The 72,089-nt window shown below is 40.0% G+C and overlaps 1 protein-coding gene across 1 annotated transcript; it reads right to left on the bottom strand.

Annotated features, from left to right (window-relative positions):
* Nucleotides 1-28,252: 28,252 nt before the first annotated feature.
* LOC124805450 lies at nt 28,253-62,641 on the bottom strand. Its single transcript, XM_047266012.1, has 4 exons — nt 60,947-62,641; nt 58,359-58,526; nt 46,222-46,378; nt 28,253-28,535 (listed from the first exon to the last, which is right to left on the bottom strand). Exons 1-4 carry the CDS (start codon nt 62,639-62,641, stop codon nt 28,324-28,326), a joined length of 2,232 nt encoding a protein of 743 aa, XP_047121968.1. The 3' UTR covers nt 28,253-28,323.
* Nucleotides 62,642-72,089: the final 9,448 nt, after the last annotated feature.

Genomic DNA, 72,089 nt, shown 5'->3' with positions numbered 1-72,089 from the left:
TTTTGAAGACCATGTACATAGTTTTTTTTTTCAGATTAACAATTAACTCATTTTCAGAGAGCCATTGTGCTGCACTACTGACAGATATGAATGTAGTTTTCTCAAATGCCTACAAATTGTTGGAAACAATTGAGACAGTCATATCATCTTCATAAAGTATTTTGATTTCATTTTCACATTTTTGTATATTATTCACAAATAAATTGAAGAGAACAATTAATTGAATAGACTAGTTAAGAGAACAGTTAATTGAATACACAGTGTATAAAATGGGAGGGAGGAAATAGATAATAAAACCATGGAACAGTGTCATAACAGGAGAAAAACGAGAGGCATCACAATAAAGTGAAGGTGGCAAAGTTTAAAATCTGTGATCTAGTTCTAGTTATGAGAAACCAGAAGCAATTAATTTTGAATTTAAAAAAAGCTTTTGACATTTACATTGGGCCATTTGTGATACTGGGAAACCCTCATCCAAATGCTTAAGTATTAGTATACCCAAAATCAAAATGTATGGAATCAGAGAAATGTTACACAGCTAAAACTGTACCAACATGTAATTAATACCATTAACTGAAACACCATTTTTAGTAAAAAAAATTAAGCTACTCAAATTCTTCATACATGTACAACTATCATTAGTAAAATACCTCAGGGGACTGCACAAATTCTTGTGAACCTGCATGTCGTAAATACAAAGGCACTAGCCATGTAACATTTTACTTCCATTTTTTCATGTCTCTGATGTAAGGTTTTGTCCTACTGAGCTTTGTATATCTTATGTTACTCATTCAACCAATAACTATATCTGTCATATATGTTCAGTTGTGCACAAACAACTGTTGTTGTTGTTGTGGTCTTCACTCCTGAGAGACTGGTTTGATGCAGCTCTCCATGCTACTCTATCCTGTGCAAGCTGCTTCATCTCCAAGTACCTACTGCAGCCTACATCCTTCTGAATCTGCTTAGTGTATTCATCTCTTGGTCTCCCTCTACTATTTTGACCCTCCACTCTGCCCTCCAGTATTAAATTGGTGATCCCTTGATGCCTCAGAACATGTCCTACCAACCGATCCCTTCTTCTAGTCACGTTGTGCCACAAACTCCTCTTCTCCCCAATCCTATTCAGCACCTCCTCATTAGTTATATGATCTACCCATCTAATCTTCAGCATTCTTCTGTAGCACCACATTTCGAAAGCTTCTATTCTCTTCTTGTCCAAACTAGTTATCGTCCATGTTTCACTTCCATTCGTGGCTACACTCCATACAAGTACTTGCAGTAACGACTTCCTGACACTTAAATCTATACTCGATGTAAACAAATTTCTCTTCTTCAGAAACACTTTTCTTGCCATTGCCAGTCTACATTTTATATCCTCTCTACTTCGACCATCATCAGTTATTTGGCTCCCCAAATAGAAAAACTCCTTTACTACTTGAAGTCTCTCATTTCCTAATCTAATTCCCTCAGCATTACCCGATGTAATTCGACTACATTCCATTATCCTCGTTTTGCTTTTGTTGATGTTCATCTTATATTCTCCCTTCAAGACACTATCCATTCCATTCAACTGCTCTATCAAGTCCTTTCCTGTCTCTGACAGAATTACAATGGCATCGGTGAACCTCAAAGTTTTTATTTCTTCTCCATGGATTTTAATTCCTACTCCGAATTTTTCTTTTGTTTCCTTCACTGCTTGCTCAAAATACAGATTGAATAACATCAGGGAAAGGCTACAACCCTGTCTCACTCCCTTCCCAGCCACTGCTTCCCTTTCATGTTCCTCGACTCTTATAAAAAATTGTAAATAGCCGTTTGCTCCCTGTATTTTACCCCTGCCACCTTCAGAATTTGAAAGAGAGTATTCCAGTCAACATTGTCAAAAGCTTTCTCTAAGTCTACAAATGCTAGAAATAAAGGTTTGCCTTTTCTTAATCTAGCTTCTAAGATAAGTCGTATGGCCAGTATTGCCTCACGTGTTCCAATATTTCTACGGAATCCAAACTGATCTTCCCTGAGGTCGGTTTCTACCAGTTTTTCCATTCATCTGTAAAGAATTTGTGTTAGTATTTTGCAGCTGTGACTGATAGTTTGGTAATTTGCACATCTGTCAACACCTGCTTTCTTTGGGATTGGAATTATTACATTCTTCTTGAAATCTGAGGGTATTTCACCTGTTTCATACATCTTGCTCACCAAATGGTAGAGTTTTGTCAGAACTGGCTCTCCCAAGGCTGTCAGTAGTTCTAAAGGAATATTGTCTACTCCTGGGGCCTTGTTTCGACTCAGGTCTTTCAGTGCTCTGTCAAACTCTTCACGCAGAATCATATCTCCCATTTAATCTTCATCTACATCCTCTTCCATTTCCATAATATTGTCCTCAAGTACATCGCCCTTGTATAGAACCTCTATATACTTCTTCCACCTTTCTGCTTTCCCTTCATTGCTTAGAACTGGGTTTCCGTCAAAGCTCTTGATATTCATGCAAGTGGTTCTCCTTTCTCCAAAGGTCTCTTTAATTTTCCTGTAGGCAGTATCTATCTTACCCCCAGTGAGATCAGCCTCTACATCCTTACATTTGTCCTCTAGCCATGTCTGTTTAGCCATTTTGCACTTCCTGTCGATCTCATACAACTAAGAGTACAAAATGGATGACGCAATACCAGAATAAGATAGAGAATATGAGAAAATACTTTCTCAGCCCATAAAGCTGCACAGAGAAATTCTTTATATGAAAATTTGTTTCTTTTGAAGTTATTGACAATCAGTGAGTAGTTAGAGTGACTGTACAGGTAGCCAGTCAGTTGAGAAAAAAAAAACGCCACAGGAACACAGGAAGTAGTATACAAAGAAATGTTTAGGGTGATTGCCAATTTTCTGGATATGTTGCAGAGAGTAATTCTGCATGAGAGAATGGCAAAGTACTTGGAATGTCCATGTGTTATCCAATTTAGCTGTAATATTTTACACCTTATTGAATTAATAGTTATCCATGACATGATACACCATATCACATTTAAATCTTTTGTCTTTTGTTGAAAATACATTACGTCTAGATACATTGCATAGCTTTCTCACTGCCACTTCAACGATCTTACCATATTGGGATTAACTTTGCATTTACTAAAAACTACTGATTGTGCAAATAAAGGAAAGCAAAGCACTTGCAAAGCAAAGCTTGTCATCACAAATGAAAGGCTAGCAAATGTTTCATATAGGCAAGATCATTACATGAATATCAATCACTGGAGTCACTGCTAGTAGGAAAAGAATAGTAGATCATTTTAGTTTTGAAGTTTCTGTGGACTTTCTTTACTCTTGGTGCAATCATGTGTTTCTTCACTTATGACACTATATACTAAATGAATTGTCATTTGAACTTGACAAACTTAGTCACACCAGATATTTTGTGGTCTAATTTGTCTGTATGTTTAAAACATGATTCACATTTGTCCTTTTACACATAAAATTTTATGTTTGTTTATTGCCTTAAGTTGGTATTTCACAAGTTGAATCCACAGGTGAGCTATTATATTACTATTTTGCACTTTGTAAATGGAAAATACTATTTTGTATACACGTATGTGAAGCTTATACGGGAAGTATGATTGCCAATATAAACTGAACCTGATGGTTGCAATCCATACTGTCTTGGTATGCTGGTGTTTGTGATTTCTGTTCAACACATTATTAGAAATATGATTGTCAGTCTACACTGTGACTGAGGGTTGTAATCTGTGCTGCTTTGAAAACCTGATATTTATCATTTCTTCTCATGTAAATATTATTCATATTTTTACTATATGCCAACTTACTTTATGTAAATCAGGATTCTGGAACATATTGCTACTAAAATGTCAACTCAGAGGTGTACAGAGGTAGATGTGATGTGTATAGGAATTCAATTCACTGACTGCACTTGACAAGCTTAATTTCTTGTGACTGGTATTTTACATTTGATAGATTAACCTGCACTGTGGTAAAAACATTGTTAATGTACACTGAAGTGCCAAAGAAACTGGTATAGACATGCATATTCAAATATAGAGAGATGTAAAGAGGCAGAATATGGCATTGTGGTTGGCAGTGCCTATATAAGACAACAAGAGACTTGTGCACTTGTTAGGTGAGTTACTGTTCCTACAATGGCAAGTTATCAAGATTTAAGTGAATCTGTATGTGGTGTTCTAGTCGACACATGAGCAATGGAACACAGCATCTCTGCGGTAGTGATGAAGTGGGGATTTTCCTGTACAACCATTTCACAAGTGCACTGTGAAGATCAGGAATCCAGTAAAATGTCAAATCTCTGACATCTCTGCAGTTGGAAAAAGATCCTGCTAGAATGGGACCAACAATGACTAATGAGAATCGTTCAATGTACGGAAGAGCAACCCTTTTGTAAATTGCTGTAAATTTCAGTGCTGGTCATCAACAAGTGTCAGCATGCAAACCATTCAATAAAACATCATTGATATGGGCTTTTGGAGCTGAAGGCCCATTTGTGTACCCTTGACAACTGTATGACACAAAGCTATAGCCTCACCTGGGCCCGTCAGCACTGACATTGGACTGTTGATGATTGGAAACATGTTGTCTGGTCGGACGAGTCTCATTTCAAATTGTATCAAGCAGATGGACATATATGGGTATGGAGACAACCTAATGAATCCATGGACCCTGCAAGTCAGTAGAGGACTCTGTTCAACCTGGTGGAGACTCCATAATGGTGTGGGGCATGTGCAGTTGGAGTGATATGGGACCACTGATATGTCTAAATACAACTCTGACAGGTGACATGTACGTAAGCTCCCTGTGAGATCACCTGCATCCATTCATGTCCATTGTGCATTCCAATGCACTTGGGCAATTCCAGCAGCACAATGTGACACTCCCACACATCCACAATTGCTACAGAGTAGCTTCAGGAACACTCTTCCGCTGGCCTCTAAACTCCCCACACATGAACATTATTGTGCATATCTGGGATGTATTGCAACATGCTGTTCAGAAGAAATCTCCCTTGTACTCTTACAGATTTATTGACAGCCCTGCAGGGTTCATTGTGTCAGTTCCCTCCAGCACTACTTCAGACATTATTCAAGTACATGGCATGTCGTGTTGTGGCACTTCTGTGTGCTCATGGGTGGACTACACAGTCAGCTGTACCAGTTTGTTTGGCTCTTCAGTGTAAATTCTGTTTACTGTCCAAAACTGTTACCTGTCAGTGTGCATAAACTATGTCCTCTGTATAGTGAACAAACTTATAAAATGCTTTAACTCATACCCATTGTTCGTTCAATCAATCTGATTTAAGATACACACATTCTGTGTACATATCATATTGTCGTCATATAACTATACTAAAGAGACAAGAAAACTGGTACATCTGCCTAATATCATGTAGGGGCCCTGCAAGCATGCAGAAATACTGCAATGTGACATGGTGTGGACTTGAATTATGTCTGAAGTAATACTGGAGGGAATTGACACCATGAATCCTGCAGGGCTGTCCATAAATCTGTAAGACCATGAGGAGGAGAGATCTCTTCTGAACAGCAATTTGCAAGGCATCCCAGATATGCTCAATAATGTTCATGTCTGGGGAGTTTGGTGGCCAGAAGAAGTGTTTAAACTTAGAAGAGAGTTCCTGAAGCTACTCAGTAGCAATTGTGGAAGTGTGAGAAGTCACATTTTCCTGCTGGAATTGCCTAAGTCCATCGGAATGCACAATGGACATGCATGAATGCAGGGGATCAGACTGGATGATATGTTCATGTCACCTGTCAGAGTCATATCAAGACATATCAGGGGTCCCATATTACTCCAACTGCACATGCCCCATACCATTATGCTTACATTACCATGTCAGCATATACGGAATGTTACCTTTTCTTATACATAAATGTAATTTGAAAAAAAATTTTTTTTAATTTTATATTTGTGTAATTGCCTTCTGTGTTCTCTATCTAAAGTTTCTATCTCTGTGTCAATATATTTCGCCCTGTGTAAGTGCTCTGATTGTTAGAAAAAGTGATCTAATTTGCATGTGACTTTTCCAGGACTAAATGACATATTAAAGGAGACAATTACCCGTTGCAATGAAAGAACAGAAACTGTGTGAAGATTAAAGCCTTGAATGTCTAAACATTTTTCATTGGACAATTTCTGTAATTCTAAGATGTTTATTGCTAAGTAACTGTGTAATACTTCTCCATCACATATTTTGTCTACACTTTTGTTCACAAATTCTGTCTCTCTCTTAAAAATTTATTCTCATTACCAGCTCTCTATTAGGTGGATTGCCTAGAAGAATCTTTCACATCCTGAAGATATGCAATATTCTTTTGGGAATATTGAAACATAAAAGACCAGCTTAGAAAGCATATTGAACATTTTGGTACCACTACCCTCAACCCACTGAAGGCAGGTCATCAGCCAGATCTCAATTAACAGGAGAATAGTCAGAACCAGTAATTGCTACCTTGTGTATGAGGCACAAATCTGTCATTTAGTCACTGTTGTGGTCTTCTGTCCAAAGACTGTTTTGATGTAGTTGTCCATACTAATCCGTCCTTGCAGGTCTCTTCATCTCCTGCTAACAACTGCAGTTCACATCCTTCTGAATCAGCTTACTGTATTCATCTCTTGGTCTCCATCTACAATTTGTATGCCCCCCACCCCCCACTCCTCTTCCCGACCATACTTCCCTCCAGTACTAAATTGGCGATTTCGTGATATCTTCAGAATGTGTCTTATCAACTAATCCTTTCTTCGAGTCAGCTTAATCCACAAATTTATTTCTCACCAATTCTATTCAGTACAACACTAGTTATGTGATTTACCCATTTAATCTTCAACATTCTTCTGTAGCACCACATTTCAAAAGAGTCTGTTCTCTTCTTATCTCAACTGCTTATTGTTCATTTTTCTCTTCCATACATGCCAACACTCCACACAAATATTTTCAAAAACAAACTTCCGAACACTTATGTCCCTATTCAATGTTAACAAATTTCTCTTTTTCAGAAATGCTTTTCTTGCCATTGCCAGTCTACCATTTACATCCTTTCTACTTTGGCCATCATCAGTTATTTTGCTACCTAAATAGCAAAGTTCATCTACTACTTTTGGGGTCTCATTTCCTAATCTAATTCCCTCAGGAGGAACTGATTTAATTCTACTACATTCTAATATCTTTGTTTTGATTTTATTGATGTTAATCTCCCTCCTTTCTAACCATTGTAAATTCTGTACAACTGCTCTTCCAAGTCCTTTGCCATCTCTGACAGAATTACAATGTCATTGGCAAACATCATTTTTTATTTCTACTCTATGAACTTCAATTTGTTGCTCAATTTACAGACTGAATAATATTAGAGATAGGCTACAATCTTGTATCACTCCTTTTAAAACACTGTTTCCCTTTCATACCCCTTGACTCTTATAACTGTAGTCTGGATTCTGTAGAAGTTATAAATAGCCTTTTGTTCCCTGTGTTTTTCACTGGCTGCCTTCAAATTTTGAAAGGATGTTTGCAGTCAGCATTGTCAAAACCTTTCTCTAAGTCAACAAATGTTATGAATTTTAGTTTGCCTTTCCTTAACCTATCTTCTACAATAAAGTGGTAGGGTCAATATTGCCTCATACGTTCTTACATTTCTCCAGAATCCAAATTGATATTACTCAAGGTCTGCTTCTACCAATTTTTCCACTCTTCTGTAATGAATCTGTGATAGTATTTTAAAACCATGACTTATTAAACTGATTGTTCAATAACATTCACATGTGTCAGCATCACTTACTTTGTAACTGGAATTATTACATTCTTGTTGAAGTCTGACGGTATTTTGGCTGTCTCATACATCTTGCAACCAGATGGAATAGTTTTTTCATGGCTGGTTCTCCCACAGCTATCAGTAGTTCTGATGGAATGTCATCTACTCGAGGGGTCTTATTTCAACCCTCCCATCTCATCTTCATCTATGTCCTCTTCCATTTCCATAATAATACTTTCAAGGTCATCTCCCTTGTATAGAGCCTCAACATAGTCCTTCCACCTTTGCAATTTCCCTTATTTTCTTAGTGCTGGTTTTCCACCTGAGCTCTTGGCACTCATACAGATGTATTCATTTTCTCCAAAGACCTCTAAATTTTTTTTTGTAGGTGATAGTTGTCTTTCTCCTAGTGAAATGTGCTCCCAACTTCTTACATTTGTTCTCTATTCATTCCTCCTTAACATTTTGCACTTCTTCTCAATCTCATTTTTAGACATTCATATTCCTTTTTGCCTGCTTCATTTGCTGCATTTTTATATTTTCTCCTTTCACACATTAAATTCACTATCTCCTGTGACATCTGAGGATTTCTACTAGGCCTTGTCTCTTTACCTATGCGATCTTCTGATTCTTTCATGATTTGATCTCTCAAAGCTACCCATTTGTCAATTGGTAGGAGCATCCAAAATTGTCATATTCTGTTTTTAATTTTGTGTGTGTGTGTGTGTGTGTGTGTGTGTTTGCTCACACACACATGCATGTGTGCACACATGCGTGTGGGGGCATCACGCATCTTTTGTCTAATTCTGATGAAGGCCTTTTTGAATGAAATCTCGTGTGTTTGACAGTCTTTGTTGTGCCTATTCATGATTCAAAATGTCCGCTATTGTGGTGAGTAGTAATCTATCCTTTTTATAATACTGTTATATAATGAAAACATGTGTAAATTAAAATGGAAAGTGGGGAATTTGATGATTTTGATAAGAAGTTAGTGTATAGAACTGTGCTTCAGTGCTGTGACAGTGGAGAGTATCAGACAGTTAGAAAAATAAGATTGATCTCTGTGAAAAAATTAATTATTGTGGCTCAGAGACCTTCTTTCTGCGCCTTCAGTGCTCACTTATTTTCTGAATCACATAGTATAATGATGGACAAAAATTTTAATGGACTGCAGGAACACTGCAGCAGCAAGAATGAGATTTTGTGTAAAATGCACTTACTGCATGCTATAGTGTACTTCGACAAAACACGGTTTTCATGAAACCACAGACAATTCTGTATTACTTCAATAGAAATATTGGCCAAAAAGTACCTACTGCAACTTTTGGATAGAGTAGATCAATGGCCTGGATGATGGATGCAGTGACGAAGATTTACCAACAAGTGCAAACAAAAAAAAAAAAAAAAAAAAAAAATTTGGTAGGTGGAGAATATTCTCAGTCACATTAAGTCAAGTCGTCGGAATTAAATTCCTGTTGGTGAGATGCAAGTTCTCGCACACTGTTGCACAAGGAGGTATCTTAAATAAAATGCGTTTGTACAAGGCAGTATAACAATGCTGTCTCAGATGTTACCAAAATTAATTTCATAGTTTTCTTAACAGCTTTCTTTCTGGAATTTTTTACAATGTCCAACAGAATGAAAATTCGTCAGCGACAATATTTATTGTTACACGAGTAGAGCACTTTCACGCGTAATATGGTATTTTATTTTTTATCTCAGGATGCTTTCACATTTTCATGAGAAAATACGAGGGCCATTCAGAAAGTAACCTCCGGTTGATTTAAAAAAATACACCAAGTTAAATAAAAATATTTTAATATATACATCTTACAACTACATATTTGCACTATTTTTCTACATAGTCTCCATAGCGATTGAGGCACTTATCGTATCTCTTCACAAGCTTTGAAATTCCTTCTGCATAAAAATCACCCGCTTGTGCCTGGAGCCAGCCTGTGACCGTATCTTTGAGCTCTTCGTCGTCATCAAACCGCTGTGACCCGAGCCATTTCTTCAAATGCATGAAGAGGTGATAATCACTTGGCGCCAGGTCTGGGCTGTAAGGTGGATGGTTGATAACGTCCCACTTGAAGGACTCAAGAAGGGCCGTTGTTCTGCGAGCAGAGTGAGGACGGGCGTTATCGTGCAAAAAAACGATACCAGAAGTCAGCATACCACGGCGTTTGTTCTGTATAGCCCGTCGTAACTTTTTTATTGTTTCACAGTACACGTCTTGATTAATGGTCGTACCACGTTCCATGAATTCAACCAACAACATCCCTTTGGCATCCCAAAACACCGTTGCCATCAGTTTTCTGGCAGAAAAATCTTGCGAGGCTTTTCTTGGTTTGGTAGGCGAATTTGAAAGTGCCCACATCTTTTACTGTTCTTTTGTCTCAGGGTTCACGTACTTAATCCAGGTTTCCTCACCGGTCACGATTCTGTTTAACAATGGTTCTCCTTCGTCCTCATAACATGACAGAAAGTCTAATGCAGAGGCCATTCTTTGAGTTTTGTGGTGGTCGGTAAGAATTTTGGGCACCCATCGTGCACAGAACTTACGGTAACCCAATCTTGCTGTCACTATCTCGTACAAGAGAGTCTTAGAAATCTGTGGAAAACCAGTAGACAACTCCGACATTGAGAAACGTCGATTTTCACGAACTTTTGCATCAACTGTCTGAACGAGTTCGTCAGTCACCAATGATGGTCTACCACTCCTCTCTTCATCATGAACGTTTTCTCGTCCACTTTTAAATAAACGTACCCATTCACGGACAACTCCTTCACTCATAACTCTTGGTCCGTACACGGCACAAAGCTCACGATGAATAGCTGCTGCAGAATATCCTTTGGCTGTAAAAAACCTTATGACAGCACGCACTTCACATTTGGCGGGGTTTTCTATTGCAGCACACATTTCAAACTGCCACAAAAACTAAACTAGCGCAGGTACAACGTTCACTCGACCACGGCTTGATGCCGAATGACCTGTTGAGTGCGTGAACGCACAGATGGCGTCGCTACTCCCCCCACAACCCGCACTGTGACCAATCGGAGGTTACTTTCTGAACCGCCCTCGTATGTATGATGTGCAAACATAAACTTTGAGAATGTTCATATATTATTTTCAGTTGAAAAAAGCTAGAGGTTTTTTTTTTTAGGTTGAAAAAAAAATATTTTTCTTCAATATTTCTTGTAAAGTTAATTTTTATTTTTGCTGAATTTTTTTTTTTTCAGAATTTTAACTAACATCTGAACTTATCACAAACTGGCAATGCTGTAGGATGGTAAAATGACCCTGAGGTTCCTATTTACTGATTTTCAAAATGATTATGAGACTTTGCAAAATAATGAAATGCAATACACGTAAGCAAATTATAAAAGATTCTATGTAAACACAGAATCACTGTTTATTTTTATTTTATTTATTCACCTGAAAATCTCATTTGCAGGTCTCACACAAACACAAACACATACATACACACACACACACACACACACACACACACACACACACACACACACTACATATAACTTCAACATTTACTTGGATAGTACAATAAGTTCATTATATCTGCTCTTGCTTTAGCAGCAACAGTAGTTTTTGCATATTATTGCTTATGTATGTTGTACTTCACATGGTTTAAGAATTCTGACACTGAATAGAAGCAGTGACCTAATAAGAATGTCCTTAGGGATGTGTGAAACAGAGAAAGTGAAGAACTAACTTTAATTCAATGTGACAGGCTATTGTACATTTGTATTGTGCTATTTTTACTGGAGGTTTTGAAGTCTGTTGTCCTTACTGACTGAACAAGGGGTTTGTCTTTTTGCCTGGTATTATGTTCATGTACATTACCATTTTTATTTACCTCTTTGATATTTTTCCTCTCACATTTACAATTTTCTAGAGTAAAAAGACAGTGGAGAGGGAGGATGGAAGACTTTTGAAAGAGGGCCCTACATGATTCAGTCTGTTTTGCATGGTGCATTGCTCTTACAGCTCTTTTTTGGGTCCAGAAGATTACTAAGTTATGCAGTTCTAACACTGTGCAAGCTTGCTTTGTGTGCAAGTAAGCGTAGGCTGTAGAATACTTTTTTCAGTGTTGTATTCATTTTTGTTGTGTGTGTCTGCCATTTAAAATAATTTTGAAGCCATATAACTAAAAAATTTTGTTTCCACTGAAGGTGTAATTCCACTGGCATTTATTGTCACAGAAGTGTTGCAGGCTTCCCCTTTCGTCAGAATTTAAGCACAGTTATTTTGGAAGTGTTTATTATTAGTTTATTTCCTCCAACCCAGTCATTTAGCTGGTCTTTAGCTTTATTTATGTTCTCTTGTAACTGTGTTTCTGTTTCCCCCGTAAGAAGGATGCTTGTGTCATCTGCAAACAAAATAATTAGTTGCAATTATATGCTTACATCTAGGTCATTTATATACAGAAGGAAAGGTATAGGCTTGAGAATGGATCTTTGAGGGACTCCAGTTTTAATTATTGCTGCATGTGAAAAATATGTTCTGGAGCTATCATTTAGTTCATATTTTATTACCACTTTTTGTTTCCGATTTGTCAGGTATGAGGAGAACCATTTTAATGCACTGTCTCTAATGCCATACTTCTGGAGTTTTTCCAACAGGATTCTGTGGTCCAAAATGTGAAAAGCTTTGCTCACATTTAAGAAAATACCAGCAGCATTTTGTTTATTATCCAGTGCATCTAGAGTTTTGTAAGAAATTACATATGGCACTGGTCATAGATTTATTTTTCAGAAAATCATGTTCGGCATTTATCCAGAAATTGCATTAATTTGTTGTATATGATTCTATCAATGAGTTTGGCAAAAATTGACAATAATGAGACTGCTCTATAGTTTTCAAATTTGCTTTGTCACCTTTTTTACTAATAGGGATCACTTTGACAATTTTAAGGATCAGGAAAGACTCAAGTTGAGAAAGAGGAGTTGATTATCTCTTCAAGTGGTGTTGCAATGTTTGTCATACATTACTTTATGATGAAGTCTGGAACACTATCAATTTCTGAAGAAATTTTTCTGAAGGTGTTTGGTATGATTTCATTTCGCGATGTGTCATAGAGATAGATAGAGTGGATGCAAGAACTTACTTTAATCTGTTGGTTAATTTGGCTATCCTTCTTATTATTAATTATTAGGTTTTCTGTATTGTCTTCTGTTGTAATTCAGTTGATCTAATTTGGTGAGACATTAGTTTGAATAAAGCACCATTTCCAGAGGGTTTGTACCTTCTGTTTTGACTTCTTGTACAGGTGCTCTTTGGAGGTGAGTTCGCGCCAAGTTGAGGTATTAAGCGGAACAAAAATGTGATGGCTTTTTGTGTTATGTAGACTATGTGTTGTGTAGAATAAAATAGAACATGTGGTTTATTACATGAGTAAATAGTGACAACATGTACTTTATGTTCTTAGTCAAACAATTATCCTCATCCTCATTTAAAGGAGACAAGCACTACAGAAAAGTTAACAGGTTATGGGCCCAGGGCACTCTGTGGCAAGTGTGTTTAGAAACTCGAAGTGAAAATGAACATTAAGTGATGGAACTGATGAAGACAACATATTTTGACATTCTGCAACAGCCGACGACGAAGAAAACAGTACATAATGATGGAACCATCTGTGAAAATTGATCGCCTGTGCAGCAGTAGGCATAAGTCAGAAAAAAAAGTTTTTCTGAGGCCATGAGAGATACAAGCAAAACCAAAGAGGTGAGGAGAAAACATCCAACAGAAACAGACTGTTTTTCTTGTGGTAAAGCAGACCACATCGCCAAGAAGTGTCCACATTTCCAAGGAAAACAAGTGGGACCTCCACCAAGCAAACAGAATTATACCTAGAAATCAGCATACAAGGCAAATGGATGCAAGCTCAACAGTTTTAAAAATGTTCCAAACAGTGTAGGTCCATCAAGTGCAACTGAAAAAGAAGATGAAGAAATAGTGGCTATGACAGTGACCAAATGTGGAGAAGGTGCTGATGAAAAGGTGTGGGTTTTGGATTCAGGAGCATCACATCAAATGACTAGTCACCAAGAGATACTACAGGACTTAGAGATGGGTATCTTTGGAGAACTGAAACTGGCTGATGGGAAAGTTACTGAAGTGACTGGTAAGGGGACAGTTATCATGAAAGCATCAGAATCATGTGGTGGTAAGACAATCCAATTAACAGAAGTGCTTTTGGTGAAAGAACTGGATGGGAACTTGTTGTCTGTCAAACAGATGGACAAAAAAGGGATGTGTATCAGATTCAAAAATGGTGATGTTAGTGTGTCTGTTGATGATTCAAAACAACTGTGATATACCACTTTTCTTGTCTCCACATTAGTTGAATATGACAGAATCTTCAGGCGCAGGCTGTTTAGTTTATCTTCTAATTACTTTATGTGTGGAGACTAGCATAAAATTCAGTCCAGATGCATTCATAAAAATTGAACACAGCCAGCTTCTTTCAGTTCCTGTTTTCAATGATTAATGTGGTTTTCATTTAGTTTTAACCTGCAATAAATGTGACTTTCTAATATTCAGATTCAATCAATGTAGTTGGAACCTGTTCACTAAACTGTTGGTAGGTTTGTGACAGTTGAGGGAATTTGTTCTGAAAACGAAGAATGGAAACTCCAGGTGGAAACATCAACATTGTAAAAAAAGATACATTACTACTTACCTTAAAAAAACACATTAAGTTGCAGACAGGCACAATTAAAAGACATTTACATAAAGCTTTTGGCTACAGCATTCATCAACAAAAGACAAACACATATCATTCATACACATAAGGAGGCACACCTTACGCACACATGACCGCCAACTCTAACAGCTAGGGCCAGAATGCAACTACCATATGGGATGCAAGTAACAGTGTGGAGGGGGTGAGGAAGGGGAAGGGATAGTGCATGGGAGATGAGAATGGGAAGGAGGTGATAGGACAGAGGGGATGAAAACTTTTGGGAAGTGTTGAGAGGAAGATCATCAAACAATAATGTCTATTTAGTGCAATGTGAATATTACAAAGTGAACAACAGTACAGTGATGTCACACAGTGACAAAACACATCTACAAATTGAAAATGAAGCAACAGCCAGAAGGGCAGAAGTTTTGTGACACCAGAGATTTGGACACAGAGAATCCTTACCCGAAGTATGTGGAGCCACAAACTATAGGGAAAAATGTGAAATTTGTGTGCAAGGAAAAATGAAAAGACAGCCTTTCAAACCGAGCCAAGCTACTACTGATAATATTCTAGAACTAGTACATAGTGATGTAGGTTACATTAGACAGACCTCCCTGGGTGGAGCACATTATTAAGTTACTTATCTGGATGATCACTCCAGATATTTGGTAGTGAAAGTGCTAAAGCAAAAAAGTGATGTGTTTGAGTCTTTTGTGGAATTTAAGGGACATGTGGAATGCAAGTCAGGGAGGAAACTGCAAAGCTTCCAATCAGACAATGGGACTGAGTACATCAACAGCAAATTTGGAGAGTTGTTCAAGGAAGAGGGCATACTACATTGGAAAATCAGAGCACCTGAATCAAACACTTTTATCCATTGTGAGGTGTCTACTATTTCAGAGTGGTTTGCCCAATACCTTTTGGGGCGAAGCTCTAATGTTGTCCTGCCGTATCTGAAATAGATGCCCAACAAGATCCCTTCGTGGGAAAATCCAGTATGAAGTACCGAAGAAGAAAAAACTAACTAAAGATGATTTGGGAACACTCAGAGAACACTCGGAGAACGGGCAGAAGAATGTGTATACCTTGGAGTGGAAGCAGGTTCTAAAGGATATTGTCTGTGGAGCCTTGGACAGACAAATATACTTTTGAGAAGAGACGTCATCTTTGACGAAAGAACATTCCCACTGAAGGCTACAGTAAAGAAAGAACTGCCTCTTCCAGGGGAAGTAAACCTGAGGCAGATGACAACAGCTGAGTCACAACTTTGAGCGACTGAGTTTTAACTTGCAGTAAATGTGACTTTCTAATATTCAGATTCAATCAATTTAGTTGGAACCTGTTCACTAAACTGTTGGTAGATTTGTGACAGTTGAGGGAATTTGTTCTGAAAACGAAGAATGGAAACTCCAGGTGGAAACATCAACAATGTAAAAAAAGATACATTACTACTTACCTTAAAAAAACACATTAAGTTGCACACAGGCACAATTAAAAGACATTTACATAAAGCTTTTGGCTACAGCATTCATCAACAAAAGACAAACACATATCATTCATACACATAAGGAGGCACACCTTACGCACACATGACCGCCAACTCCTAACAACTAGGGCAGAATGCAACTACCATATGGGATGCAAGTAACAGTGTGAAGGGGGTGAGGAAGGGGAAGGGATAGTGCATGGGAGACGAGAATGGGAAGGAGGTGATAGGACAGCGAGGGTGGAAACTTTTGGGTGGAGGGTGGAGGGAAAGTATGTTACCGAACGTTGAGGCCGGGAAAATTACAGGAGTGGAAAATGTGTTGTAAGGATAGCTCCCTTCTGTGCAGTTCAGAAAAGCTGATGGTGGAGGGTAGGATGCAGATGGCTTGGGTAGTGAAGCAGCCGTTGAAACCAAGCACTCTGTGTTCAGCTGCATGTTGTGCCTGAGCCTGGCCTACTCTGCTCTTGGCCACAGATTGGTGGTTGCTGTTCACCCTGATGGATGGCTGGTTGGTAGTCATACCAAAATAGAAAAACTGTGGGATGATTGTAGCAGAGCTAGTAAAAGACATGGATGCTTTCATAGGTGACCTGACCCCTGATGGGGTGGGATACACATGAGAAAGGGCCGCAATAGGAAGTGCTTGGTGGGTGGATTAGGCAGGTCTTGCACATGAGTCTATAGGGCTTCAAGGATTTTGGCATAAATTCTAGAAACTCTCAGCCTTCCACCATCTTGAACACACGATATTTTAGATGTGAGTGGGGAGAACGGAACGCTATTAACTGCGTGTCACCTGTCTGTGTGTGCAGGTCTGAAGTTTATTGTGAGAAGACTGTAGACATGGCAGTTGAAAGGCACCGACAAGTACTTGCTTGCCTGTCCATGGAAGTCGTAATGAAAGCGCACAGCAGAATCAAGGAACTTTTGTGTTATTTTGTGCTGTTTTGTAATGGTGACTATTGTTAGTGACGAAAGAAGAATTGAGTGAAAAAAGATTTTTAGCAACTTTTAAGTTTAACTTGTTAGAGGCAAGACAAATGTCATGGTTAGCAAGCCAACTCTGTTTTAAATGTAACTGTGCTTCTAACATTTGGACATGTTAGGAGACTTACTTATCAGTATTTGTGCATGCAGAGAGTGAGATTTGTAAAAGTTTGATTCTGAAATATACGTCGTTAAGTGAACAATAGAAACTGTGTACATCTAGCTATTTCTATAAGTAGAAAGAGTCTTGAGAGATTCCTGTTCCTAGCAATATACTGTGGAGGAGAAACGAAAGGGAGTTTGCAGCAGCAGGCTAACCAGCTAGGAAAGTCGCAGGCATGGCAGGGATGGCATACTTTGAAAGAGAGTATTGATAAGCATAGTGAATTAATGCCTGTCATTCAATCACAAATCACAGATGTAAGTACACGAGTAGACAGTGTAGAAAGAAGCTTCAAAGAGAAGATAGCAAGCTCTGATATCATAAATGTAAGTAGTCTGGAGGAACAGGCAGAAGAAATTGTAGATCGGAAAGTCACTCCTATGGCTTCTTCCAAATGTACTGATACCAGGAAGAGCATAGTCAAACTCCGGAGAGAAGTCAAACTTATACAGGAACAAATAGAAAAAAAGAGTATCTTCACCTAATGTTGTGTTAACTAGGGAAGATGTGACTGATTTGCAGTGGGGAGACTTCCAAAAGAAATTTAAAAAGAAATACTGGTCTGCCAGTGCACAAGAAAAGTTAATATCAGATCCATGGGATCTGGGTGAAGTCATATATCCCCCAGGGACGTTATCATTCTGAGTTAATGGGCAGAGTGCTGATCGTCAGATACAGAGTTGTTTTTGGTGTTTCTTCTAAAATAGTTTTCCTGCACCAAATTGCTCGCAAATTTTAAACTATTCTGTCATTTATTTCAAAAATCTTAAACTATCCTGTAATCTTTACTTGGAAAACTGGATATGACAATAAAACAAATACCAATTTAGATGAAATAAATGGAATAAGAATATTATGTTTGTGAAAAATATAATGTGATGAACTGAATGAACATTATATGAGTATAATTTACTATTTTGCATAGCATGTTTTATACCTTTTATGAGATGTGATATAAATGGGAGAGTTTGTTTCAATTTTGAAAGGGGTGGGTATTGTAAAACATGATTTACACTAACCGATAAATCATGGCTGACACACATTACACCTTTCAGGCAACCCTCGCAAACAAGTGTGACTGATTCTTCACCATTTACCGTTTCCATAGGGTTGGTAAGAATTCCTTCGGGGATCTCAAGGGTGAAGGTGGGAATGTCCATTCCATAGGAGACGATTTAACACCAAACATCCTCCAGCATCTCACTCAAGTGCCTGCTAGTTACAGATCCTGGGGAAGTTGAGTGGGAAAGATTTCCTGTCCTTTGGGCTATCTTCTTTCTCTTCTTCAATCTTAGCAACCATTTCTATTAATTTCTTTTCTTACTTCTCATTTGAGGACCTATCTATTTTTTCCCTCTTTCGATATTCACATACTTCCATTGCAGAAGTCCTTCCTACTTTCCATGGTTTCCAATAACCTACATCTCATCTACAGATAAATGGCCAAAGAATCAGACTACATTTACACACATCCACTTATACACAAAGTCCGTTCTAACATTCTAGACAACTTGAAGTAGAGAAGTATGTGTGCAAATTTCAATTTCTTTAAAGATATGACTTACTTGAAATGGTCAGCCAACTTTTCTAGCTGGTTAGCCTGCTGCTGCAAACTCCCTTTCTCTTCTTCTCCGCAGTATATTGCTGGGAACAGGAATTTCTCAAAACTCTTTCTACTTATAGAAATATTTAGACTTACACAGTTTCTTTTGCTTCAATTAACGATGTATATTTAAACATCAAACTATTACAAATCTCACTCTCTGGATGCACAAATACTGATAAGTAAGTCTCTGTTTTGGTTGGCAGGAGAGACAACACCGTGTTACTAGAGGAGGCCGAAAGGCAGGCGTTTTAGCTCACACAGGCTGGCGTGAGGTCTGGAACAGGACAAGGAAATTAGAATTTAGAAAAAAGGATGTAGCTGTTGGAATACTTAACTTTAATCCATTAATGGTGAATGTCGGTCAGGACGGTACATGATTCACATCAATAGTAACTGATAATGGCGCCTTGCTAGGTCGTAGCAAATGACATAGCTGAAGGCTATGCTAAACTATCGTCTCGGCAAATGAGAGCATATTTTGTCAGTGAACCATTTCTAGCAAAGTCGGCTGTACAACTGGGCGAGTGCTAGGAAGTCTCTCTAGACCTGCTGTGTGGCGGCGCTCGGTCTGCAATCACTGATAGTGGCGACACGCGGGTCCGACGTATACTAACGGACCGCGGCCAATTTAAAGGCTACCACCTAGCAAGTGTGGTGTCTGGCGGTGACACCACAGTCTCCTCACATGTCCAAATGTTAGAAGCATAGTTACATTTACAATAGAGTTGGCTTGCTAACCATGACATTTGTCTTGCCTCTAACAAGTTAAAGTTAAAAGTTGCTAAAAATATTTCTTCACTCAGTTGTTCTTTCATCACTAACAATAGTCACCATTACAAAACAGCACAGAATAACACAGATGTTCCTTGGTTCTGCCATGTGCTTTCATTACAACTTCCATGGACCGACCAACAAGTACTTCCCAGTGCCATTCACCCGCTGTGTCTACAGTCTTCTCACGATAAACTTTTGAACTGCACACACAGACAGGTGACATGCAGTAGATAGGGTTCCTTTCTCCACATTCACATCTAAAATATTGTTTGCTCAAGACGGTGGAAGGCTGAGTGTTTGTAGAATTTACGCCAAAGTTCTCAAAGCACTACATATCCCCTTCCTCAGGTTGAACACACAATATTTTATACAGTCATTATGTACATTAATATCACCCATAATAACAATTCACATTTCAACAGTATACAGTATACATAATTTTAATAATTGTGAGGACTTTTTTTTCTTCTTCTATTTGCTATCTTTCCAATCGTAAGCTCCCGGTGTCCCTGACACATGAGTAATCTACTTTCTGTTTTCACTTTTTTGTACTACATTTCCAAGTATGTACTAAGTGTGGTATTTTTGTGTGGTTTGAAGTAACTCGGGGCAAAATGAAAGTGTTCTTTTGACACTCACAAACTTCCATAAAACGTAATAACGCTAATAGTGTATAGAATTCAAACTTACCAGAATAATCCCTATAAAATGTGTGACTTCTGTCATGATACTGTCCCCTTATCCTAGGATGAGTACCTATATTTTGCATGTAGGTTGACCTTTGAGAGCACTTCCTCTTTCCGTTCTGGAAGGTACACCCCTTTATGCAACATTACCATTTCTCAGGCCGTGGGTGGATTGGGCAGGTCTTGCACTTGAGTCTTCCACAGGGATATGGTCCTTGTGAATTGAGTTGGGATTGGGAGTGGCATAAGAATGGACTAGGTTGTTGTGAAGGTTGGGTGGTTAACAGAACATCACTTTAGGAGGGGTGGGAAAAATCTTGGGAAGGATGTCCTTCATTTCAGGGCATGAATTTAGGTAACAAAAGCCCTGGTGAAGAATATGGTTCAGTTGTTCCAGTCTGGGGTGGTACTGGGTGACGAAGGGGGCACCCCTTTTTGTCTGATTCTTGGGGATGGTGGGAGAATTGGTGGCATGAGGGGAAATGGCATGGGAGATCTGTTTGATGACCATGTCTGGGGTAGTACCTGTCTGTGCAGGCCTTGGTGAGACCTTCAGCATATTCAGAAAGGGAGTTCTTGTCACTGCAGAAATGTCATCCCCAAGTAGCCAGGCTGTATGGGAAGAATTTTTTTGTGTTAAAGGAATCTCTGATCCCTGAAATAGAAGCACTTCATTGACACCAATCCCTCTAACAAGAACCATCCTAATTCCAACATTGAACCTTGTCTCTTTCAGTTCATACTACCATCCAACTGTGAACCTCCACCCCCCCCCCCCTCCCCCTCCCTGCCTCCTACCTAACCTTCCAGAAATTCGTTACCTCCAACATAGCCTCACCATCTTTTCTCAGGTTCTTTCCTCAGAACACCAACATTTCAGTAGAAAAAAGAATTGTCATACACAGCCTCAAAATAAATCCTGATCTAATCATTCTACCTGCAGACAAATGTCCCACCATCCCACCATTGTTATGAATCACAGTGACTACCTGGCAGAAGGCCTCCACCAGTTATGTGAATGGTCCCACCCCATAAGTCCGACACAACCTCCAATCCCTGCTTAAAGCTTTAGGCCCTTCCCACAACCTCTCCCCTGAATCCATTTTTCCCCTCACCCTTATAACAGCGCACACATCCAACTTCTACATACTCACCAAAATCCACAATCACAGTGGTTCTGAATGCCCTAGTGTGGCAGATTATTGTGCCCCCACTGAAAGAATTTTGGATCTCATTGACCAATACCTCCAACCACCAACTCGTAATCTAGCCTCCCACATAGAAGACACCAACCACTTCCTTTACTGACTCTCCACCTTTCCCACCCCTTTACCTCCTGGATCCCTACTCATCACTGTTGACACTCTCTCCCTACACAACAACATACTTCATACGCATGGTCTTGTTGCTATTCAACACTACCTTTCCCAAAGTCCACCAGACTTCAAACCCATTACCTCATTCCTCGTACACCTTGCTAACTCTATCCTTACTTCCACTTTGAAGGGAAGGTAATACAAACAAATCTGTTGCATAGCCATGGGCACCCACGTGGTACCCTCCTTGCCAAACTGTTTATGACTTATCTATTGGAGACCTTCCTAGGCTCCCAAAATCCCAAACCCCTAGTCTGGGTCAGGTTCATTGATGATATCTTCATGATCTGGTCTCTGGGCAAAGACACCTATCTCCATCCCTTCACATCCATCCCTTCCCATCCATTTCACCAAATTCTCCTCAACCCAGTGTGCCACATTTCTAGACGTAGACCACCTCCTCTCTGATACCTCCATCCACATTTCTGTCATCATTAAATCCCCCAACCACCAACATCACCTGTTGTTGTGGATTTCAATGCCCATCATCCCTTTCACATCAAAAAAATCCCTCCTCTACAGCCTGGCCATCCAAGGACAGCATACCTGCAGTGACAAGAACTCCCTTTCTGAGTATGACAATGGTCTCACCAAGGACTTCAGAGATAGGCACTATCCCCAGAAATAGTCCACAAACAGATCCCCCATGCCATTTCCCCTCACACAGCCAATCCTCCCACCACAAAGGAGTCCCCCCCTTTGTCACCCACTACCGGAAAAATTGAAACGCATCCTTTGCCAGGACTTTGATAACCCATCATCATGCCCTGAAATCAGGGACATTCTACCCAAGATCTTTCCCACCACTCCTAAAGTGGTGTCTCATCACCCACCCAACCTGCACAACTTCCTAGTACATCCCTATGCCACACCCAACCCCAACCCCTTCCAACAAGGATCACATCCCTGTGGAAGACCCAGGCACAGGACCTGTCCAATCCATCCATCAAGCACTTCATATTACAGTTATGTCACAAGGCCAGGTCAAAAGTGATTGGATCTCATTGACCAATACCTCCAACCACCAACTCGTAATCTAGCCTCCCACATAGAAGACACCAACCACTTCCTTTACTGACTCTCCACCTTTCCCACCCCTTTACCTCCTGGATCCCTACTTACCACTCTGTTGCAAACATTTCACAGCTTTTTATATTGGTATGACAACCAACCAGCTGTAAACCAGCATGAATGGCAACTGCCAAACTGCGGGCAAGAGCAAAGTAGACCACCCTGGGGCATTACATACAGCTGAACATAGCATGCTTGGTTGCAAGAGTTGCTGCACTACCTGAGCCATCTGGATCCTCCCCTCCACCAATAGCTTCCCTGAACTGCATACATGGAAGTTATTCTTACAACACGTTCCCTGCACCCATAATTATCCCAGCCTCAACCTACTGTACCATACTGTCCCCACACCCTCCACCCAAGTTTCCACTCCCTCTGTCCTGTCATCTTCTCCCCATTCACATCACCCACACTCTTTGTTTGTCACCCTCTTCCAATGCACCCACCCATCTTTCCACTCCTCTCTCCTTTTTTCCCCACCTCCCTGCCCCACAATTTCATGACGATGCGTGATAGCATGGAGCCCTATTCGATGCTGTTCTCTTGGACTCCTGGAGAGCTGAGTGAAGTAACAAGTCTAACCCAGAACAAGCAGTGGGATAAAACTGACAAATAAAAATTGTTTGAGAGATTTCCTTAAAAGTCCCAGTCATGGAGGGTATGTAATGTGATGCACCGGGTGGTGTTGTATGCCTTATGTAGGTTAAAAAATTATGGCAGTGAGGTGTTGGCGTTTAGAAAAAGCCTGTCAAATTGCCATTTACAACTTAACTCGATGGTTGGTTGCAGATTATCCATCATGGAAATCACATTGAGAGCGAGAAAACAGGCCCTGAGATTCAAGAACTTAGCATAATCTGTGGGCAACTGTCCTTTCAAGCAGCTTGCAGAGCCTGTTGATGGGGCTAACTGGTCAGTAACTGTAGATGGATGTTTGTTTTTGGTCAGTTTAAGGACTGGAAAGCTGATACTTTCTCATCATAACTACCAAGCCAAATTTGATTGACAACACTGAGGAGATGGTGCCATCCAGTAATTGTCAGATGTTGTAGCATCAGAATGTGAATGGAATCAGTGCCCAGGTCCATACTGTGAGATGAGCAAAGAGCCTGAAACAATCCCCAGTCAGTGTAAGGTTCATTACATAATTTGGCATGCGAAAGGGCAAATGAGAGTATGTCTTCGTCACTTATGCATCCGAAAAATAGCCAAATAAGAAGAGGATGCTGACACTGCCACAAAGAGGATTGCAAGGTTTTCAGCAAGAGCTGAAGTGTTATGACAGAGACCAGCCTGAATGAAGAGATGTGGTTCAGTTGAAGATCTTGGCCATGGGATGAAGAGGCATACTTTCCCTGGGAAGAGATGTTGTGTTCCAGCATTCCTTCCTGCTATGTTTAATTAGATGGTAAGCCTTTGCATGAAATTGCTTATAAGTGATAAGGTTGGTCTGCAAAAGACATCACTTTAAATGCTGCAGCATTCTTTGATGATTCTGAATATCTATTGCAATGTTTTTGGTCCACCATCATACCAGCCGATGATGGAGAGGATCTGTAAAAAGGGGATATAGCAGTTACCACAGTGTTGATGTCCATGTTGGAGATGTCTTGCCCAATATCGTCAATGAAATCTGAAGGGGAGGGAGTGAAGATAAGAGCAGAGGCACACAAGTGCCAGTTGGCTCTTTGAAGCATCCAACATGGAAATTGGCCCATCTGGTGTTGGGAAGAAAGAAATAGGATCACCAGAAAGTGGTCACTGTCACAAAGATCATCATGTAGTGACCAATGCATGAAGCCACAGGACAGGAGGAAGAGACTGATAGCTGAAAAGGTGTCACAGGTGGCATTGAAGTGGGTAGGAATACCATTGGTGGGGAAACACATTTCATGGTCAGAAAGAAGCTGCCCAAGAAGAAGGCTTGTACCAAATAAAGTGTACTCCCCCCCCCCCCCCCACATCCCACACCCACCCACACACACACACACACACACATGCACGTGGGGCTATGTGAATTTAAGTCCCCAAGCAGGAGAAAAAGAAGGGGGGGGGGGAGGTTGAGTTGTCTGATTAAAGTGGTTATCTCAGTGGAAGTAAGTGGCCTACCTGGAAGTAAATAAACATCGCGAATTACATATGATCACTGAGGATGTCTGCACTCACATTGCTATTGCCTCCAATGTGGTATGAAGGGGAATACACTCACGGATGACATCAATGTGAATCAATGTGCAAACCCCGCAGAGGCCAGTAGTTCAAAGAGAATGCATGAGAACTGCATAACATTGGGGAATGGTCATCACATAAGGGTGTTTCTTGTAGATCAACACAAGTTGCAGAAGATGAGGAAATTAACTATTGTAATTACAGCAGTTGATGGTAACATCCATAGCATTTACACTGAATGATCTCATTATGGGTGCCCAGATTAGGCCTGAAGTGGCCAGAAGGACCAGTCATGTCACAAGATCACTACCTGCCAGTGAAGGGGATGGAACATCAGGCAGCATTGGTTCAGAATCCAACTGCTTGGGGGGATCTGGCTCCTCTAGGGTCTGGAGTAGTCTTGTCCCAATTCTTCTCCTTCTTAGACTTTAGTGGCCATGATTCTTGCAAGGTCCTATGATGAGTCCAGCAATGTACAGTGAGTGGCCACACTGGTACCAACAGACTGCTGTTCCTTGAGCCATTGGCAGGTGTTGAAATGGGACCCAAGAGGAAGTCTTGGCGCTGGCAGATGCTGGAGGAGGAAGCTGCTCTCTGGTTTGGTGCTGGAAGGGGTTGTCAAAGATGGCACTATGGGAACCCCAAGAGAGGAGGATGGTGGGAGAACTGGTTTAGAAAAAATAGAGGTAATGGTGGTGATGGCTGTGACTTTTCATAATTAGTCAGTGTGTCAACTGTATGTGGGCATTCATATTTTTTTCAGTCCTCATTATACGACAGGTGGGCAATAGATTTATATTTCACTATTTTATTTTCTTTATTGAAGACTGAGCAAACCAGTGAGTGTGAAGGGTGGTGTTCCATGCAATTGACACAAAGGTTTTTATTTACAAGGACTACCTTCATGGATGATCATTCACAGTTGCCACATTTTGTATCTGCCTCGGAGCAGGATGACATATGACTGAAGTATAAGCATGGAAGCACCTCATGGGTCATAGGAGATCAGGTTTCACATCACATGTGTACACCATGACTAACTTTCTCAGGGAGGATATCCTTTCAGAGGCTACGATAAAGACACCTGTACCCATTGGATTATCCTTGGGACCTTTCTGAATGCATTAGACGAATTGGACACTTCGCCACTTGAGATTATCCCATAGCTCCTCATTCTTTTGGAGCATAAGGTTTCTGTTGAAGATGTTTCCTTTGACCATATTCAAAGTTGTGTTTGGGGCAATGGAAACTGGTATGCCATCCAGTTGTTCAAACGCCTGAAGAGCTGTAGGCTGCACAACAGAGGAGGCTTTAATCAATAGCGGTCCGCTGTGCATTTTTCCCAATGACTCAACTTCTCCAAACACACTTCGTCACTTGAGATTATCCCATAGCTCCTCATTCTTTTGGAGCATAAGCTCTCTGTTGAAGATGTTTCCTTTGACCATATTCAAAATTGTGTTGGGGGCAATGGAAATTGGTATGCAACCCAGATGTTCAAATGCCTGAAGAGCTGTAGACTGCACAACAGAGGAGGCTTTAATCAATAGCGATCCACTGTGCATTTTTCCCAATGACTCACCTTCTCTAAACCTATCTTCAATATGTTCCAAAAAATAATGGCTGTGTTGCAGTAAAAGTATAGCTATCAATTGAGATACTAAGTACTGGAAAAATTGTTTTGCTTCCAGAAATTTGGCTTGTCCATTTTTCCATAGAGTAACCAGCATAAAGAAAGTGTCTGCATTGAAACTTCTATACCTGTCTCATAAGATGACTGGATCAGAACAGTATCAAGAGCTCTCTTCCCATGAGTGCCTCCCAACAGCATCAAAGGCTATTTGGTGCAATGACTGTCACTGGGATAGGTGACGCCCAAGAGGATGGTATCTACTCCTTGGCAAGCATGGAGAGCTAGTAGCTAAGGTGTCAGCAGTGGAGTCCCATGTTGGTGGCTTTTGGGGTGGAGGGGGGCTCAGACAAAAAGGCATATAATGACGTCACCATGTTGGATAGGTTACAGTGTTAGCTTTCAAGTGCACATAAGAGCCTAGGCAGGTGTTGTGCACAGATATTTTTTAACACTGAATGCAGTAGTCTTTATTTAAGGTGTTCTTCCCCATTTGGTCCATCTTACAGAAAAACATTTGGAATATAAAGAGCAAATCCAGAAAGGGACCAAAAATTACTTCAGCTGGGTAGTGAGTGGAAGGATATTCCAAGAAAGGAAGGATGAACATAGGGAAACCAGAGTGAAAATGTTTCATAGCCATCTTAAGTGCACAACTGACTCTCTTTGTGGTGGCCAGGTATTATATCCTATGCGATCTCACATCCAATCTCATACACAACAGTGAAGTCCTACCTTTTCAGTACTCTTCCCCAAAAAATGTTGTTGGGCATCAGAGTAAAAGGCACTGATTTCTATCATTAGTGTACTAGTTTTTCACACTGTTCTGCTCTATGATGTATGAAGTGCTGGTGTTGATATGTTAGTGGTTCATGATGCCATGATAAATTACATGTCACTTTCTGATAACTTTGTACTATATATCTGCACAATAGTATACAAAATATGCACTAAGCAATTTGACAACAAAATTTAACAGATAAAGTGACATTCATGTAATGGTTAAATAGCTAGTCCTAACTTATGCCATACACTGTACACTAGTGACTTGTCATCTACTGTACTGTTATTCTGATGTAAGCTATCTAGTGTTATTTGGACATAGTTTACACAGATTTTGCTGTTTCTTATTTAGCCATCCATTAGGTACTATGTCCCCTGCAGCAGATGTAGATGTTAAGTAGATGTTTGATTCTACAGTCTTGTTGAGTTGTTAGAACTGTGGATGAAGATTCACTGCACTCATTGGAATGTTTTGCTTCTGATCAGCTGTTTACATTTTCATCTCTCATCTTTGTTAGAACTGTGGATGAAGATTCACTGCACTCATTGGAATGTTTGCTTCTGATCAGCTGTTTACATTTTCATCTCTCATATTTAATGATTATTTTTGGAAACAGCAATCAGTATTTATTGACAGAGATTCCATTTAGTACAAAAATAAACTATTATGGTGATATTAAACACTATCATGAAGGCTACTTAAGTACATTAACTGGGTTCAAGATTCAGGCAACTGCACAGCAGCTGATAAACTAAACATCGTTAACAGTTTATATGCTTGTTTCCACATAATTATTGGACATACATTAAAGAAAGTATGTAAAGTATTGTATTTTTTCACCAGCTTCATGTTGTAGCACAAGATCAACAATTAAACAAATATGTTAAGTACCAGTTAGCTTGACCAATAAATAAACCATTCCTTCTTAAATTGAAAATTAAATCTATTTTTCTTTTAGACAACTTATTTGTGAAGATGCAGTTATTAAAAACAACATATCTGATTTGTTTTATTATGGAACTTTAGTTTTGACAATTCCCTTAACAGCATAAAGAAAAAATAGTCTTTACAAATAAAACTGAATATCTAATAGTTTATTACTCTCTGTATTTGTTAAGAAAACTTCTAAATTCTGATACTTTTGTAAATGCAACATAGTCTTCTAGGTTACAAGCACCAGGTCGACTGTGACCTCCAATCATACTAACAATTCCCTGCACAAAATAAAGCTTGCTTGAAGGCGATAAGGGATTGAGTTCATGTACGAAGGTGAGCCCTCCACCAGTGTCTCCACTACATGCAGTTGTCCCTGCAAATAAGCAACAGGTTCATTAACTTGTACACAACAAGGTCATCAAGATCGAAATTTCTATAACAAAACATCATCTTACTGTAGCTCTCTCTGAACTTCTGTAAAGGACAGATTGTTAATTGTGAAATAGAGGAAGCATTGAGTGCCAGACAAACATGTTGAAAAAGAACAGCTATATATTATTAGTTATTGGACTAAGTATTTTGTCAAACATAGACAAAACACTCACACATGCATAAAACACAAAGACAAACATGACAGTTGTCATTTACAGGTGCTATGCCCTGACTGCGATAGTGTCTGAGGTGAGCAGCAATCTTTTCTGCGATGATCAGTGGGGGGTACAGAAGAGGTATTTGGTGAGTATGTGCGGGGAAAGCTGAGTAGGATGGGGAAAGATCTAGTGCTGCTTGTGGAAGTGTGCAGGGGCATGCTAGGGATGCAATGGTGTTCTCAGCATACTCAACAACACCCCATGCAGAATATTGCACAGTGGTTGCAGCAAAGTTGATGGATCAAGTGTCTGCTTTGTCAGGTAGCCTGCCTTTAATGGGTAGGAGATTCCCATAACAGGACAGGAACTGGCATTTATGAGATGGGCCATGCCTTACATCTACATTTACTGCACAGATATGAGCAAGGAGTTGGAAGCAGGGGTGAAACAGGCTCACACAAGGATAATGTGTAGGTTTGGTAGGTGGAGAACCACCACTGTGGGAGGGGTGGGGTGGATAGTGGAGAGGATATTTCTCATTCCAGGGAAAGACAAGAGGTAATCAAAATATTTGGCAGAAAAAGTGATTCAGTTGCTCGAGTCCTGGGTGGTACTAGGTAGACCTAAATGCAATGCTTACCTGCATCCTCTCACTACCACCTAATCCAGTCCTGTAATGGCCATCTCCTACTCCATCAAAGGCAGGGCCACCTGTGAAAGAATCCACATGACCTAGCAACTTAGCTGCAACCACTGTGCAACATTCTACACGGACATGACAATTAACAACAAGCTGTCTGTCCACATGATCGGCCACTACCAAACTGTGGCCAAGAGATAGATGGTTCACCCAGGTGAAGAGCATGCTGTACAACACAATGTGTTGGAGTCCAATGACTGCTTTACAGCCTGTCACATCTCGATTCTTCCTTCCACAACAGATTTTCTAAGCTGTGTGGGTGGAACCCTCCTTATGATATATCCTCCATTCCTGTATGCCCCTGGCCTCCACCTATGCTAGTCCCTGTGCTACACCTGCCAATACGGTCAGACCTGCATATGCCTTCTATCTCTCCAGCAGACCTGCATAGTCCTTTCCCCTTCTGTGCTTCCCTCCTCTCCCCTATTTCCCCTTAACACAGCCACCCAATTATGCAACTAACACCCCACCATCTTATCCCCACACTCCATCATCCTATCCCCATCACGCCACTGCACGCTCCCACAGGCAGCAATAGCATCTACCTCATCTCCACCCTGCTATCCTGCCCTCTCCACTCCATGCCTCTTCTGTAACCCTTCTACTCGCCCTAGCAAAGACCGCTGTGCATCCCAGGTGCTGTTGCAGTCAAGTAATAGCACCCAGATCCTACAGAGCCCATGTGTGTGTTTCCAAATGTGAATGGGTGTGTGTTTTGTCTATGTCTGATGAAGGACAATAGTGAATAACTATGAATCTTGTTCAATGGACCTATCTGCCACTCAGTGCTTCCTATGCGGTGAGTAGTAATCCATCCTTTTAATATTGTTATTCTATCCTGGCTTTTCCATTGCTTTGTTTCTCTCACAATTTATTAATAAATAATTCTTAAATAATTGAATCAGTGCCACTTACTGATACAATGATTAATGTTTGAAATTAATACTAACTTAATGTACTTTAATATTGGACATTGAGTCTTACTTCCAAAAACTAACATCTTAAAGAAGAGTGTTGTCTATATGTGAATAATGTCATCAAAAATTTTGCAAGTTATCCAAATGGAATAGTAAGGGAGCTAAGCAGTGTGTGGGAAATGTGTTAGACTGTCACTAAACTCAAGGAAACATGTATTAAGTAACAACAACAACAACAACAACAACAGGAACTTTCGTACACAGAACTATCTGTCAGAAGGAAAATAATGGCCTAGTTAGCATCAATAGAGGCATTTTCCAGGGTGACTCATTGTCCCCACTGCTAATCATCATCACCTTTATTCCACTGTCAACCATCTCCTACAAAACAAACCTGGGCTATCAGACAGGGAGAAATTCTCTGAAAATATCCCACCTGCTGTACCTGGATGATCTGAAGCTCTGTGGAAAATTGAAAATGAAATCCAGGCTGACCTCTGAATCTTTTTCAGTCACATCAGAATGGAATTCAGCTTCGAATAAAGTGTCACACTGGTACTAAAGAAGATGAAAATCTCAGAAAACAAAGATGTCACAATGCTAAAGGGGTAAACCAACAAGTGTCATCAGATAGGAGGCAGCAAATAGCTAGGTATTAGAAGCTGGACAACATTAAGCATGAGTAATCAAAAAATGTGGTTAGCAACTTGTACACCCAAATGGGGTCAGAAAAATTTTGAAAAGTAAACCAGATGGCACCATACGGTCAAGGCACACAATGCCTGGGCAATACTCATCATCAGGCACACTGCCAATATTGTGAACTGGACTCAAGTACAGGTGGTTACTGTGGACAGGAAAATAAGAGATCTCATGAAAATTGACTACACTCTCCATTCCTGCTGTGAAATTACAGTCTGTACTTGCCCAGAAAAGCTGCTGGGGGAGGACTCTTGACAGTGAGACAGACACAGAAAGAAGAGAACGAGGAATAGCACCCCGTATCATGCCTTTGTTAAGTCAGATGATAGTGAGCAGGTTGATACAATGAGTTATGGTTGTAGCATGATAGCTGTGTGCTCTCATACAGCAGCAGTGCTTCACAAAAAGAGCACTTGCATCCTGGGATTCCCATTTGAGTTCATGAACCATGTCTGTAATACATACATGCTGGTTGAAACTACTGGCAGCAAATTGAGCAGTGCGCCTCTGAATTGCTTGAATGTCTTCCTTTAATCTGACCTGGTGAGGATCCCAAATACTAACACTACTCAAGCGTGGGTTGCATTAGTGTTTTATATGCCATCTCCTTTATAGATGAGCTACACATTCTCAAAAGTTCTCCCAATAAGATAAAGTTGAACATTTGCCTTCAAAACTACCAAACTAACATGCTCATTCCATTTCGTATCCATCTGCATCGTTATGCCTAGATATTTAATTGAGTGACTGTGTCAAGCAGCACACTTCTAATGAAATTATAAAATTGTTCATTTTACTCATCCACATTAACTCCCACATTAACTCACAGTTTTTCACATGTGCAGCACACTGTCTTTCATCACACCAACTAGAAATCCTATGTAAGCTACCTTATAACCTTCTACAGTCACTCAGTGATGAAATCTTCCCGTACACCACAGGTTCATCAGCAAACAGCCATGAGCTGCTGCTCACCCTGTCATTCAGATCATTTGTGTATATAGAGAATAAGAATGACACTGTTGCCCTCCCTGAGGCACTCCTGATGATATCCTTGTGTCTGATGCTCTGATAAACACTTGCCATCAAGGATAATGTACTGGGTTCTATTAATTAAAAAGTCTTTCAGCACCTAACATATCTGAGAACCTAATCTGTATGCACAGACCATTGTCAATAGCCTGCATTATGGTACCATGTCAAACACTTTCAGGAAATCTAGTTATATGGAATATGCCTGTCACCCTCCATATGTGATACATTCTAAATCTGTGTAGATTTATGGACAACTATTGACAGCTTGAGCTGTGACAGAAAGATTCCTCAGACTAATTAAAAAAATTCTCAACATATTGGCACAAATGAGCCATGGAAACTTTGTCATCTTCTGGCGACCAGGAACTAATCAGACCACAAAAAGTTGTCAATAGTGAACATGCCCCTGGGGGATATCCAAGTTCAGATAGATCGAATGCTACAATATAATACATCACACATCACATTTGTGGATGAAAAAATGGGTGGATCACTGACACTGCCATCCCATGTGATAGAAAAATCAGTTAGAAACAACTTGAAATCCTCGACAGATATGAGTGCTCAAAAATCGAACTACAACAACTGATGAATTCTAGGAAAGTTGCCCTGGTGGGTCTCATCACACTGGGAGCAGTGCCTAAAGATCTCAGTGGGCACTCAGAAACAATTGTATAGATAAAATATTCATCTGCCAGTAACAAAAAGCCATGTTACTGGGCTCCACATGAATTAACTGCTGATGAATAAAAATATGAAATCAAGCATTCTGAACTCATTACTATCATAAACAACAAGTATAATAATAATAATATCCATGAAGCCACCACACTGCCATAGCAAGGGGAGTGATGGTGGACTGGGAGGTCCTCACCTGCTGAACAGAGAACGCCAACTACAGCCAGATATCAGGCTTTCTCTGAGGCTTACAGTCTTGACAGTATTTTGGCTAGTGTAGAACATCACTGGCCCTAACCTCCAGTTTTCAACTTCCACAAGCACAGAGGGAAGTTCAGCAGCAGCAGCTACTACCTCAGGCAGTAACTGATCCACTGTCATCTTGAATGGCGCAAAAAGACTTTTGGATTCTGGGCAACTTGCAATGAAATGCTTGAAGCTATTGGTCCAGTAAATACTGGACACAGACACTGAAACTCTTTTGCTACTTATGAAGAATAGTCTCTTCTTGAGACTGACAAAGTGAAAAGAGCGACTAACGCCTCGTCCCGATATCAGATACTGACTTTGGCAATTTGAAAAATGAGATGATTTGTGGACCATCATTGCTCTGAGTCATGAGGTTGTAGAGTCTTCAGAGGCTAGACTGGTAAATGTGTAGTAAAAACTGGCCCACACTTAAGAAGATTTATTGTCATCAGTTAGAGATTGCATTCAGTTATGTACTTCACCTCTTCTACTCTTCCTTATAAGAATGCAAACAGAGTTTACACAATAATGGAAGTATGTGTGTCATTTGGTCAGGTAAATAAGAACCCAGAAGGAACAGACACATTCTGGGAGGAGCTGAAACATATCCTCACAACAAACACACCATCATTTGGCATGGGGATTTCAATGCACAGTTTGATGAGGAAAGAAAATATCAGAGGATTATTGGAAATTGCCCAGCTCACAGGAGAATCAACTGCAATCAAGAGAGACTAGTGGAGCTATGCAGAGCATTCAATCTGTTTTAGAGTCAACTGTTTTCAAACACCTGCCCAGAAAAAGACAACTTTGACATCTCCATCTCCATGTATTCCAAACTGAGCATGTCACCGCTGCACAGAGGGCACAGGCAACATGAGATATGAAATGTAAAGGTTCTTAGTAATGTCAACCTAAACTTGAACCACTACCTTCTAAAGATCAAAGTTAGACTACTTCCAAGAAATACCTAGAAGATTACTTCTCCAAAAAGCTATAAGTTTGACGCAGACAAGCCGAGGAGAAACCAAGAATTAACTACAAATTGCAAACGTTAAATGTGGTTCTGAGAACATCTACATGCGGCTATAGTCAGAGCATCTGAGGAGGCTAGCCACTCATGAAATCAAGAACGCATGCCTGGTGGGATAAATAATGTGATTCAGCAGTACTGTTAAGACAGGTTCCTCAGCAGAAAAAGAACTGTAATAAAAATGAAGTGAACAGGGTCACCTTCATACACACAAGAAAATCTTTAACAAGAACTGCCTGAAGGGTGATATGCACATTTGATAAAAATTAGTTGGTAAAGATTGAGCAAGTTCCACACAAAAAATAGTGCACATAGTGTCTGTAAAACATTTGAGCACAATCTGAGCAAATGTGAGCTCCTGAGCCTCCAGTTCAAAGATTCCAGAGGGAAACTTGCCCACAGTGAGAATGATAATTTCCAGATTCTAGTAAGTCATATTGAATGTCTCTTCACCTGCAAGGCTCCTGAGACTGCATTCATTTATAAAAACAATTCAGACATCCACGCATATTCATCTCAACTCATGAAGGAACAAATCAGGAAGATCACCCAACCTCCAAAGGACACAAGTCACCATGCAAACATCTAATTAGTGCTAAACTCTGGAAACATGCAGGGAAGAAGGCAATCAAAAACTTGCTGCAATTATTCAGCAGATCTGGAAAAGTAAAGGACTTCCAAGTGAATGCACCTGTGCCATAATTCATCTGCTACATAAAAAAGGGGACAGAAGAGACGTAGACAACTACTGTGGCATCTCCCTCCTGCTAGCAACCTACAAGATCTTCTCAAATGCTCAATAGAATAGAGTTGAACAACAAACTAATTCATAATTTCCAGAATACCTAGAAGATTTCAGAAGAGGAAAGTCTTGTATACAGCAGATAACAAATCTGAAGACAATATTTTCATACATGAAACTGATGAACAACTAATATGTGGTGACCTTTGTTGATTTCAGGAAGGCATAAGACTGAACTGATCAAACCAGCCTATCTCAAATCCTTGAATAGTTTGGCTTAGGTAACAACACAAAAGCAGTTATGCAGTGAACCCTGGCCAACACCACTTCCAAAGTGAAGTTCTGCTTTTGAAATCAGGGTGAGAGTAGGACAAGGAGATCAACAATCATCTCTTCTCACCAACTCTGTTTTTGGAAAGGTCGTACAAGACTGGTGAAATGAAATGAGCATTTCAGGAGTAGGGATATGGCTAGACTACAAGTACACAAATCTTTCATTTGAGTGTCCAGCCTTTGAGATAATTCAGTGATCTGTCCATACTACACACCACAAGCAACTGAAGAACAGGCAGTAAAGGCTGTGCTTCACACCTATTTTGAGAAGATGCACACTATGAAAAAAGTAAAACCAGTACCAACAGAGCTGGAAATTGGACTAAAAAAAATAAGCAGACAGATTAATTTTAAATAAGTAGGTGAATGGGTAGAGTCTAACCTATCAAAGAAATAAGAACCTGTGTCACCCATAAAAAAAATGGAAATGGACAACCAGTTAACTAATGGCATTTGCAACAAGAGACTGATGTCCTTAAATGGCAAAATTAGACAATATTGCACTCTTATTTGACCAGAGGCTCTATAGGTGGCAGAAACTTTTACAATGAACAAGAAAGGACTAATGGAGAAATGTGAGGCCAAAGAAATATATTTTTGAGAAAAATTTTGGGTCTCTTCAAAGAAGCAGCAAGTATGGAAGGCACCACAACTGTGAATTATATAAGCAGGCAGAGAAGATAAGTGATATGATTCATAAAAAGAAGATTGCTTTTTAGTCCCTATACTACAAATGATCCAAGGAAGTATATCTAAAAGGATACTAACCTACTTTCAACAAGAGAAAATGAAATTAGCACACTTCACAGAAGTTGAAAAGATGTACGACTGCTGGCAGTATGATCTACTTAAAGAAAGAACTATGAACATACAAATATGTTAGGAAAGTTCTGGCAGAATGTACATAATATAGGTGTAATGGTGACTAAACACAGAATAGCAGAGGTGTTGAGCCATTGACAGGCATTCACAAATGAAAGAGAGAACCTATTGGCTTTGGAATAAATCTTTAGTTGAGTTAGAGTACACACACACACACACACACACACACACACACACACACACACACACACACACACACACACACACTCCTACATTGTGCCGGGATTGCTTTTTGGCAGGTGGACTAGGATGGGATGAGAGTTATGTTGGGTGGGGTGGATGGACGGAGGGAGTAGCAGGAGGCACGAAGAAAGAATGAGCTTGCAGCTGAGAGAGTGGCAGCAGATTTGGTCAAGTATGCAGGAGAAACAGTTTTGGCAGATGCATGAGCTAGGTATGTGAGATACTGGACTGGAACTTCTGAGGTTCAGCACATGATGAAGATGATGTGGAGCATGGATTTTGGGGCACAGACAGAAGAAGGCAAAACTTTTGGGTAAGGTAACCCAGATCTAAGCAAAGAAGGGAAGGCAGAAAGGTGGAAGGAGTATATAGAGGGTTTATACAAGGGCGATGTACTAGAGGACAATATTATGGAAATGGAAGAGGATGTAGATGAAGACGAAATGGGAGATAAGATACTGCGTGATGAGTTTGACAGAGCACTGAAAGACCTGAGTCGAAACAAGGCCCCGGGAGTCGACAACATTCCATTAGAACTACTGATGGCCTTGGGAGAGCCAGTCATGACAAAACTCCACCATCTGGTGGGCAAGATGTATGAAATAGGTGAAATACCCTCAGACTTCAAGAAGAATATAATAATTCCAATCCCAAAGAAAGCAGGTGTTGACAGATATGAAAATTACCGAACTATCAGCTTAATAAGTCACAGCTGCAAAATACTAACGTGAATTCTTTACAGACGAATGGAAAAACTGGTAGAAGCGGACCTTGGGGAAGATCAGTTTGGATTCCGTAGAAATTTTGGAACACGTAAGGCAATACTAACCTTACGACTTATCTTAGAAGAAAGATTAAGAAAAGGCAAACCTACATTTCTAGCATTTGTAGACTTAGAGAAAGCTTTTGACAATGTTAACTGGAGTACTCTCTTTCAAATTCTGAAGGTGGCAGGGGTAAAATACAGGGAGCGAAAGGCTATTTACAATTTGTACAGAAACCAGATGGCAGTTATAAGAGTTGAGGGGCATGAAATGGAAGCAGTGGTTGGGAAAGGAGTGAGACAGGGTTGTAGCCTCTCCCCGATGTTATTCAATCTGTATGTTGAGCAAGCAGTAAAGGAAACAAAAGAAAAATTTGGAGTAGGTATTAAAATTCATGGAGAAGAAGTAAAAACTTTGAGGTTCGCCGATGACATTGTAATTCTGTCAGAGACAGCAAAGGACTTGGAAGAGCAATTGAACGGAATGGACAGTGTCTTGAAAGGAGGATATAAGATGAACATCAACAAAAGCAAAATGAGGATAATGGAATATAGTCAAATTAAATCGGGTGATGCTGAGGGAATTAGATTAGGAAATGAGACACTTAAAGCAGTAAAGGATATTTGCTATTTAGGGAGTAAAATAACTGATGATGGTCGAAGTAGAGGGGATATAAAATGTAGACTGGCAATGGCAAGGAAAGCGTTTCTGAAGAAGAGAAATTTGTTAACATCGAGTATAGATTTAAGTGTCAGGAAGTCGTTTATGAAAGTATTTGTATGGAGTGTAGCCATGTATGGAAGTGAAACATGGACGATAACTAGTTTGGGCAAGAAGAGAATAGAAGCTTTCAAAATGTGGTGCTACAGAAGAATGCTGAAGATAAGGTGGGTAGATCACGTAACTAAAGAGGAGGTATTGAATAGGATTGGGGAGAAGAGAAGTTTGTGGCACAACTTGACTAGAAGAAGGGATTGGTTGGTAGGACATGTTTTGAGGCATCAAGGGATCACAAATTTAGCATTGGAGGGCAGCGTGGAGGGTAAAAATCGTAGAGGGAGACCAAGAGATGAATACACTAAGCAGATTCAGAAGGATGTAGGTTGCAGTAGGTACTGGGAGATGAAGAAGCTTGCACAGGATAGAGTAATATAAGGAGCTGCATCAAACCACTCTCAGGACTGAAGACCACAACAACAAGGGTGTGGTGACAATTTTCTAGAGGAGGCTGAGACCAGGAGGGTTACAGGAGCAATGGATGTGTTTCAAGGACAACTCACATGTGCTCTGTTCAGAAAAGCTGGTGCTGGAGGTAGGATCCAGATGGCCCAGGCTGTGAAAAAGCCACTGAACTTAAGCATGTTATACTCAGCTTTATTTTAGCATGTTATGCTCAGCTTTATATTGTGCCACTGGTTGTCATCTTTGTTTTTCGTGACAGCTTGGGGTTGACCAATCATTCCCTGGTTGGTTGTTGTACTGACATAATAATCTATTGAGTGACTGTCGAAATGTTGGCATGTGACATGGCTGCTTCCGCAGATGGCCCTGCCTCTCTCGGGATAGGATTGGTCTATGACAGAACTGGTGGAGTAAGAAGTGCTGGGTGAATGGATTGGGCAGGTCTTGCACCTGGGTATTCCACAGAGGTATGGCCTTTGTGGCAATTATTTGGGAATGGGACTAGCATAAGGATGGAGTAGGATGTTGTGGAGGTTGGCTGGGCACCGGAAGATCACTTCAAGAGGGATGAAAAGGATATTGAGTAGGATGTCTCTCATTTAAGGGTATGATGATAGAAAAAGCCCTGGAAAAAGATAGGATGGTTCAGTTGTTTGAATCAGGGTAATACTGGGTTGTGAGAGGGTGTATCTTTTGTAGGTAATTCTCAGGAGAGGTGAGAGGATTAGGGGTGTGTGAGGATATGGTACGGGAAATCTTTTTGTGGACTATGTTTGTGGGGTAGTGCCTGTCTGTGAAGGCGTCTGTGAGACCTTCAGCACACTGTGAAAGTGAATATGCGTCTCGGGGAACCACACTGTATGGTAGCAGTTTTTTGGTGTAGAAAGGATGTCAGCTGTTAAAATGCAGGTACTGTGGGTTAGTGTGGTTAGTGTGTTTATATGAACAGAAGGAGACATCAGGGGGAGTTTAATGTACAGGGAAATGGCATGTTCAGTTGTGGAGGACCAGGTGAAGTGGAAGGGAGACAGTGGGTTGTGTAGGTATGAGGACAGGGCATCTTTGCCCAGAATCCACATCATTAAAATATCATCAATGAACTTGAACCACACAATGGGTCTGGAGTGTTGGAAGTTTCCTCTATATAGCCCATAAAAAGGATGCCATACTGATGCTCATGGCTGTGGCAAAGATTTGCTTATTTACTTTGTGCCAAAGGACAAGCAGTCGTGTTTGGGGATACAGTTTGGAGTCTGAAGGATATTGGAAGTGGTAGTCTGCCATAACAGCAAGACCATACTCATCTCAGATGTTGGTGTGCAGGGAGTTGGCCTCAACAGTGATAAGTAAGGTCCAGGGTGATAAAGAGAACTGTAAAGATAGTGGTTGGTATCCTACATATGAAGGGCTATGTTTTGGACAATAGGTTTGAGGTGTTGGTCAACATGGAAATTCTTTCTGTAGGAGCATAATATCCAGCTAAAATGGAGCATCCAAGATTGTTGAGTTTGTGGATTTTGTGGAGCATGCAGAAGGTTAATGTGAGAGGTATCATTAAGGTGAGAGGTTTTGAAATGAGCCTAATGACTTCATTAGGGATTTGACATTATGTTGGACTTCAGGGATGGGATCACTATGGCAGAATTTGTAGGTGGAGGAGTCAGATGGCACAAGCTTTCCATCAGGTAGTCACTGTGATTTATAACAACAGTGGTGGAAACTTTGTCTGCAGGAAGGATGATTAGACCAGAACCTGTTTTCAGGTAGGGACGTGGGGAAGGATGGTAAGTGATGGAAACCTCTTATACCAATATTTTTACAGGTCATGTAAAGGAAACATACCTAGCCTCCAAAATTCAAACTCCTTCTCTTGTTCAGGTTCATTAATGGTATATTCATGATCTGGCCTCAGCACCAAGAAACACTATTCTCACTTCTCTACAACCACAACACTCTGGCTCAAATCTGCTTCACCTAGTCCTCCTCAACCAACATGCCACCTTCCTGGATTTTGACCTCCACCATTCTGATGGCTCCATCTAGAGCTCTCTCTGTATTAAGCCCACTAATCACTAACAGTACCTGCATTTTTGTCAGCTGTCTTCCCTCATACACCCAAACATCACTGCCACACAGCCTCTCCACCCATGGGTGGTGCATCTGCAGTGATGAGAACTCCCTTGCCCGCTACGATGAGGGCCTTCACAGACAGGCAGTACCCCCAAACACAGTCCACAAACCATTTCCTGCACCATATTCTCACACACTCATAACCCTCCCACCATTTCCAAGAAGCAGCTACAGAGGATAGCACTCCTTGTTACCCAATATCATCCTGGACTGAAACAACTGAACCATATCCTTGCCAGGGCTTTGGTTATCTATCATCAAGACCATAAATGAGGGACAACCTAAACAAGAACCTTCTCACCTCTTCTAAAGTGGTGTTGTCTAGCCCACCCAATCTCCACAACATCCTAGTCCATCCCTGTACCACTCTCAATCACAACCTCTTGTCATAAGGATCAATTCTCTGTGGAGGCCCAGGTGCAAGATCTGCCAAATCCACCCACACAGTCCTGTCACAAATGCTACCTATCCTGTCAGACAGTGCCACCTGTGAAAGTAACTATATCATACATCAACTCTGCTACAATCACTGCACAACTCTTTATGGTGGTATGACAACCAATCCTGGGAATAAATGACCACTGCCAAACTGTCACCAAGAACAAAGTTGACTGCTACCTACCATCCCCATCACTTTTTCCTGCTGCCGGCCTCCAACCTCTCCCCCTCTTCCCACCCTATCCAACACAACCTCCATTCCACATCATGTCACCTTCCAAAATACAGTCCCAGTCCCACATTGTATCCAACCAGCATGATGTAGGGTCAAGGGTGTGTGTGCATGTGACTTTGTATTTGTACTCTATCTTGACAAAGAATTGATTCTAAAAGCTAGTAAGTTTTCTTTGTCTTTTGTGTGTATCTGTCAACAACTCAGTACCTCTGCTATTTGGTGAGTGAACTCCTTTACTTCTGAATTGTTTACATACATGCAAAAGTTTTCTGGAAAATCTGAAGCTGAAGACAAAGAATGTGTGGAGTCAATACAAAAGAACAATAAAGAAAATGAATGTGTGAGCACTGGGCAGCAGTTAAAGCTTGGTAAAAATAAATGCTTACTTCATGTGGTTCCTAGTTGGCCAAAATGAAGAAAGAAAGAGTACTAAAATAATAAAACTTTATACAATCCTTAAAACTATACAGTTTCAAGCTATCATATAGATAAAGCTTGTGAGTTTATATTGTCATTTGATAAAAAATTTATAAGTACAGTCTGCACATTTAAATATGAGAAAGTAATACAATAACGAAATTTCACCTCGAAGGACTATGCCTTGTGGCAGGGTGAGATGACAAGGCAGGGAAGCTCAGCTTGCTGCCTTGTAAGAGGAGAGGAGAAGCAAATAAGTCTGGCGTGGAGGATGGTCAATGGAAATAAAGATGGTGATGATGACCATCAATACGGTGGAGTGGACGAAAGAGACACCCTGTGAAATCCACTATGTGTCTGGCATGAAGCAAGCAAAATGGTAAGTGTCTAATCACCAGTGGGGCAGTTGGACTACTTAAACCTAACTAACCTAAGGACATCACACACATCCATGCCCGAGGCAGGATTCAAACCTGCGGCTCTAGTGGTCGCGTGGTCCCAGACTAAAGCGCCTAGAAATGCTCGTCCACTCCAGCCGGCCCAGTTCTAAAAAACTAGATCTGTCCAAAACATCAGATAACTAAGTACCATGAGGTGCAGCAGGAAACAAATATTTAGCTCAGGTGGTAATCAATTCACTGCTATCAAGAACAGTCTGACCAGACTGTTGGATTTTGTGACATCTGGAGTGCAGAGAGAGGAAGTCTTTGAGTCCTGAGATCAACTTCATCCATACACCAAAATCTTTTTTCGGCACACTAAATATAAATGGTCTGTTATGATCAGGAAACTTGCATGAACTAGAGAAAACCATAAACAAACAAAAGATACAAATAGTGGCACTCCAAAAAACAAGACTGACTAACAAAAATTCAATGTATTTTGGGAACTACAGACTTTTTGAAAGTAAAACAGAAATAATGAATACTGAAAAACACTCCACTTTTAGGGGTCACCTTTGCAGTCAGGGGAAGAATACTCACTTCCATAACAAATGTAAAAAATGGCTCTGAGCACTATGGGACTTAACTTCTGAGGTCATCAGTCCTTATAACTTAGAACTATTTAAACCTAACTAACCTAAGGACATCACACACATCCATGCCTGAGGCAAGATTTGAACCTGCGACCATAGCGTTCGCTCGGTTCCAGACTGTATCGCCTAGAACCACTCAGCCACTCCGACCAGCAACCAACGTAAAGCTTGTAAGCAACAGAATAAGTGCAAATAAAACACACACAATAATCAATACATAGGTCCCAATCACTGCTGAAAATAAAACTACCCATGAAGAGATATAGGAATCATGTGAAACACCAGAAGAAATAACACCTAAAACACCATAAAAAGCGATCAATTACACAGCTAAGCAAAGAAAGGGAGTACAGTTAACACCAGAAAATACCCAGCACATAAGTGGACTACCCAGAATGGATAAAGACTAGTTGAACTGTCAGGGTATTCAATTTTAAAGTCATGTTTGCACCCTTGAAAAAGAAACCATCGAAACAGGTGACATGGACAGCATTGAACACACTCATCGGTTATATCCAAACTGATCATGTAGCAGTTTTTTGTTCAAACCACAGAGAAATCTAAGTCCCAAAATTTGCAAACAGACTCAGACCATTACCTGACAACAATCAAACTACATTTATAACCACATACATTCACAGAAAAGAAGACAAGTCTCCTAATTTGACTCTAACAGGATCTGAACCATCTCTTATGGAAGAACTGGAGAAAAAGTAGGCAATGAATTGGCAACAACTCAAAAACAAATTTATCAAAATAGCACAAACTAATTTCTTTGCAAAAATGGGAAAAGTACCATTGACAGAATGAGGAATGTGAATATGCAGTTCAGTCTCAACAGGATCCATGTAACAATTGGAACAGCAATGATACAGAAGACAACTACAAAACACCCCTGGCAGTGATGAAAGAGACAGCCAAATTACTCAGAAAGACAAACAGGAAACATGAACAAGATCAATGACTTGAACTTGGAGAAAGACTTCAAAATAAACAACACACAAAATTTCTATAGGAACTTCAGAACAAAGCTCACAGGATAGCAACCATGAAGTCTCTGCTTCAAGAAACAAAATGGGGCAACTGGTTAATTGCTATGAACTTGCCAGATATTTCAAACTGCTGCTTAACTGCCAGAATGAACACAAAGATTCCCACCAGAAGAACCTTTGGGCACTAATCCAAATTCATTACTACCAGATGAAGAAGAAATAGCCAGACAGGTCAGGGGACCAAAAATCAATAAAGCATCAGGGGGAAGATGGTATAATACCAGAAATCCTCAAATCAGTATGCTCAAACACCATAACAGAAATCATCAAAAATCACACAAGACATTTGGTAAACAAAACAAAAATTCTGAAGGACCGGAAAAATGCATTGATTCACACATTGCACAAGAATGGAGACAGCACAGATGTAAATAACCACAAGAGAACCTCACCTAGACTGATCAGCCAGAACATTATGACAACCTACCCAATGACCAGTATGTTCACCTGTGGCATGAATAACAGCAGTCATACATCAAGGCATGGAAGCAATGAGCCCTGGAAGGAATTGGTACATCTGCACACGCAAGTCACATAAGACCTGTAAAGTCCAGAGATGGGGGTGATGAGCTCTGAGCTACATCCTATCATATTCCAAATGTGTTTGATTGAGTTCTAATCTGGTGAATTGGAGGGCCAGCACATCAATCGGTACTCATCACTGTGTTCCTTAAACTGTTCCATCATGCTCCTGGCCTTGTGACATGGAGCATCACCCTGTTGAAAAATGCCACTATTGTTGGGAAACATGATCATCATGAAGGGGTGTATGTGGTCTGCAGGCAGTGTACAATACTCCTTGACCATCACAGCACCTTACACAAGCTTCACTGGACCCATGGATACCCTCATGAATGTCCCCTTCAGCATAATGGAGCTGCTGCCAGCTTGTCTCCATCCTACTGTACAGGTGTCAAGCAGCTGCTCCCCTGGAACACAACGAATTCACGCCCACCCATCATCATGATGAAGAAGGTATCAGGATGCATCAGACTATGCAATACCCTGCCACTGCACCAATGCTCAGTGCTGATGGTCATGTACCCATTTCCATTGTAGTTGCCAGTGTCTTGGTGTTACCATTGGCACAAGCATGTGATGTTGGCTGTGGAGGCCCATCATTAGTAGAGTTCAGTGCACTGAATGTTCATATACACTCCTATTCTGCCCAGCATTAAAATATGATGTTAGTTCCACCACAGTTCACCACCTGTCATGTTTTACCAGTCTTCTCACCCTACGATGACCGGCACCTGTAATAAGAGGTTGGCCACTCAATCCCATAATGTCTGGATGAAGTTTCATCTCATGTTGAAGACACTCCCCACAGCACTCCTCGAACACCTGACAAGTTGTGCAGTTTCTGAAATGCTTGTGCCTGGCCTCCAGGCCATCACAATCTGCCCTTGGTCAGACTCAGATAGATCGTGCACCTCCCCCATTCTTCACACGAACAGTATACTCACTGATATTACGGCATTGTGCATGTGTCTGACTAGCAATCATTCCTCACCAGGTGCTGCTGCTATCCCCTGGACTGGTTTATATCAATAGTAGGTCAGTAGTCATACTGTTCTGGCTGATGGATGTATTTCAGTCACACACAAAATTCTACCTCAGTGTCTTCTTGAGAGAGCACAGGAACAATTTGTACCAAAAATTTAAAATATCAGGCTAGATTCAGACTAGGCCATTCATGTCCAGAGCAAATTTTGAACCTAAAGCTAATCCTCAGACATCAGAGAATTGGTAGCAAAAATTCAGTGTCCACATTTGTCAATTTCAAAAAAGGCTATGACTCAGTTAACTGTGAGTCACTCTTCTAAATGTTAAAAGAACAAGGTCTATACTTGAAAACACTTGCAATCTGATAAATACAAAGTTCAAGGTTACATTTACATGAGAGTTCTCAGATGCTTTCAAAATCAAAATAGGAGTAAGACGAGGATTTAGGCTGTCTCCAATACTTTTCAACTATGTTTTTGAGAAGCTGATACAAGAATGGCGTAAATCAATCACCAGAGTTGACCAGTCAACCACTAAGTAGAAGAAAGTCATCTATAAATTGCATGGTACTGGTAGATGATTCCACAAAATTAACAGTTTGCATTGTTGCAATGCACAATAATGTTCTGTAATGGAATTTACTGTAGTGTTGAACAGATTATTGAACATTTTTCTTCTAAATTACATTGTTTTCTTTATTCTCTGGTCCCATTTGAACATAATTTGTATGTATTTATATGTGAAATTGGACCATGACTCACTGATTTTGCCTTAGTCTTACATGGTTATTGCGTATATAGATCCAGGGGATTATTGTACTATATTATACATTTTGCACAAATTTCTAATTATTGCACATGAAAGAACAGAACTGAGAAATAAAATAAAATTCTGGTAGAAGTTTACTAAAGGGTGTTTTCATTTGGTATTAGAGAGGGGTGTGACAATTTAGGTGAAATCTCACCAATTTTGTGAAATATGTATTTTTATAAAATCTATCATTATGAGTACAGCTAAATTCATTTTCATAATTACATTTGCGACTTTCCTGAACGTGATCTGCACCTGAAGTCTGCATTTATGCTCCCATACCATTTATACTTTTGAATCTTCTAATATTTGCCACTGAGAAGATAACAATGGATCTATCTATGCACACTGCACTGGATGGCAAATTACTGGATGATGAAAATACAATGATGAAGAAAAAAAATTTTATCTAAAAAAATAATTTTAAGAAAATGAGCAGTAATACCATTACTGTATCCAGCACAGATCTTATCACTTCCAAAGAAGATATGGATGTTTGGTTTAATTGTCTTGAAACATTCATTAGACTCAGTTACATGAAATTCTGCATAAAGCAGTTCTTCACTTGGTTCTCCTGTTTCTGTCACACCCCAGCCTGCAACCTACAATATAATTATACAATAATTTCAGAGTCATAACAACAGGTAGTATACAGATCAACAGAGAGGTGAAACATATACAGGAACTTTGAAATATTGAAGTATAAAAATGTGAGTTATTTCAAACTGGGACACCTCAGAGATAAAGCTGCAGTTACAAGTAATTTTAAAACATGAAAAATTCCACAAGTTTATGTTGTTTTTGAATGACTTTACATAGTAATATTCCTCAATGTCTGACAATGTTATAACTATTCCATGACATTGCATCTATACATACAGCTCAAAAAATTTATGGACCAGTTGTATATCTGTAAACAGAGGCGTATTTCTACTCAGTGTGAGTAGGGAATGAAAAAATAAGCTAAAAACACCTCACAGTAAAATAAAATCAAAACAATAACCAATACAAAGGCAGCTTGTCACACATGTGAAATCAAAACCCACTACTCAATAATGCTGGACACAATGCTGCTCCAGCCTGTGCACTGCAACAAGCTTCGATACTCCATAGTATGCCATCCACAAAGTGGCCGAGGTGCTGCAGCTCACTCTTGCTTGTCCCACCCTCTGATACTATCAATACTGTAAGGTACAAAGCCTCAAGAGTAAAGCAATATTTCAGTATTGATAAAATGAGGGCTTTATGAGCTACCTTCTTTGTGAGTGTCCTACACTTCCAATGAATCTCAGTCTGGCATAAGCCTTACTTGTGATTAGCTTTATGTTGTATTTCCATGGTAAATCACTGTGTATGCTTAATTCAAGATATTTTATGGTTGTGAGCACTTCCAAAGATTGCAATAGTGTAATAATGTGTTAAAGGCTCTACCTATCTATTTATGCGCAGTATGTTACATTTGTTTGTAGGATCTGACTGCATTTAAATCCATAGTCAAGCTCTCTCCAGTTTTAAGCAGGTTTCTAATAGGACTGTAGAATCACAACACATCATTTCCATCTACCACAACTTTGCTCAGCACATACAGGTCTGAGACATCATGTAAAAAACCCTTGAACTTTCACCATTTATGTTCAGCATTTTAATGCCTGGTGATGAAATCTTCATGCCGACAACTCAGGTAATCTCAAATCTTTTACTTCTTACACTTGCCAAGCAGAAATATCCTCCTAAATTCCTAACCGCAGCCATATACAGTGACAGTATAGTGGTCTTATGATAAGTTAGTCCCTGTTCTACATAAAGCGAATCAAAAAGTTCAGGCCTCATTGTAATCAGTAGATCTAACAGACTTCCAGCATAGGGAGTCACCCTCATGCAGCCAACATTACTTTCCAAGAGGGCTAAGGAATGCATAAAGATTCTCAGAATCCAGGGGCCCTTGGGATGGAAAATTGCCCTTAAAAGATGGAAGAATCAGCAATGATCAATAGTATGAGGATGTAGAAGCCAGTGGAAACCACTGGATCTAAGACACTTAACCTGTATTCACAGGGCATGAGGCCAGTAACTGAGAAACTGTCTTGATGATCTCTCCACTGGATAAGATTCCAGATTAGTCCACCATTCAGATCCCGGGGAGTGAACCGCCAAACAGAAGGCAACTTTGAGTAAATGATTCAATGACTAACAAAAGGGTAGCATTCTACAAACAGAAAACGAAATTTCTGAAGTTTGAAGGTGATAGGGGAGCTAAAAAACCTAAAATGGCAAATGCAAAACCTCAATCTAGGTATAGTGAGGGTCATTGAAGTTAAATGAGAAGAAGATATGGATTTCTGATCTGACAAATATATCACAATAACAGAAGCATGGAGACGTGTAATCAGAGTAGGATTTGTTATGAATAGGGAGGTAGTTCAAAAAGTAATTACTTTGACGAACTCAGTGGTACTATTATTCTCCTCTAAATCAGTGATAAACCAATGCCAACAAAATTAATTCAGGTATACATGCCAACATCACGAGCAGAAAATGAAGGGAGACAGAGTATATTAGATCACTGAACAGCTAACTCAGTAACGTAAAGGGAGATGATAACCTAATAATCATGGGGGTGCTAGAGTATGGTAAGGAATATAAATAAATTACAAGAGAATATGGACTTCGTACAACAAATGAGAGAGGAGAATGACTCCTCAAGTTCTGCAGTAAAATTTAGCTGGTAACAGGAAATACACTATTCAAAAGTCATAAGAGGAGAAGGCATACTTAGATAAGTTCTGAAAACATGGGAAGATTTCAGCTGCATTGCATTATGGTCAGACTGATACTCTCAAATCAGATATTGGACTGTAAGGCATAACAAGATGAAGATTTAGACTCAGACCGCAATTTGTTAATTATGAAGAGTAGGCTAAAGTTTAAGAGAGTCATCAAGAAGACTCAACATGGAAAGAACTATGGTACTAAGGAATGATGATATGCATTTGAAGACTGTAGATAGTGTGATAATGTATACTATATTATGCATCTAAGTTGAAGAGTAATGGACATCTCTAAAACAGGCAACAACAGAAGTTTGACAAACAAATATGAGTACAAGTAAGATACCTTGTGCACAAAATGTGTATAAAATTAAAACAACTCACCCAGAAACACAACACTGATTAATCAAACTAAGAAACCCTGACTAAGGAAATGCCTATGATAGGAATGGAGTAGATGGTAATGGGAGGATGCATAAGACAGGTATTGTGTCTAGGTCTTTTATAGGGGTATGAGCAATGAGGCAAGGGGTTGGGAACAGGGGTGCAGTAGAGATGGACAAGAATATTGGATAAGTTGGACTGGAAGCTGTGAGAGGGTTAGAGAGGACAGTGAGGAGGATATTTCTCACCTATCAGGGCTGGAGGAGAAGTAGTCGAAACTGCGGCAAAGAATGTGATTCAGTTGTTCCACTCCTTGGTGGTACTGAGTCATGAGGAGGGTCTCTTTTATGGCCAGACTGAGGGTACTTGGGGGACAGTAATTAATGGGAGACAAGGCACAGGAGATCTGTTTTTGGAAAAGGTGGGAGGGGTAATTTTGCAATGGGAGACCCTTGGAAGACTTTGAGGTTGACTGATTTTCAATTCAGATCCAAGAACCATGAGTGGCTAGGCTGTATGCACAGGACATCTTGGCATGGAACAGGTGGCAGCTGTCAAAATGGAGACATTGTCAGTGGTTGCTGGTTCTGATGTGGACTGAGGTACTGATGCACGCATCAGGAGTTGGAAGTTCACATCAAGGAACTACATTGTTGGATTGAGGAGAATCAGATGAAGCACATGGAGGAGAAGCTGCTGAGGTTCTGGAGGAACGTGGACAGGATATTTCAAAAGTAAATCTACATATACATCTATCATTACCTTTCCTTTCCTATTCCACTTGTAAATTGACCAAGGGAAAAAGGACTGCCTATATGCCTCTGCATAAACCCTAAATTCTTTTATTTTGTCTTCATGGCCCTTATTATGCCAAATGTATAGTGGCAGCTGTAGAATCCTTCTACAGTCAGATGCAAATGCAAGTTCTCTAAATTAACTCAACAATGTCTCATGAACAGAACATAGTCTTCCCTCCAGGGATTCCCATTTGAATTCACAAAACACCTTCATATCACTTGCATGATGATCAAAACTACTGGTAACAGAACTAGCAGCACACTTCTGAATTGCTTCAATATCTTTCTTTAAACCCATCTGGTTAGTTTTAGGGCACAAAAACAACTACGGTCAGAACACGAAGATAAGGAAGGAGTTAAAAATGACTACACGTTAAGCCCAATTGACAGAAGGAAAGACAGCTAGAAACAGGGTCTTGGAGAAAGGTATCCTTCTTATACAGTCATCACCTAAAACTCTTGTGTGATCCAGATTCATTGATATTTTCATGATTTGGATTCATGGCAGAGATAACCTTTGTTCTCCATAACACGAACAGCTACTGCTAAATCCACTTGACTTCATCCTTCCAAACTAAACAATCCACCTTCCTAGATGTTGATCTTTGCCTCTCAGATGGTACCATAAATACATCTGTTCACATCAAGAGCACCAACCACCAACAGTATCTCCACTATGACAGCTGTTACAAGTTCCAATTAAAAAAGTTTCTTCCTCACTGACTGTCACTCATGGAAGCCACATACACAGTGGAAAGTAGGAGTTGTCAAAATATACCAATTACATTACCTAAGCCTTTATTGACTGACCTCCAGTGCCTCTCCTCTTATGACATAGCAGTCCTGTTAACCATCCCCACTACTACTGCTACTACTACTACTACTACTACTACTACTACCACCACCACTAAATTCCGGTCAAAAGCATTTCCTACATAATAAAAGGCAACACCATGTTATATAAATTATTCCGGCAATTACTTTGCAGTACTCTGTGTGGGCATAAAAGGTAACCAACTGTCAACTAGCATAAATGGCCACTGCCAAACTGTGTCAAGCTGCAAACTTGACCATTCAGTTGCCAAACATGCTGTGCACCACAACATTAAGGACATTCACAGCTGCAGCACTATGCAAGCAACTTGGATACTCCCTTGCAGCACAAGTTTCTTTAAACTATGTAGGTGGGAATTGTCTCTCCAGCATATCCTGTGTTCTTGGATGCCCCCTGTTCCAAACATGTGCTAAGCTGTTTCCCATTGCCTCACCTTACTTTTTCCTTCTTTCTTCTATAAATACAGCTCCTGTCCTATCCGGATTATGTATTACCTTCTCCCACCAGTCTTATTACAGCCCCCCTCCCCCTCCGTTATGCAGTCTCTCTCTCTCTCTCTCTCTCTCTCTCTCTCTCTCTCTCTCTCACTATTCCTTGCAAGACATCAGAACCCCTTTCATCTTGTTGTGCAGCTGCCTTTCCCAATCCTGCCTCACACTAACCTGCTATGCCCTCCTTGCTTATTGCATCGTTTCCAACCCCTTCCCCATATCCCTAACCCCAGGCAACTGATCACTCATAATCAATGTTGCTGTGGCTGGTGTAGAGTACACTTGGGTGTCTATCTGGTTGTGTGTGCGAATGAATAGCCATCCAGTTTTACATACTGTTAAAAAAAACTGAGAGTAGACACTACTGTAAATACTTGAAATTGGTAAATACATGACAAAGAATACCAGCATTGTATTAAATCACCAAAGTAAATTTCCCTTTCCCCTGTTAAGTGTAGCAATACAAATATTAGATTACAATTGTACACTCAGCTTTATTTTTCATCTATTGTTAAATATAATGATGTCTACACAAAAACTTTATTTTACAGTTTTAGTTAAGTATAATTATTTCTTCATGACATAAACCTGTAATGCTTTCCTTTGTTAACTCTCACATGTAACTACCTTTCTTTCTTTTTCATCTTCATTGTGAGTAATAGCTGTGTAAGTTGTTCATCATTTTATGTGTGTTGCTGACATTCAGTTACCACCAAACCATGGTCTAAGAATCTGATAGGTGGTTCATGGCTAAAAAATATAATTTTGCAGAATGTTAGAAAAGTGTTTCCTATGCAATATTAGTGAGGATGTGGTTCATCATAGTGATCAGAAATGAGGTAGTTGGTTTGGAATCAATCAGGTTCTCAATGGCAACAAGGCCGTGGGCACTGGGGATACTGGTGTAGAGGCAGGTGGCATCAATAGCAATGAGCAGGGTGCCAGATGGTAAAGGGGCACAAACTGTTGAGAGTGGGTAGAGGAAAATGTTAGAGTCTTTTATATAGGAGGCCAAGTTTTGAGTAATAGGCTGAAGACGTTGGTCCAAAACAGTAGAAATCATCTCTGTGGAGCTGCAGTATCCAGGCACAGTGGGGGCACCAAATGTAATTTTAGGAAGCATTTAAAAGGAAAGAATCCAGGAAGTGATGGGAGTGAGAAGGGGGCAGAGATTCCGGTTAGGGGTTCTTGGATGGACCTAAGGATCTGAAAAGGAAATGAAGTTCATGCTGCACTTCTGGCATTGGGTCACTGTGCCAGGAACTGGAGACAGATATGTGTAACAGCTGGTGGAAGCCATCACCTGGTTCATAAACAACAGTTGTGGAGCCTTTATCAATAGGTAAGATTATGAAGCCAGGACCAGTTTTTAGGTGGTGGATTGCAGTTCTTTCTACAGGCATGAAGCTAGTTTCCATGTTGAGGGATTTGGGTCATGATGGTGGGGCAAGGTTTGAGCATAGGAATTCATAGAAACTTACCACAGGATGATCTGGGCAGGGGGGATGGCGGGGTGAGGTTGTATCATAGATAGATGGAGGAGTATAATGAGTAAGGGTAGCATTCAATGTTGGTTATAGGTCAAGTCTGATTGGTAGGGTTAGTGGAGAAAAAGTGTTTCCATTGTAAGGACTGGGAGATGTAGCATGCCTCAATTTGGAAGTGAGGCAAAACATGAGGCATTTGGAAAGCTGATACTTCTTCAGGGCTGTGACTTTTGGAGGACAGGTTCATAACTGCATTACAAGTCTGTTTAGGCTCTGGCTTATGTAGGATTTGGGAGGAAATTTTAGATAATGTGGCAGATTAGTATGTCTGAAAGTAGGTCCATAGTTTTGCTGCCCATGAGTACTAAGTTTCCCAACATCTGATTGACTCCAAGCTCACAACCTTCTTCCTGGTCCTGCTCACCATGATCAGCTATATACTCATCCACAATTACTTCTCTTTTGACAGTAGCATTTATACACAAATCCATCATACAACCATTGGTACCCACGTGACACTATTCCATGGCAACCTATTCATGGGCCATCTAGAGGAATCCTTACCAACCAGCACTGGGAATACTGCCATTTCAACAGCTGATACCCATTCCACACCAAGATGCACCTTCCATGCAGCCTAGTCATCCATGGTTGTTGCATCAGCACTGACAAACAGTCAATTTCAAAATATGTCGAGGATCTCACTGGAGCCTTCACAGACTAATGTTACCCACCCCATCTTGTACAGAAACAGATCTCCCACACCTTGTGTTTTCCCAAGCTTCTATCATCCCTCACATATGCATTAATCAGCCACAAACAGGTGCACCGTCATGACTCACTACCACCTAGGACTGGAGCAACTGCATCACATTCCCTACCAGGATTTCAGCTATCTATCACTTTGCCTTGAAATTAGAAAAAAATCTCCTCCACACCTTCCACATTGGTATTCCACAGGCAACACAAAGTTTGCAATAACCTTGTCTGTCCCTATTGCATTCCCAGTGCCAGCCTCCTGCTCCAAGGCTCATATCCCTGAGAAAAACCTGGATACATCCCACACATATCCAACTACTACCAACTCTGGCAAGGGCACCACTAGCCCACCAAATCATCAATCAAGCTGCATGGCAGGATGTGCTCAACATTAGTGACTGATTTACATGCCATGTCATCTGGATTTTCCACACCGATAAGAGCCTTTTTGAACCACATGGGTGTGCACTCTCCTTGTGATATATCCCTTATTTCTATAAGCACCATGTCCATCAACCTTGCTAGTCCCTCCATCTGCCTATTCTCTTCCCTACTGCCTTTCCAGTCCTCCATCCTTTCCCCACAACATCTCTGCATGAAACCACAGACCGCATACAGGATATCCCCGACCTCTACACTGCTAACTCTGCCCATACATGTTCTGTACCTCCACTGCCCATCCCAACTGAGATAGCTACTTGCCCTAGCGGGGCAGTGGTACCTCGAGATGACAGTGGCTATGTGTGTATGTGAATGTGGATTATATCTGCGTGTGTGTGTGTGTGTGTGTGTGTGTGTGTGTGTGTGTGTGTGTGTGAGAGAGAGAGAGAGAGAGAGAGAGAGAGAGAGAGAGAGAGAGAGTCTGCCTGCCTCATGAAGGATTTTGTCCAAGAGCTAAAGTCACTATTGAATGAGCCTTTCCACAGTTCAGAACCTCCTGTATGTGCAGAGTAGCAGCCTATCATAATATTGACACTATTATTTCATCCCAGATTTTCCATTGTTGGATTTTATCCAGTTATCAACACAACTTCTAATTATGCTTCCTTCTCTATGTTGCACAGTAGTTAATTTGAATTACTTTGATAGGTGTGATTTGTTTACCAACTTTTCTGCATGTGTCACTAATACAGAAGTATTACAAAGGCATGATGCCAAGTTCCCATAAACAAGATACTGTTGTGACTCTTCAAGCTTTCCCTGTGGATGTATTGTAAATAGTCTTCATGGGTTTTCTGCCAGATCACATTGTGCAAATTCCACAATATTTCCTCAGAGCAACTGTCCAACATCATTAGGTGGTTCAATCTGGCTGGTGGCTAGATACGTCTGAGAGTATCCGCACGCTGATACCCCATTTCTAGAAGATGCACACGAAGAATGCGCAGCCACGGAAATCGCGCATGTGTAATGATTTGCCATATTCAAACTCCCTCTGCCGAAAATCGCAGAGTGGCTCTCTCATGCATGCACTGTATGCTGCATTTGTCAGCAGTGCAGCCAGCTGTTACACACCAATGGCCGTACTAGGCCAGTGTTATGATGGACCGGTTATCGAAGAATCTTGATTTTTTGGATGTGATTTAATAGCAGCCAACGCAGGGTTCCAGACTGCTCAGTTGAAATTACGTATCCTTGTTGATGAGATTATCGGCTGTACAGATATCTATTGCTCCCTTAATGAAGCAATCGCAGAAAGATGACGCTGGGAATAAAACTTGCATCTTTTCATAAATCATACGATGTCATGTGTTCCAGCAGTATTTGCAATTGCCAACTTTTCCAGTTGACAAAGGCGTGTATGACACTGACATTTGTCGCAGCATTCTTGTACTGTGTGGCATGTCTGGCCTATGTACGCTGCCCCACACTTACAAGGAATCTTGTACACACCACATTTCCTCAGGCCAAGGTCATCCTTAACTGAACCCAACAGGTTTCTCAGTTTTGCAGATGGTTGAAAAACACACTTAATTCCATATCTTCCAAGGACTCTTCTGATTCTTGACGACATGGCACCAAAATATGGCAAAAAGGCCAAAGTGGTGGGTGTCTTCATATCTTCATTCGGCTCCATAGATTGAACTTGCCTGGGCCTGAATGCATTACCTATCTATCTCTCAGAATTACAGTTTTGTCAGAACACTGTCTTCAAATGTTGTATTTCACTCAACAGGCTCTCAGCATCAGATACCACATGTGTGCTCTATGAACTAACGTACATAATGCACTACCATATTGTGCAGGATGATGGCAGCTTGTGGCCTGCAAACGTGGAGGGGATGGTGAAGAATGTATGTGAGTTTGACAAGTTACGTTGCAAGAGAGGTAGATTGTTAAGCAACTTTGCATTTTTACTGAGATGCCACAAAAAACAAACCATCCCTACATTTGCTAAATTTAAACATTGTATAAATTCTGCAGCTGCCATTAGAATTAAATGAGGTGTGAGTGCAGCACTTGTAAGAGAAAGGGTGCGCTATATGTGTCAGGAATTGTGCTCGGTGCCCAGACAATTACTACCACTCCATCTGAAGATTTCAGCAAACTGGGTGGATAGTGCCACTTGTGCACTGGCTGACTGGACTGAACGACAAGCTAAGGTTCATCAAATGACTAAATACAATCGACTCGAAGCCTGAATGCAAGGAGACTTGGCAAGAAGACGTACCGTGTTTAATCTCACGGAGAAGACTTTGGACGACGCTGCAGTTTCGGGTCTAGAGAAGGGTCTGCATTTTGCACCTACACCAGGGACCATTCCCATCTGAGATGTGATTAGTGGAATACAGCAGGCTGTTTCAGAACTTCCTCAGGATGCTGCTGTAGAGATTAGGCACGACACATGGCGTATCTTGACTCAAGCTTCATCTAAGAGCTCCTACTTTAACATCACCTCAGCTAAAAGAAATGCTCTATGAGAATTGAGAGAAGACCAAGACACCATCATCTTACCTGCTGACAAAGGAAATGCTACTGTACTTCCCTCACACACAGAATATAACAGCAAGATATACAAACTGCTCAACAATCCTGCATATAGTAAATTAAAAAGCGATCCGATGGGTAGGATCCATAGAAAAACTGTGGAACTCATCAGGAAGAGCTCAATTCCAGCGAAAGTCACTAAGGGTTTGCGTCAACAGGCTGCGGTTCCTCCTAAACTCTGCGGCCTAGTCAAGATCCATAAGAATGGCGTAACTCTCCGTTCCATTGTAAGTAACATAGGAGCACCGACTCATTTTGTTGCCAAATACCTTACATCACTATTGGGACCTCTCATAGACAAGTGCAACCATCACATTCGAAACTCTGAAGATTTCATAGGTAGCCTGAAAACTCTTAGATTGTGATCATCGGATCTGTAAGTAAGTTTCAGTGTTGTGTCTTTATTTACAAAGGTGCCCTTGCAGGACTCTTTGGAGCTCATTAGCAACAAGTTTGAGGAGTACATAGTAGCATTATTTAAACACGTGCTTACTTCAACATACATCTTATTTCATGACGAATATTTTGAATAAGTGGACGGTGTTGCCATGGGAAGCCTTCTGTCTCCTGTGGTGGCCAATTATTTTATGGAGGACTTTGAAGAAAAATCACTGCAGCCAGCCACTCTCAAACCCTCTTGTTTTCTGTGATATGTGGATGATACATTTGTGGTGTGGCCAAATGGACTTGATACTCTACCTACATTTCTTCAGCATCTGAATTCGCTCCATCCAAATATAAACTTCACAATGGAAGTGGAAAAAGATGGTACTTTACCTTTTTTTGATGTCTTGGTATGAAGGAAAGCAGATGGAACCTTGGGACACAGCATTCACCGCAAGCCAACACATACAGATCTGTATCTACAGGCCACAAGCTGCCATCATCCTTCACAATGCGGAAATGCATTATGTACATTAGTTCATAGAGCACATGTGGTATCTAATCCTGGGAGCCTGTTGAGTGAAATACAACGTCTGAAGACAGTGTTCTGACAAAATGGACATCCTGAGAGACAGATAGGTAATGCATTCAGGCCCAGGTGAGTTCAATCTATGGAGCAGAATGAAGATATGAAGACATCCACCACTTTGGCCTTTTTGCCATATTTTGGTGCCATCTCATCAAGAATCTGAAGAGGCCTTGGAAGATATGGAATTAAGTGTGTTTTTCAACCATCTGCAAAACTGAGAAACCTGTTGGGTTCGGTTAAGGATGACCTTGGCCTGAGGAAATGTGGTGTGCACAAGATTCCTTGTCAGTGTGGAGCAGCGTATATAGGCCAGACATGCCGCACAGCACAAGAACATTGCAATGAACATCAGCGTCATACATGCCTTCGTCAACTGGAAAAGACAGCAATTGTGGAACACTACCTGAATACAGGACATCATATGATTTATGAAAAGATGCAAGTTTTATCCCCAGCGTCACCTTTCTGGGATTGCGTCATTAAGGAAGCATTAGATATCCGTACAGCCGATAATCTCATCAACAAGGATATGGGATTTCAACTGAGCACAGCCTGGAACCCTGCGTTGGCTGCTATTAAATCACGATGCGAAAATCAAGATTCTTCTATAACAGACCCGTCACAACACTGGACTAGTATGGCCATCGGTGAGTAACATCTGACTGCACTGTTGAGAAACACAGCATACAGTGCATGTGTGGGAGAGGGAGTTTGAATATGGCAAATCATTACACATGCGCGATTTCCGTGGCTGCGCATTCTTCGTGTGCATCTTCTAGAAACGGGGCATCAACGTGTGGATACTGTCAGTCATACCTAGCCACCAGCTAGGTTGAACCACGTAAAGATGTTGGACAGTTGCTCTGAGGAAATATTGTGGAATTTGCACAATGTTATCCAGTGGCAAACCCATGAAGACTATTTACAAGATGCCATTATACATCTACTAATCTGCACTGTTAGGCCAGCCAAATAAACTGATATTGCCATGAGGTAAGAATAAATACATGGCAAATCCTTTATTTCTCTATCTGATGACTGAAAAATATGCAACTCATAGTAAGACATCACCAGCTGTTTTCTTACTGGATTCAACGTACATGTCCTTTATCACCTGGTCCAACATAGTAAACATCATCCCAGTCCACACACACAGGACTAATCATTTCTGTAAGCTGAAATGGGAAGTCCACTGTCAGTACTGCTATGTCATCATGAAATGCTGTTGCTGACCCCTGGAAACTTTGAGGGATATCAATGGCCCTTACCTGCAAATTTCAGAAACAAATATTATTTCAGTTCATGTGAATACTACCTAAAAATTTCTCTTCTGTCTGCAAATAAGATGTTCATTAACTTTTAACATTACCATGAATACCAAAACCTAGAAGCATATGATTCTAAAGATATATAAGTACAAATATGTACATAAATGTTATCAAATATGGCACATAGTGAATACTCATTTTATTTTATTCTTATTGAACTTTTCTGCACACACCATTATCCTACTAAAGATCTCACAATTAAAAACATTTTAGCAAGATAACAGACAGTGCACAACAGATGAAAGGGACCATAACTCATGTTAACTGGCAACAAATCTAATTTCACACCTCAACAAAAGTTTGGAATATCATAGAATTTAATACAATGACTTCTTATAGTACACCCATCAAGGTTTGTACAATATCTTATTGACAAAATAAACATAATTCCTTCCAAAAACAAAAACACTTTTTGTTAGTTACAAAAATCATTGCAAAACAAAGCAGTCTCTCTCCTAAGTGTACACCTTGGAAACAAAAACAGTGATGATTATTAACAGTCTGTAGTAGCATGTATTGCCTCCTGACATACAGACGAGTTCTTCCACTCTCCAAGGTATGCTCTGGATAACAGCATCGAGTTTATCTTGGGGTATGTGGTCCCAGTGGCAGCTTCACTGAGGTCCTGAAGATTGTCAGGTGGATTCGGATGCTGTGCAATGGCCACCTTCAACCCCTATGCATGTTCAATTGCATTCACGTCTGGAGACGGCATTGGCCAATGCATTTGGTTGACATTGCATCTTTGAAGTAACCGAGACACTGCTAGAGTATGGTGCAGTCTCGCATTATCATCAACTAGGACGAAGCTATCACTGACTTCACATCTGTGGGGCCTTACAATTTATTTATTTATTTATTTATTTATTTATTCTTTGCCCATGGACTCCAGCTGAAATTCCAGCTGAGAGTATTGGGTGTGTCATACAATAGCCTATTAACATCAAACTTGATTTCAATATATATATAAATGAAACAAATGATTAAACAGAAATAGTCCATAATCATACAAAGGTTTTACATGTTTCACATTATACGTACACATAAATAAAAAAAACATACAGAAATGATAATTTTTACAGGTTATTTCAGTAATGATATATTTAAACACCATCTTAGTATTCACTCAAACTGTATATACATTTCTCTGTGAGATATAGTTTCAAATGATTTTTAAAACATTTTAGATCTGTTTCTTTTTTAATGATTTTGGGGAGTTTATTAAAGAACCTTTTGCCTGCTTCTTCTGGGGCAGTCACAGTCAGTTTTAGATTTCTGTTTATCATGTAGTAATTTTCATTTCCTCTTGTACCGTGTTTGTGTACATCTTTATTTAGGAGGTGTTTATCACTTGACCTTACCACCATTATACTTTGGTATATATACAGTGAATATACTGTCATTATATTATAGTGTACAAAAGCTTGCCTACAGGTCTGTCTTGGTGGTATTTTTGCAATGCATCTCACTGCCCTTTTCTGAATTGTGAATATTCTCTTTAGGTAGCCAGCTTGTGTATTTCCCCATATATGAACTGAATAAGACAAATGTGGGAAGACAAGTCCATAATACATTGATCTGAGGACTTTATCACCCACAGTCTTAGCTGTTTTATGCATGATGAAGATCTGTTTGTTTATCTTTTTACACAGTGCATCTATGTGCTCCCCCCATGCCAAATGTTTGTCTATTATAGTTCCTAGAAAATTTGTGCTGGTTACTTCTTTAATAGTCTTTCCATTTATATTAACATTTATATTATAAGTTTCACTATGCTTGGTCTGAAATACTACATTCATTGTTTTAGACTGATTCATAAACAGGTTGTTTTGTGTTAAATATTTATTTGCATTTTCAATAGTCAGGAGAGCTTCCTTCTCAAGCTCCTCCGTTGTGTCAGCTGTGCAAATGATTGTTGTGTCATCAGCATACATTGTAAGTTTCTGATTTATATAGCTAGGGAAGTCATTTACGTAGAGTATAAATAGTATTGGCCCAAGCACAGACCCTTGCGGCACACCGTGTTTAACTGTTTGTAATTCTGATATGTAGTTTGTTATATTTCCCCCACTAGTATGTCTGATTTCTGTGCATTGTTTCCTATTTGTAATGTATGATTTAAGTATGTCATAGCATTTTCCTCTAATTCCATACTGATATAATTTCATCATTAATTTTGAGTGGTTCACACAATCAAATGCCTTAGATAGGTCCATAAAAATCCCACAAGTCTTTTGTTGCCTGTGAAGTAAATTAAGAATGTGCTCAATTATATCTGTTGATGCTGTTTTTGTTGACTTCCCTTCTCTGAAACCATGTTGTGATGAATGCAGTATACTGTACTTTGTTATAAAACTTACAATTCTATTCTTTATTATAATTTCATAGATTTTAGCAAATGTTGAGATCAATGATATTGGCCTGTAATTTCCTAATTCATCCCTGTTCCCTTTCTTAAATATTGGCTTCACTTTACTTACTTTCAGTGAATCTGGAAATATACCTTCTTCTATCGCAGCATTCAGCAAGTGTGTCAATGGTTTTAATATACATTCTCTGCATTCATTTATGAGATGTGATGTGACACCATCCAAGCAAGAAGAATGTTTAATTTTAAGTTGTTTTATTAGGTTTGACACTTCTGCATCTGTTGTAGGTATGAAAACCATAGTATGATTTGTATGTGGGGGGTTTAACAATTTACTTACTGCATTTGTTTTATTTTGACTTATTAATTCGTCTGCTACAGTAATATAATATCTGTTAAAAGTATTGGCTACTTCTAGAGGGTTTGCGTTGCTTTTCCCACTCATCAGTGGACAAATGTCCTCTGCCCGATTTGTTACTTTTCCTCTCTCTCCATTAATGAACGACCATAAACCTTTTGAGTAGTTCTTTCCCTTATCTATAGACATCCTGATGAATGATGCTTTAGTTTTTCTGATAAAACTACAGTACTCTTTCTTTTTTATTTTATACAGTGTGTTGTAGGCCTCATTATTTTTTTGTTTGGAGAGGTCATAATACACTCTCAGATTATTTGTGGCATGGATTACTTCTCCAGTCACCCAGCTTTTCTTTTTTTGTTGCTGTTTGACAAGCCTTTTACTAACAGGACATGTAACATCATAATAATAATTGAATAAAGAATAAAACTGGTTCCATTTGGTGTTTGCATCTTTAGCTGCATATATTGTTTCCCAGTTTTCTGCCTCTAACATCTTTTTTAGCAGATTTATGTTATGTGGGTAGTTCTGTCTTCTCATCTCCCATATCTTCTGCACTGAATCACTAGTCTTTATATTTATGTCTATCATGATTGCAAAATGGTCTGCTAATGTGGAGTTTATTACCTGTGTGTCACAATAGCATGTAGGAATATTTGTTATTACATGATCAATAATAGTTCCACTATGCTTTGTTACTCTGGTTGGTTTATCTATTTTTATTTTTAGATTGTATATGCACAATAAGTCCAGTAGGGTCTTAGTATTGTCTGTATTTTTACTCATGTCTATGTTCAGATCTCCTATAATGATCAAATAAGCATATGTTTTTGAGAGGTGTTGGATTATATCTTCCAGCTGTTCAAAGAAGGTTTTAATTATACCATTTGGTGATCGATACAAACCTAATACACAACATAAATTCCCAGCAATTTTAGTTTCCAGTGCTGTAGCTTCAAAGCTCAATTCTATTGCATATTTTGTTATATTTATGGCTTTAGTTGATTTGTAGTTAGAAAAAATGGCAACCCCACCACCTTTATAGGAAGTTCTGCAAAAACTGGCTACTTTCACATAATTCTTCAAGTTGTACATTCCTATGTGATTTTCTTTTAGCCCATGTTCTGTAACTACTAGAATGTTTGGCATATACTCCTGTAATATTACCTCTAGTTCCTCTGTTTTATTGTTTATGTATTGAACATTTTGGTGAAGTATTCTAACAGTTGGCTTTAAATGTAATAGTTCCCCTTTCTGTAATATACTAAGCACTTCACTTGCTCCCTTTGCTTCTGGTACTATGCAGTGGTTTTTTTCAGTTTGTGTCATTTAATCTGGATCGTATCTTTGTCCGGTGTTTATATTCCTCTCACTATTGTCACACTGGTATTTAAGATGGACAGTTTTACTTACATCTTTTTCCATGTTCTCTTTCTGCTTACTCGGTACCATAAAAAATCCTCACTTAGTGTAGCAGGTGTCCTAGTTCTTGGGCATCTGTCTTGATTGGAAGCTGCTTCTGCTGTTGATCTCCCAGGCCTCAGGCACCTCTTCTGTGTGGTTGCTGTTGCAGGTGGCTCCTGTGCTCCCCGACTTGGTGACTGCCCTTCTTTGTTAGCTGCTGCGGCTAATGACCTTTGTATGTTTTCCTCACATGCATTTTCATTGCCTTGAGGTAGTATTTGGGGTCTTCTGTTCTGGATGCTGTTGCTGATGACGACAGCTCTGCTGATGATTGTGGTGATTCTGCTACTATTGGTTTATCTGACACTGCTGCTGAGAATATCTGAGCCTTTGCTGCTGCTACTGGTGTTTGTTGTAGCTCTACTGCAGATAATGATGGTTCCACTGTTACAGACAACTCTTGTTTTGGCGGAATTGGGATTGGAGACACTTCCATTACAGATGACTCATTAATGAATTTAAGTATTTCGGCACTAATAATCTTTTTCCCTTTTACGTTCATGTGGAGACCATGTCTTGTGAAGTGCTCTCTTTGAACACTGTTTATCTCTACGAAAGTCGTATTCTGGAAACCTCTACATATTTTCTCAAATAGCCTGTTTGCTGTAACAATCTCGATGTTTACGCACGAGTTTTCCATCAGATCGTGCCTCCTGGGGATACTAACAATGTAGAAATGCACTCGAGGCATCCTTTTGATTGTTTCCTTTAGGATTCTCGTTGCACGCCAAGTTTCATTACAGTAAACATCATTTACGCCTCCTATTATGATGCAGCTGTTACCGGTCGTTAATATGTTGTCACTGTTTTTCAGACTTTCGTGTAATGGCGCACCTGGTTTGATGATGCCTGTTACATTAAGGTCTGGGTGATTTCTTCTCATAATTTCCGTAACTCCTCTCCCATGATTATCTGCAAAAATATATGTCTGTTGCTTGTATTCTTGCTTATGCATAACGTGGTTGTTTACTTTTTTTTCCTTATGAATATTTACCTTGTGTTTTTCTCCGTTTAATCCACTTGTATATTTTTGTGTGGATAGTTTGTTCATATTTTTATCCATAGATGCACTATTAACACTTTCTTTTCTTGCGTTTAATTCACTTGTGTCTTTTTGAGTGATCAGTTCGTTCATATTTCTAGTTACAGTCGTACTGTTTACACTTTGTACATTTGGTTGTGCATACCTACGAATTTTATGGCTAGCATTAATGAGATCTTGTTGCCTTGACGATTCAGACAGTTCCCGTATGGTTAGTACCAAATTTTCCATTGTTTTTATATATTTTTTTTATAATGTCAAGTTCTTTTTGAAGTTCGTCATGCACGCTGTCTTCTATTCCCGCGTAGCACTTTTCACTCGCGATCTCACGGCCGTTACACTCTATGTCACATTTACACTGTATTTGAAAATCTTCTTGAGCATAACAGCGTGAATGGCACCATTTATGTTTAAACACTCATATTCTAACTCCATTTAGCACTGTTTCGTCACAAACAATACACTTCATTGAAATTAAGTCCTCAAAAACTGCAGAGCGGTTTAAAGTTATGTGTACACTTGCCGCCATATTGTACTATTTTTGTAAAACCTCCTGGAAGTATCAAAGACCAGTCAAATTGCTGTAGATAGGAATCAGAGGAGTCCACCATCCTATCATTATTACCAACCAGAACATTACATTTCCACCCGCAAACAGATGGACTTCCTGAATGTTTTTAGTGTTGTATAGCCCTTCTCCAAACAATAAACTTCTAATGTCTGGTCGCAAACCAATCCTGTCTCATCACAAAACATAACATTACTCCATTCAGGAATGGTCCAAAGTTGATGTGCAAGAACCCAGGTCCTTTGACTGTGTCAGTTCTGTTGGTTTAATGCAAACCTTCTCATTCACCTTCTGGAATGAAGATCACCCTGATGCAGCCTTAAATGCACTGTTTGGTCTGAGATATGAATCCCTGTTGCCTGGAAGAAGTCATTTCCAACATTTCTGGCAGCTGATGTTGGGCACCTGCGAGCCAACTGTTGGAGGAGACGATTCTGCATTGTTGTTGTCATAAAAGATGACAACTGCTGGGTCTATCCTTCACATTTCCTGTCTCTCTATATTTTCCACTCATCACAGATACATCACTTTGAGTGACATGTAATTGATTGGCAACATACTGCTGTGTATGACATGCTGATAGTAAAGCCTCTATCCACACTCTATCAAAGTGTTGTACGCCTCTATGTGGCATGCTAATGCAGTGCTGAACACAAACTGAATGAAGCTGTTGTTGATACTGTACTGCTCATCATGTGCCATCGTGGCAGCAGTTTTTTCATGACTGGAGAAGGCCCACCAGGCATCCTAATAATAAACGTCATCCAGTATATGGGCTCTAACTGCATAATGCATGAGCCGCCTAGGACAATGAGACCACTAATATCTTGGACTGCATTTTATGATAGTCTAGTATTCCAAACTTTTGTTTAGCACTGTATTTTAAACGCTTGGTAGTGGAAAGTAAATAAAAAATTAATAACAATATAATTTTTTTGGTTATAAGTTGACTTCCATAAGACAGAAGCAATTTGTAGTCACAGCACTGTTGCTTAATAGTGCTTGGGATAGTACAGAAGGTTTAGATGAGACCAGACAATTTATGACCACCATTCACCTCTAAATTAAATGGACAGTAATATAAACAACAACAGAAATTCTTGTATAATAATGGAAACAATCAATTACTGACAAAGTAATTTAACTGCATACTTAAAAAAATCTACTCACCAAGCAGTGACAGAACACATACATAAAGGACAGTTGTAATTGGCAAGCTTTCGGAGCCAGTGGCTCCTTCTTCAGGGAGAAGGGTTGAAGGGGAAGGAAGAGGGGTGAAGGAAAAGGTCTGGAGAGGTGTAGGAAAAGGGTTAGATTTTAGAAATGTCACCCAAAACTGTGGGTAAGGGGAGACTTACCTCATGGGATGGGAAGGGAAGTCTTGTGGACATGTTTTACATTTCCTGTCATAATTTTGTGGGAACAATTAGAAACAACAAAAAATTATATTATATCTTGATTACTGGTAATTACAAATACTGTTGGTACAAATAAACTATTCCATTCCTCTGAAAAGAATTCCTTAATACTCTAAAAAAACATTTATTCACATGAAACTCTTCAATGCCATTTCAAAGTAGCGTCCACTTGAGTTGTTTAAATTCTTTGGAATTTTTTTTAAAGATTTGATCCTCATGTAATATGAGTTTCTGTCTGCACTGTTTTGTCACACCTTTCCGGATGATAATCACAGACTATCCTTGTATTATAGATATGAACATCTGTGTTTAGACTGTAGTACTGCTTTTATTTTAAAATTAGTTGAACAATTTTATAAATACATATTTATGGCAGTGTTCATAAATTATTGCATCCCACTGCAAGACTCAGTATCAATAAGCTTGCACAGAATATTTATTGCCTTTGTAGGATGAATACCCATCTACATTTACATCTATATTCTGCAAACCACTGTGAAGTGCATGGCAAAGGTATGTAACACTATGTCAGATATTAGATTTTTTTCTGTTCCATTCACATACAGAGAGCAGGAAGAATTACTGTTTGAAGGCCTCCACACATACTATAATTAATCTAATTTTGTCATCATGAGCAATAATTGAGGGGTTGTTGTATATGCCTAGAGTCATCATTTAAGGCAATTTCTGAAACTTTGTGCACAGGCTTCCTCGGGATGGTTTACATCTATCTTCAAGAGTCTGACAGTTCAGTTCCTTCAGAACCTCTGTGACTCTCTCCCATGGGTCAAACAAACCTCTGACCATTTGTCCTATTCTTCTCTGTATAAGTTCAATATTCTCTGTTAGTCCTCCTTGATATGGGTCCCACACACTTCCACAATATTCTCAAATAGGTCACAAGAATAATTTGTAACCAATCTTCTTTGAACATTGGTTACATTTCTCTGATATTCTACCAGTAAACTGAAGTCTGCCTTACCCACAACAAAGTCTATGTGATCATTATGTTTCATATCCTTACAAAGAGTTAGATGATGATGATGATGTTTGTTTTGCGGGCTGCTCAACTGCGTGGTGATCATCAATTGTACAAAGTTCCAGTTGTTACACAGTCCATTTTCTTTTCACACTTCAATCTAATCACTCTCGCAAATAAATGATGATGATGATGAAATAATGGGTCAACACAAACACCCAGTCCTCGGGCAGAGAAAATCCCCAATCTGGCCAAAAATCGAACCCAGGACTCCACAATCCAGAGGCAGCAATGCTAGCCCCTAGGCCACGAGTTGCAAACACCAAGAGCTAGACCGAGGTATCTTGTGAGTTAAATGATTCCAATTGTGACTCACTGATATTATAGTCATACAATATACATTTTTTTATTTTGTGAAGTGCACAATCTTAAGTTTCTGAATATTTAAAGCAAGTTGCCAATCTTTGCATCACTTTGAAATCTTATCAAGATCTGACTGAATATTTATGTAAAATGTAAATGGATAGATAAAAAATCTGCTCACAAAGCAGTGGATGGGGAACACACACACAAAAATGTTTAACTTTTACAAGCTTTCAGAGCCAGTAGCTCCTTTTTCTGGCAGGACAGTTGAAGGGGAAGGAAGAGGACTGAAAAAAAAGGAATGGAGAGGTTTAGAGAAAGGGGCACAGTTCAGAAAAGTCACCCAGAACCCCTGGTCAGAGGAGACTTACCAGATGGGATGAGAACAAAAGACTGATTGTTGTGGACTGCACTGGATGAGATTTGAAAACTGAGAGCTTAAAGATGGAAGACATGGTAATGTGTAAGACGGAGACGAATACTAAAACATCACACACAAGTTAATAAGAATGAAAAGCTAAGTGCATTGTAAGTAACATAGGTAGGAGGGGGGGGGGGGGGGGGGCAGCGAGAGCTAGACAGGTCAGAAAATGAAATATGTAGAAAACTAAAATGAAGAGAAGAGTGGTTATTGTGGAGAAATACTGAGACAGTAGGAATTAACGTAAATTAAGGCCAGGTGGCTGGCAAGAAGATAGGGTATGGTGTAGTACTAGTTCCCACCTACGAAGTTCTGAGAAACTGATGAGAATCCAGATGGCACGTGTGGTGAAACAGGCACCAAGGTCATGATTGTGATGTTGTACAGCATGCTCTGTAACAGAATATTGCATATTGCTGGTACACTCCATCTGCCTATGCCCATTTATCCTGACTGATAACTGGGTGGCAGTCAAGCTGATGTGAACGGCTGAACAGTGTTTATGTAACAGCTGGTATATAACATGTCATTTCAGAGGTGGCTCTCCCTTTGATAGTGTATGTTTTTCCAGTTACAGGGCTGGAATAGACGGTGATATTAGGGTGCATAGGGCAAGTCTTGCAGCAGGGTTTGTCACAGTGGTAGGAGCCATAGGGTAGGAAAAAGGGTGCAGAAGGAGCATAGGGTCTGACAAGGATACTGCAGAGATTGGAAGGGCAACAAAAACTTATTCAAGGTATGGTGGGAAATATTTCAGACAGAATGGATCTCACTTCAGAGCATGGTTTTAGGAAGTTATGGCCTTGTCAAGCTAGCTGATTAATACATCCAAGACCAGGATAATACTGGTTGACAAGTGATGTGCTGTGAAGTTGTTTTTTGGAGGGGTCACCAGTAATAACCTATAATTATGAGCACCATTCATAACAGTAAATTGTTTTCAGCCTCTTGTCTAAAGCACTCTCCCCTACTGAATTTTATGTATTATCCAAGGGCCTCACTTTCAGCCCCTAAACTGCAGTTAACCATGCGGCTTTGGTGAAGACCCTACTTTCCTTTACACACAATGTCAAGTGGAAATATCACTTTGCAACCCAATCTCAAAACCTTTGCATCGGAAAACTTGACATTGAACCCTGCCTTGAACAATTTGGACCACGATCCCAACTTGATCCCACCACTACCCCAAAATCATCCCTTACAAGCCTTCCAAGAATTCCTCATATGAAGCATTGCTTTACAACCATTCCTCAAGGTCCCTACAACATGACCTAATCCGTCGTCTGTAGTACTCCAAACTCTTTGTTACCTGAAAGCTGGTGACTCCATCATTATCCTTCCAACAGACAAGGGATCTACCACTGTGGTACTTGACCAACAGGAATATGTTAGTGAAGGTTTACACCAGCTGCCTGACACCTCTACATACACCATCCACCATCAAGACCCTATCCCTGTGATTCAAACTGACCTACAGTCCCTTCCAAAAACCTCAGGCCCCTCACTAGGGCTTCCACCTCAGTCCATAGAACTTCTGATCCCACTGAAAGCATGCACCCCTACCTTTTACCTTCTTCCTAAGATCCACAAACCCAATCATCCTGACTGTCCTATAGTTGCTGACTTCAAAGCACCCACCAGATGTATATCTGTCTTAGTTGAGCAACACCTGCAACCCACAGTACACAGACTTCCCTCCTAAATTAAACATACCAACTATTTCCTAGATTGTCTGAAATCCATGCCCATCCCACTCCCACCACTCACCTTTCTTGTCACCACAAATGCCATCTCCCTCTATACCAAAATCCCCCATGTACATTGTCTGTCTGCAGCTGAACATTTCCTCAGTCAATGCCTACCTGATTCCAAACCTATGACATCCTTCTTGCTCACCTTAATCAACTTTATACTTAGCAACAGTTACTTCACCTTTCAGGGGTAGACATACAAACAGATCAGGGGTACAGCCATAAGAAGTAGGATGGCTCCTTCCTATGCCAATCTTTTCATGCGTCACTTGGAAGGGTGTTTCCTGGGATCCATTAGCCTTCAGTCCCTGGTTTGGTTTAGATACATTGATGACATCTTTGTTACATGTATTCATGGTGAGACTGACCAGTTAAAATTCCTGAAATCTTTAAATATCTTCTCCCAATTAAATTCCACATGGTCCTATTCCTAATCCCATGTCACTTTCCTTGATGCTAATATCATCTTCAAGGAAGCCAAGCTACGTACTTCTATCCACATTAAGCCTACTAACAAAGAACAGTATCTACATTTTGACAGTTGCCATTCTTTCCATGTCAAATGTTCCCTTCCGTACAGCATTCAAGGCAAACATATTTGTTGGGATGCAGACTCTTTATAGCAATACACCACCGCTCTCACCTCAGCCTTCACTGGATGTAATTGTCCCAACAGCCTAGTTCAAAAGCAGATTCCCAGGCCAACACTACAAATCCTGGTACTGCTGACCCCTCAAAAAAACAACTTCAGAGCACACCACTTGTCACGTGTATTATCCTCATCTGAAATGTACTAATTAATTTCTTCAATAAGGCCATGACTTATTAAAATCATGCCCTGAAATGATATCCATTTTGCCTGAGGTTTCTCCCACCACACCCGGAATATCTTTCTGTTGCTCTCCCAATCTCTGCAATATCCTTGTCAGATCCTATGCTCTGTCTCCACCCATCTCTCTACCCTCTGGCTCCTACCCCTGTGACCATCCCTACTGCAAGAGTTGCCTTATGAACCTTTCTACCACCACCTATTCCAGCCCTGTAGCTGGCAAAACACACACTATCAAAGGGAGAACCACCTCTGAAATGACATGTCATATACCGGCTGTTATGTAAACTCAATTCAGCCTTTTATATAGAGTACCACCTACTTATCAGTCAAGGTGAATGGGCATAGGCAGATGGTGTATACCAGCAACATACAATATCCTGTCACAGAGCATGCTATACAACATGACAATCATGACCTTGGTGCCTGTTTCACCACATGTACCATCTTGATTCTTCCTCCAGACACTAGTTTCTCAGAAATCCACTGGTGGGAACTGGTATTACACCATGACCTTTGTTCTCGACAGTCATCTGGCCTTAATTTACTTTAATTCTTTGTGTCTCAGGATTTCTTCGCATTAACTACTTCTTTCCTCACTCCATTTTAGTTTTCTACATCTTTCATTTTCTAACTTGTCTAGTTCTTGCTGTCCCCCATCCCACCTATGCTACATACAATGCACTTAGCTTTTCACTCTTATTAACTCATACACAATGTTTTAGTATTAGTCTCTGTCTTGCATATTACCCTGTCTTCAGCCTTTAAGCTCTCAGGTTTTCAAATCTCGTCCAATGCAGTCACCAACAATGTCTTTCATTTTCATCCATCTGGTAAGCCTCCCCTGACCCGGGGTTCTGGGTAACTTTTTTGAACTGTACCCCTTTCCCTAAACATCTCCAGGCTGTTCCTTCAGTCCTCTTCCTTCCCCTTCTACTCTCCTGCCAGAAGAGGGAGCCACTGGCTCTGCAAGCTTGTAAAAGTTAAACCTTTTCATGTGTGTGTTCTCCTACCACAGCTTGGTGATGAATAGATTTTTTATCTATCCATTTATATTTTATTGTCAATAATTGATTATTGTTGTTGAATATTTATGAAGGTTCTTTCAGCTAGTGCTTCATTATACATAACTGCATCATCATCAAAGAGCCTGAGGTTATTATTAATTTTGCCTGCAAGGTCATTAATATACAACATAAACAACAAGGATCCCAACTCTTCCCTGAAGTACCCCTACATATGCCAATAACCTTCAGTCATAGATAACTTTCTGTGTTCTCCCTACCAAAACTTCTCAATGCATTCACAAATTTTGCTTGATGCCCTGTATGATCATACTTTTCATAATACGCATAGATATGATGATTTGAGTCAAATATGTTTTGGAAATTAAACATACTGTACCTACCTGACTGCCTTGATTCAAAGCTTCCAGTTTATCATTTGAGAATACTGCAAGTTTGGTTTCACATGATTGATGTTTTCAGAATCCATGCTGGTTAGCATGAAGGTTGTTTTCTGTTTGAGATTCCTAATCATATTCAAGCTCAGAACATGTTTTAGGATTCCACATGAAATTGACATCAAGGATACTGGCCCATAGTTTTCTGGATCACGTCAACCATCTCATGCTTTCTTCCAACTACTGGCAATGGCTTTCTGTTTGAGGGATCTGCAATAGATTATATTTAAAGGAGATGCCAACTCAGCTGCAAAATCAGTTGAGAATCTGGTAGTAACTCCATCAGGGCCTAGAGATTTGTTTGATTTTAATGATTTCAGCTCTTTCTGAACACCAATGACAATTATTTCACTCGTCTTATCTGTCGAATGAGGGTTGAATTGGGGCAACCTCCTGGGTTTTCCTTCATAGGGGAACATTTGAAAATGAAGTTACGCATGTCTACTTTTGATTTGCTATCCTCAACTTGAGTTCTTGCCT

This window comes from Schistocerca piceifrons, chromosome 7 (genome assembly GCF_021461385.2).
Source record: "Schistocerca piceifrons isolate TAMUIC-IGC-003096 chromosome 7, iqSchPice1.1, whole genome shotgun sequence".
Classification (NCBI taxonomy): Eukaryota; Metazoa; Arthropoda; class Insecta; order Orthoptera; family Acrididae; genus Schistocerca; species Schistocerca piceifrons.
This window is presented reverse-complemented; position numbering and strand designations above follow the sequence as displayed.

Excerpts from the sequence above, each read along its gene's own strand:
- LOC124805450 (XM_047266012.1), bottom strand. The coding sequence starts at position 62,641 with ATGACACAAACTGAAAAAAACCACTGCATAGTACCAGAAGCAAAGGGA. Across the intron at positions 58,527-60,946 it reads TTATAATAAAGAATAGAATT|GTAAGGGCCATTGATATCCC; the intron begins GTAAGTTTTATA and ends TGAAATTTGCAG. Across the intron at positions 28,536-46,221 it reads CTGTGCTGGATACAGTAATG|GGACAACTGCATGTAGTGGA; the intron begins GTATTACTGCTC and ends GCTTATTTGCAG.